Raw genomic sequence first — 60,948 nt, 5'->3', positions numbered from 1 at the left:
GATAATAATATGTAACCAATGAATTAATGATTGAGCTAAGATAAAAGTTTTGAATAAGAAAAATACGACAAACCACTTTGTTTTAAAGGGGAGACACATACAGTTAACTGAAGGACAAGCCTGTAAAAAACCCATTGCTGACTCCTTCTGAAAAATAGTTTTCCTACCGTGTGATTACTGGAAGTGTGAGCTTTTTTAAGAAACGACAAACTTTGCTACTTTTGTAGGGAAGAGCAAAAAACAACTTCTCACATTGTATATGAATGTAAAACACTGCAGCCAGTATATGACACATTGGCAGAAGAACTAGAAGAGATTTTTGGAAGGCCGATAAAGCGACAGGATTTTTTTGTACTAATATCAAAAAGTTACATAAGCCAGAATGGAGTAATCGTAAAATTACAGTACTGAGTGTATACAATCAAAGCAAGGAAAATGGAAATTTGGGGTATGTATTTTAAACATTGCAAGAAATTATTTAAAAATTTTAATGGACTAGGGTTTTTACTTATTTTGTTTCTTTTTTTTTGTATCGTTTTATTATTCTTGGAAAATTTATATGGTCTTTATATTTTTCTTTGTAGTTTGATACTTTTACTGTTTTTGAATTGTTATTTATTGACACTAGAATAAATTGATACAGGTTAAAAAAAAAAAATAATGATTCAGAATCAATAGAAAATGCAAATGAATCAATCATTTAGATCGAATTGTGTAGGGATTCCTATGTATCTGATCTAGTCCTGATCGACACACCTCTATGCGGAGGTCGTCTAAAGCTCTATAATTATTATCAAAATGTGTTTGTCATTGAAGAAGCTTAGTAGATAATTGCATAATATTACAGCATTAACCACAATCAAATATATTTATTATTTTTTTGGCAGTGTGGGTTCGGCAAAGTGTCCTAGAACCATTTTTTTTGTTGTTGGCTTATTGTTTCCATTGTAACATTTTTAAGTTTAATTGAATATATCTATATAAAAAAGTTTCACCTGCAATAGCTTACATTAAGATAACAGTGGCTTCAAGTAATATATTTATATTTAACTATGGGTAAAACCTTTTTACAACATAGCAAGACCTAATTTGTTTTTAACAAATCAACTTCTGGAACTTTATTTCTCGTGTATTTTGTAAACATTGGCAGCTGAAATAAAAACACAATGTCAATTATTATTTTAGTAGAATAACGCCCTGCTGATAGAAGATAAGAGTAGGAGGATCAACAGCTGGAAAATAAAAAAGTAAATGTTGTCTAAGTGTTGTGGGGATGCCATTGCGGTGGGAAGAATAGACAAAGAAGCACATCGTAAATTTCCATATTAGTGAGATAACAGCGAGTCATAAATATATTATAACTTTTCATAAAATATATAGGTAATTTTACCTTCTTCTATTCTTTTTTTTACATATATTTATATTTATTAAGTCTTCTACATTCATTTGAGCGTAGTGACAGCAGCAACTAAGGATTCATTGCTTTCCAAATTTACTACTAATTAATTTTGGAGGATATTATTTAGTCAAATTTATTCATAGAAGTTGCTTACAAATTAATCTTCTATATTAGTATATCATATTCCTTATGGTGAAAACCTTGATTAGAAATTGTATGGATGATAGCCACCACTCAATAATCAGGACACTGATTAGGCAAAAAAAAAATATATTTTTGTTAAGCATTGTCAGCTGACAACATAATTGGTTGGGGAAAAATTATTTTGGTTTTTAGCTTCATTTCAATGCTTAAGAAATAGTGTTACAATCATCCAATTTAACCCAAGTGTGCCCTGTTCTGTTGGATAACCTGTTTTCAACGAGAATCCAAATTCATGATGTCCTTTTCGTAGAAGTCCTTTTCCCTATTGGAGAAAAAAATGGACAACCAATTTTCAAAGGCCTCTATTAAGGCCAAATTTGTACCCCCAAAGCATGTTGGGCATAGACAGGAAAAGGTCTTTGTCACTTAGGGTGAGTTTTTGACTGTAAAAAAAGATGCTACAACTCATGTAGTCCTAGGATTGATGGATAATAGCTTCTTATTCCCTCTCCCAGAGCTTCTGGCCTGTCATCAAAGATGTGTGCGGCCTGGCATTGTCTTGATAATATTGTCTTCTTGTCTCCTATTCACCAATTCTGGCTTCTTTTTCGATTGTCAGCTTCAAACGGTTCATAGTAAAGGGCGAAAGTGAGCGAGAAAAAAACTCACTCGAACCACTGTTGCGCAACACGAACTGAAAGACTATCGGTCCCGTATACATTGCAAATTTTCTTGATCACTTTTCCTTTCAGATAGTAAAAAAGTAAAATATGGCGGATTTCTTCTTTTGATACCTCCATACTCGACGCACGATTATTACCAACTGAACAGACCAAACGCAATACTGTCCAAAAAGCGTTTGTAGTATATACTCACACCTTTACATCCCTAGATCGTATGATCCTATCTGACCAATAATGAACAAGATAAACTTAGATAATAAAAGTACGGGAAATACGAAATTACTTTTTCCCAAACGACAGACAAACATTGCTTTAAAAATATGGATGATAACTCCAAACAAATGCTACGCTATTTACAGGTAGCTACTCAATACCAAGTTTAATAGAAATACAAGGTTATACAATAACGCGTGTACGACTGATGTTTGACTTCTATCACGCTTTTTAATATTGACGTCATAGTGTATGAGTGGTTGTGTGTATTGTCAAAATCTGTTTTTCTTTCCCAGTAGTCGGTACAATATATTAAATTGAAAATTCTAGTAATAGTGACGTCATATCGGTATGATACATCAAATTGAAAATTCTAATAATTGATTACCTGATGCTCAATACTACACTTGCATGTTTTGTCAAAAATTTGTGTGTCTTGCCCAGCAGTCGGTATGATATAACAATATTACCTGATGCTCAATACTAAAATATTCTCTCCCAAAGAATGATAATATAATAAAGTCTGATAATTTTTTTAAAAATGATTTGATAAGCAAAGGAATACTTTGCTCTCTATAACCTGGTTGAGTTCTAGAATGCTCATTGTTAAATTTGGATACAGTCAAAAAATTGTAAAAAAATCCAAACATACAGAAAAATTAATATAGAGAAATTTAAAGCCAACTATGAATTTCCTTAAGACTAATTTCCGTCTCCCCCAAAAAAGAGGAAAAAACATTATGAATTATAAATTCATTGATCAATTTGAGAGCCTTTGCTATTTCCTATGTCAATTCATAATTCATTTTTTATAGCTCTTTATATACATATAAACCTCATGTCGTATGAAATTTCTTAGAACTATTTATCAAACACTTAGTAAATCATATATTATTAGATTTTTATTAGATTCATCTATTTATAAAGTTCTAGTTTTCGGAAGGGCAAAAATGTATTTTAATATTCTAGTATGAAAAAATAAGTTTTATATGTTTAATTCATAAAGAGAATCGTTAACCAGAATTATTCTATTAATATAAACTTAGCACTACAATGATCTTTGTAAATTTAAAAAGTGGATCAAATCGTGAAAAGATCAGAATTACAATTTGAAACAATATTAACATTTGATATTATAATGTACCAATACGCATAACATATGAAATTTATAAACTAACTAGCTGTAGCACCCGGCATTGCTCAGAGTAATTAAGGGTCGGCTCAAAGGCAAATTTAGCATAATAAATTCCCACAAAATTATTAGTGTAAAGGTGGGTTCACTAAAGTAGTTACACACAATTTAGCGCGCATTTCTTTTTCCTTTTTATTATTATTGTTATGTAGAAAATTTCGGAAGATATTGTGCATAATGTCTGCCAGTCGGTAAAGAGGCGTCTCTGCCAATTTGTCCCGACTAAAGACAAGCACATTGAATGATATATCGTCAATTGTAGTCCAACAATATTACACATGCATAAAATGTAATAATATATATTTCGAAACATAGTCTAGGAGTAATTTATATTTTTTGACGGGGGCTCTAATTTAAGAAGGATAAAATAAAGGAATATAATTGTTTATTGTTTGGGCATCATAATTGCTGAAAGTTAAAAATAAATACTTTCCGAATATTTATTCACCAAATTATATAATATAATATAATTTACGTAGTAATAATTATTTTTAGAGGTATGATGAATTGCAATCTAACAGTTACACAAATAATTATTATTCTGCTAATACAGTTCACTTTTTATAAATAAAAAGTGTTCAAATATCAGAATGCATTTTTAAATATGCCTTGTGCTAATGTCAAAGTGTGCAATATTTGCAAGGAATTGAAAGTACCCCAGTGAACTGTGCATCGAATGAAACGACATCATATGAGGGGAGAGGACCTTGCCCTACTCATGACTTAAAATGTTCTTTACATTGACCAAAGCAATTTCAGCCTTCATCTTCATCGTTTACATTTTTGATTACAACATAAAGATGCTAGGGCCATACAGGACCGTGATTATGAAAGGAGGGTATGAAGAAGTGCTACATCCTATTCTTGTTATCAAATTTTGACAAAAAGACAACGTTTTTGTCCTGCAATTTTGTTTTGTTTTTTGTGGTCATTTATCAAAAACATTCTTTTAAAATAATTAAAGTTTCGTCAAAAAAAGTTATACCCTAACGCTTTTCCAATTGATGCTTGACTTCCACCACGCTTTTTAATAGTGACGTCATAAAGAATAAATGTTACTAAGAGTAGCTATATGTCACCTCCTTGACTGTTACTGTTAGAGTACCGCTTTTATTCTCGATGATGTCAGAACATGTGTGTATTGCCTAGTAGTCAGTACGATACATCAAATTGCAAATTCTAGTAAGCCTGATTACTTGATGGTCTAACCTTGTATTTCTATTAACCTTGAGTTAACTCACCTTTACTCCCCATTTTCTTTAGCAAACTCACATATTACTACGCAATACTTATATCCATTCGTATGACGTGTTCTATCTTCAAGAATGAATGAATAATTATAAGTGCAAAAGAGAAGAAAAAAAATGGGATAACTAATGAGTATTTTAAGTCTCTCGAGCGCTCACTAACAAAAATAAACAAACCAGTTTTCATTGTATTCTAAATATAAAACGCCTGCAAAAGTTAATTCATTTTTACATACCAGCGTATATGTATACTTTATTTAAATCGTGACATATACTGAAACTGCATTTGAATTATGATATACATAAGAGAGCAATGACAAAAACTAATAGAAACAGTTCCGCGCTTGGAATATTTCATAAATACGACTAGATTGTTATTCCTTAGATAAAAAATATGCACATCATATTCATCATTGATCACTATATACAGTAAACCACCTATACACGTTCGAAGCTATATGCACACGCCCACAATAGTTCATTAATACAACTATAGGGTTATTTGTTGGACCGACGAATAAACTTTGCATTATAAATATAGATGAATAGTTAATTATCGGTACCAAGAATTTTACATCCAATCTGGTCTTGTTGTAATCCGTAAATTAACTGGGATATTATGCAGCCCAAGATTAATATAAATAATTCTTGCTCCTGAAATATGAAATCAAATTATATTAAATGTAATTTCATTTTGATAATATCTTGTTTAGGATTTATTCGTATATTTAGTCATTTTTAATCGAAGTTTAGTGAATTTAATTAATTTTTCTCCTTAATGGCGTTCCTTTGTCTTCCTTTTGATTATTTAAACTCTTTTTTTTAAAATGTAAAGACTGAGGGGTGTTCTTGTAGTTACAAAATTATAATATTTGAGCTAATATTTTATATATATAATTCACGTATGATACTAATTTGATTTCCAAAATTTGTATAAATTAATGAATAATTTATAGAATTTTTTATTAAAAATAAAAATTAAATGTTTTAATTGTAAGAATAACAAAATATATCTTGTTGACACGCCAAACTCAAATTATTCAGATAATTTAACAACATGAATTTATTTTTTCTCGATATTTATATTTATACAAGTATTTGTAGCCTTGTAGTTGACATTTACGAGTGTTAAACGGATGAAATAGTTAATAAAATTACTCAAAATTTGTATGATGTAATCATTATAATCGTTCAACTGTTAAGGATGTTTTTAAACCTAATACAAAAGTCTTCCCATTGAGCAGGCTTTGTTTACGGACAACATCAAAAATAGGTGTAGTAAAAAGAATTTATTTAGTTTTCCAATAGATGACTTTAGTAATGAGTATCTGACGTTGTATAAGTGCAATCATCCTACGCTACACTTTCTTAGAAATATAAGAATGTGTACTAAAAAAAGAGAAAATACGCCATATTTAACATTTATTAAGATCTAAGATTTTTTTTTTTTTAAATAAGGAAAACAAAAATTAATAAACAGGGCAACGTCTGGAATAGAAAAATTGCTAATCACTTCTCCGTTAGTAATTATAATTAGACATGATAGATTATTCACACGAGAAAAGACTAATTGATTAACAAACAAGTATAATAAGAGGTAAGGGCTTAATTCTATCATTATTTGAACAGAAAAAAAATATTTAATGCCTTTTTATAGTAATAAATATCACAAATTTTGATTTAGAAAATTCAAAGGGAACATCAATTTATTAAGGATATATAAACAATAACGATTTATAAATCTCATATATACAGAAAGCGGGGATCAAATTGTCGGCAAAAAAATTTTCTACAAAAAACAACACAAAATATACATTTTTTAACCTGTTTATTGAAAATCAAAAGTATGACGAGCATATAGGTATAGAGTAGCCATTCATTTGATATAATCACCATTGGCATCAATAACGGCCTCAATACAGCCTCTGAACCGGCCTCAGGCTCTTCTGACCATCTCATTGTCCATGTTGCCGAATACCTCCTTGATAGACTCCATCAGGCTGGCCTTGGTGCTATGGGGATGTCTGTTGGTATGTTTCTCGACATAGCCCCAGACAAAATAGTCCAAAGGATTAAGGTCAGGAGAGTTAGGAGGCCACAAATCCTTGGTTACGACGTCATAACAGTTCTCGGTTAACCACTGCATGGAGATTTTGGACACATGGCAGGGTGCTGAGTCCTGTTGCCACACCCACAGTCCCTTATTGTTTTCTCATGGCAGCCCAGATCCCCTCGCTATGGCCTTCATGGACCTGGTAGGGTCATCCTCAACCATCTTCTTCACCTTGTCGACAAAGTCGGTGTCCCTGACCTTCCTGTCGGCGACCTCCTCCTTGGGTGCCCTCTTTATGGTGGCACCAACATCCCAGGTGTCCTCCCGCTTCTTACGGATACGCTGAACAGTCCGTAAATTCACTCCTAAGGTTGAAGCAATCGTTGAATTGGAGATTTCACCTCCATTATTAACCAATGCCTTGACTACGGCGGACCTCAAAAGCTCCTCGTTCCACTTTATCTCGTCATATGATGACGGCATGATGCTTACTGAACTACGTATCGTCAGCTGACGAGAATAGCTTTCCTATTTGGTAACCGGTTTTTTATTTGATAATGTCGTCTTCAAGTTATCAAGGTTTAAAGTAGGCGAAAATTTGATCCCCGCTCCCTGTATATTAAGGCGAAATATCCTTGAGGCAAAATAGTTTAGGGTAAAATTACCGGGCACCCATTGAGACATCGTTCTAACGATGGAATTATTATTGTATAATTGATAGAATTTGTACGTAGCTTAATAAGAGATAATTCGAATTCGACTAATCAACATTCATAACAGTGATCATGAGAAAAATTGCAAAAAAATAGACATTTGAGATCAAAATGCAGTGTACATTTTTATGTTAGTGAGATAAAGTCATGGATGATCAATTAAGACAGAAATTTTTTTATCGATTTAAAAAGGATTATATTTCAAAACAGTCAAGGACAAATCTTAAAAGAACGAACCGAAACAGGAATGCATCCCAAACCTAGATTTGACACTAATAAATACATTATACACAATGTAGATAATATTGGCGAAACTCTTTCGTCATAATTGTTACAAAAATAACACACACGCTCAAGTCTTACAACTTCACTTAAAGGAAGGGAATTCCTTTAAATAGCAGTATTACTTTAGTAAGAACTATTAACACATACCGAGGTGTGCATTAAAATCTAAACACTTTGCTTTTAAAACTTAAACAAGATATAATTTATGTATTAACAGCAGAATTTCAACAAAATTGATAGTGTAAATAGATGTGTGCCTGGGCTCTCTTAATCATTAATGTAATCCCCCCAGGCGGTGGTAGAAGCCTTGGGACCCGTTGCGGAGTCGTAAGGCCATGGCGTCCCAGTGCTGGCTGATAGTGGCTTTGAAGGTCTCGGTGTTTGGATGACAGACACTGCAGGCCTTCTCCTCAACAAGTACCCAAAAAGTGTAGCCGAGGGGGTTGGTATCCGGACTGTAGGGGGCCAAAATTGTGGAAAAATAATTTAAAAATGCCTTGCAACGGAGGAGATAGATTTTTTTCATTAATGGTGTCAAAAGTGGCCTTTCCACCCAGCTCTCGGGAGAGTCTGGTGTAAACCCTCGAGATCGCTTGCATGGCATGGAATAGAGGTGATTGTCCTGGGCTTTTTTAACTCATCTGGGTCCAATTTTGACTTACTGACGGTGTGGACGGTGGTCTTGGAGACGCCCAACTCCTTGGAGTGAGCGAATGGAAAAGTGTCCATCACATTAATTTGTCAATTTTGGTTGAAAGCTTGTACGTAAGCTAGTGAGGTCAAGTTTACATTTTTTTTTTGTAACTAATTGCTTATGCTTTAATATATATAAATGTGAATTAAACTCAATCACTCGACCTTACTTAATTATTGAATTAGTAAGTGTTTAGATTTCAATGGACCACCCGGTAATTAAATCAAGACATATTTCCAATGTTTTTTTTGAAACATTTTTAAATGAAACAAAATTTTGCAAACAAAGATTATGGTAATCCATAATATAGTATGTACTAATAGCAGACTCCTATAAAGTAGTGAACAGTAGCATTAATCCTCATGATTCATTATTATTTAAGATCTTATGATACTGATGTCTCTGTTGCTTACTTTTCATTTCCTAGCCTCTAGTGCAAATAAAAAATAGGGGAGACCGATAAGACTTTTTAGCTCAACTACTCCGAGCTTGTTTGAATTAGTCTCGTCAAAACTTTAACAATATCTAAATGAATTTTCTATTACTGCACATGGTATAAATTTGCCTGTGCGTTATACTTTCTCCTTCCATCTCGAAATTGGAGACAGCGCATAGTTGAAATTCAATCCTCACAACCTTTTAATAATAAGGTAATAACTTTGCAAAGCGAAGAATATATTATTGGATTAGAAGTAGAGGGATTTTGACTCAATGGATCAGAATTGAACGAATAAGGTTTCACTCTAGAACTAGCCTTGGAGTTTGTACAGTATATTTTTATTTATATAAGTTTATAGTAATTTTCTGTTTTTAGATTTGATAATAGGTATAGATGTTCCTCTATGTAATACCTGTAATTACAGGGGCGTCCATAGGGGGTGGTATTGAGGGACTATAGCTCCCCCAAATAAAAAGGAAGGAATTTTTAATTATTACTAGTACTTTTTTCTTGGTCAAGATGAAAAAATTTGACACAAAAAATTTAATATTTTTTGTGAATAGATATAGATTTTTGATATTTTTTTCACAAAAAAAAAAGTCCAAAGAGCCCATTCCCCTTCAAATATACATCTGTGGACGCCCCTGAATTATACTGTTATGGTTCATGGTAGATTAAAGAAAAAGTCGTAGTGCTTTGCTTAATGAGATTTTATATCCCCAGTCAAGAGATCCTCTCATAGTCTCCTCCCACAATCTGGAATACTTCTAAGAAACAAACTCAGAACGTCCTCCACATAATGAGACCTTCCATTTACATTCATGATTCTCCAAAGTGCTAATTAACCGAATACATCGAAAAAGTCGAGAACCCCCTTCCTCCTAATCTAATGATATATTTTTCGCTTTGCAAAATTATTTTCTTATCATTAAAAGGTTGTGAGGATTTAATTTCAACTATCTGCTATCGCTGTGACGTGCAAACAAAGTTATACCATGTACATACTAGTCTATTTTTTTAATCTATTTAAAGTTTTGAAAGTCAATAGTTTTTCCGCAATGCGACTCGTCAAATGTTCAACTGTCCCCGTAGCCAGAGACGGTTCGAACAGTTAGAAAAATATCGAATTTTATTAAAAGTTAATAATATTAAAATGAATAATTTTTTATGAATAAATAACTAAGTCTCTTCATGATGTTAAATTATTAAATTTGAATGTATCTGTTATTGTAAATTACAAGGGTGTAACAAGATAATTTCCTTTTATGTATGATGGGTAGCAATCATGCTGCAGAAGGAGTTACAAGGTGGGCATGGGTTCATTCTAGAGGCCAGATTCTAAAGTTTTCTTGAAGTTAGAGTTTGTTACAATAATGTATTTTAAAATAGGGAGTAACGTCCGTTCTTCATCGAAAATAAATATAGCTTAAAAATAATTTGACAGAATATCTTATAAAATTAAATTAATTCCAATTTACCTCCTGATTTTTATTGATGTGATTCATGAAAATCAGTTTATTGCTTCAATATATAATATATGATTTTTTCAATTTATTTTCATAATAAGAAGTTTGCAAAATATTTAAACGCAAATAAATCTATCGAGAAGGATGTTAAAGAGTTAAAAGTGAAACCATCAGATCTGGTGTCATGCAATAATTTTAAATTGGTGCAGTTTATCCAAATTCAGTAATAAAAACTGGATTTATTCTGGAAAAACAAACATTTTTAAGAGTTTTGCAAAATCGCGAATTACTACTTATCTAATCTACAACTCTACAACTATAAAAATAAGAAATGTTGTCAATTAAATGTTGCATCTATTTTTTAAATATTTATCCCTCTGAAAACTCACAATGAAAAGTAATTTAAAGAGAAATGAAAAAAATTACTAGGTATTTAAATACCAAAGTTGGATTTTTTCACTGTATAGACTATCTGATATGATTTTCAAAACTGTGTAAAACAAAACTTCAAATATGCAACAAAAATAAAACTTTTCTAATTTATAAAACTTGTTTTTATTGCCTTTTAAGAAAAGGAAGTTATGTTGCCGAGCTCTGTATATGCAATAATAATTGATTTAATTTATATTATATTCGTATATCACAAAAAATTTCAAATTCAATATTGTCCTTTTAAACCTGTTTTATTTAATAGACAATAAAACATCATCAAAATCATACTTTAATGGAAGTTATGAACAATTTATCGTCGGAATTTCATCCCTTTTTTTCGTACTGTTCATGTTATAACCTACACCAAAATCTGTGATCTAATATGATATTTCAATAAAACCACACAACTTTTTTACACATCAAGAGAATTGAATGAAATTTATAGGAATTACAAAGTATAGTATTGTGCTAAATATCTTATTTTTAAATAGCGGAAATTGAAAAAAAAAAAAAATAGTGATTAAACAAAGTACTTTCATAATGCGAAGAAGTAAAGCTAACGTCGGATTCCCATTTGTACATTTCGCATTATTAAATTAAATAGAAAATTTGCGAGATACTAAATAAGTAAAAGTTTTCACAACCATTATACCAGATATTTAATCCATTGAACCAAATTTATAGTTTCCAAGGCAATCTTTAGATAATTTATTTTTCAGGGAATGATGCAATTATACAAAGCAAGGTATTAAAAAAAGAAACTAGGTAAAAGATTGAAAATGTATCTACATTAAATATAAATAACGTCAAATTGATTTCTCCCATTTAAGTATTTGAAAATCCAGTGTTTCTAAGGGGATCCCCAAACCACTTACAAACACGTCTCCTACAAGTTTTTTTTTTTTTTTCCGCCGTAAATAGGGATTTCGTAACTTCTTTTGAGGCCATATTCCGCCTAAAATCCATACTTCACGTGAAGTGTAATTTTACAAATTAATTAAGAAGAATAAATATAAAGATCGTGACACTTATTACGTGTTTTCTTTTCTAATGTAAAGACAAATAAATGCCAAGGAGTCCAGTTAAACAGTAGCACACCACCATTAATCTCTCACTAGTCTCAAATGTTTCCAAATTTTTTCTTTATTATTACATGATTACATGTTGTGTGTTCCTTTCTTTTTCTTTTTAATAGTTGATCTGTTTGTTTGGGGTGGGGGCAGAGATGAGAGAAAAGGGGAATCAAGAGAAGGAAAAAAATGAATGAAACTACCATTTTAGTAACTTAAATTTTCTTAACTTTTATACACGTTTAGAAGCTTTTCAGTGAAAATATGAATGAATTTATAAAAATCCCTTTATTATAATTTAATTTCTACGTGTATTTAATTATTATTTGATAATAATTATGTTCGTCTCTAGTAATAAAAAATAAAAAAACAATGCAAGGAAAAATGCAGAGCTTGTTTCAACTCTCCCCACTGCACTGAGCTATACAATGTGTTCCCGCTATCCTCACGGAGTGTGTATGGAATTTTTTATAACATTATATGAACGATAGTTAAATAATCTATAATTCAAATGATTATAGGAAAAACACAGAAAAATGATTATATTACAAAAATAATGGTCCTAAAAAAACTACATTTCCCCCCAAAAAAACAGTTTTTATCGAATATATCAAAGAAAAGTTTGTCAAAAATGATTTATTTTTAACCATAACAATCTACATCAGGATATACAATGTAAATTTGATGGCTGTAGTTTTTGTGATGTTTGAGTAGAATGGGAGAGTTGCAACTCCTCCCAAACTCCCCTACAAAATATTTCATCAGTACTGTACATTACACATACTACTATTAGTATCTAAGACAAATGCATCATCCTACTGCGCCCTCTATAGAAAAATTATTGGCATCGTGACAAATTACGATTACATACTTGGGTTTGACTATACACATACTTAATATTGTACGTACACAATAAATGTACATTTTGAAATCTTTATTGAATGATGAGGGCCTTGACTCATCAATTAAGAAATAATAATATATATATTTAACATTATGCACTGATGATTATATTTTTATATAATTTACGTATTAATATTATATATTTTAGAAATATTCATTCCAAATTTGTTATTGTAAACAATTTCATTTAATACTAGAACTAGGCTGATATGGGCTATACCAGGGATTTAAATTACTCCAAAATTTAGTAAAACTTGTCAATAGACTATATTTGAAGTTCTTCCTTCCCATTGACCATTATAATTTGCAATATGATCCACCTTCCACCATAGTGAAGATACGTAATAAAACTAACTCTCTCCTCCTCCTCGTATTCCCTTTTTTTTATAGGTATGTTTTAAAAACGTAGAGGGCGACACTATAAACAATTCACAGTTGGATTAAGTAGTTCTACCATATAATTATTTTTCAAAATAGATATTCAGTGAATGTCATATTATTAAGTCACTCCTTTCCTTATATTTTTCGACTTCCGAGCCTCTCTGGTTGATTTGAAGAATATTTAAAATATCTGAAGTAAACTATAGCCTTTTATCTATTAAGTGGCCAAATTTTATCATACTATACTGGATTACAATAGTCAAAATGCCAGCTACGAGACCAGTTTTCAAATTCATCTACCTGATATGTTTTATATGTTTCGACTTCCGAGTCTCTTTGGCTGATCTGAGGAATATTTCAATATATCTGGGGGAAATTATAAGTATCTTAGTTATTAAGTGGTCAAATTTTATCATGCTATACCGAATTGCAATAATCTTAATGTCAACTGCATGATAAATTATTTAGTATTAATAAGTATGCGTTGTTATATTTGTTAAGACATCTAGTGTTCAAATAGACTAAACAATCAAATACTCTTGAGAAGTATGAAGATGGCGGATGATAAAAGTTTCTAACTTTTTGCCATGAAAAAATTGCAATTAGACCGCCTATATCCAACCAGGTAAGGTAATTATTCCATCCTTAAAGTTTTCACCTAAAATTTCTTTATAGTTATTATATAAAAAATATGAAACTATTTTTTTCCTATTATACTTACAAAATACGTTCTCCCTTATTCCGTTTGTACAATAATTCGTTTTCTGGATTTTAATTTCTTTGGTGCATTTTTTAATCGACAACTTTTTAAATTTTTTAAAACTGTATTTGAGACACGGGGAATCGATCATGTTCTTTTAAAAATCAATTATCATCTGAGAATCATCAAAAAAACCAACTTACCCTCCAGAACCTAGAAATCTAGTCTGATCAGAATAAAACATAGCCCATGGTGTGTAACTCAGAATTCTGAACAACATTTATATTAACTTATAAAGTCTGTATCAGTCTCCGATATGAAATAAATACACTATGTTTTTTTATCAGGGAAAATACAACTATAATATTATATTATAGTAGATTTATTAAGGATGTGAGTCTGTTTTCTCGGAGATGAATGTGGTAAGAAACAAATATCGTACTAAACTTACTCATGAGCACTTAGAACAGATCATGAGGATTGTCACAACCAGCTAACTTTAAAAGGATAGCTGAGGATTTTAATGTACCACTCGGTATTAAGGTTCTTCTCTCTATAGTAGTAATACATTTTCGCCCTCCAAAATATTTTATCAGTCGGCTGATGGTGACAAGGTTTTTAATTCAGTAGTTTGAATCTGTTTTGAGGAATACAGTTACAATACATCTATTAACTTGATACGTTACATTAAAATAATGAATTGCAATAAATCTGAGTACATATTCGAACAATTAAAAAATATGTGATTGGAAAAATGATTCCATCGCCCGTTGAAGTAGGATAAACTGTTTAAGGAAAATTAAAAAGTTTATAGCTCCAAAACTTCTTCTAGTTGTAGTGTTTATTAGCTTAATAAAGTAATTTTTTTCTAGAATTATAGGGCTTGAATGGTTCTCGGATGTTATTTCTCTGGAAAGTTTCGCCTTGCGGAAGTTATATATTATAGCACAAATGTATCTTCCACATATAATTTAAGGTTTAATATGAGTCTCCCCCCCCCACTTCAAGTCATTTATAATACATTTTTGCATTCATTACTGTAAAATGAGTGCTTTTAATTCAATTTTAAAATATCAAATATCAAACATAAATATTGTACCTTCTTATAATGAGTTCGAACCGAAAAGAGGAATAAACTATATATATAAACACAATAAAACATCATGAGATGAAGCCTTATCATATAGCCAAGAAGCTCACTGATTGGGAGGCCTTTCGGGAAGGACACTTACCAATAAGGAGCACAACAGATCTGCTACCAGGAATTGCATCATGAACTTCTATCACCATCAGTGAACAGCACAATAACTCAGGCTGCTCCACAGGGCCTCTACAACAGATGTTAGATCCGGTTGTACAATTTCTACGTGCTATAGCTGAAGCAAGGTTTCTTCATGGTTTTAAAAAGTAATAGTCCAGTAAGTCCTTGGGCCTCCTCTTGTCGCTCAAGCAGGCTGCGCCTCTTTTAGGACGAGAAGATCACTGTAGAAGACAAGGTGTCTCATGAACGACAGGTGGCTTGCGGAGGATCCTGAGGGAGTGCTTCACATAGACAAAACTAAGTAACTGGCATCTGTGCACGTCCTGTTTGTTTTCATCCAGGTGGGGGTGAGGTGCGTGTCAAGCCACACATCAAGCTAGGAATGTAGAGCCTCTGGACTCCTACATCTGCAGCTTGACTAAGAGATCCCAACAAGAGTCCTTACCTTAACGTGGGCTCCCTGAGACAACACAACCAATCTTCCTCTCTTCACCTATTTTGGACAATCAATATATTTTTAAAATGCGTCATGTAGGATTTAAATTCAAACACATCTTTTCATTCCATCGTTAGGTCTTGAAATGAATGTAATTGCATCGTTTACATTGGACTCCTATTAGGAAAATGTATTGACTTTGGCATTTTTTGTCGTATATTATGGATTTTTATTTACTCAATTGCCGTTATGTTTATAAATAAAATAATTTATTTTTATGCTTGTTTTGATTAGTTTGTAGAATCCAGTTATAAAATCGTCTAAATGGAACTCGTATTATGATCTTTAAAAAAAAATATGTTTAACTATAGCTAGTTCGAGTCACTGTAAGTGTCTTAATGAATAAGATGGATCCTTCTGTTAAAACCGTAACAAACTTTGTTTTCATTTTCATTGCTCTACAACTGCAAGTGTAGGTATTATCTTTTCATTCGTCAACTATTATTAAAGTTTGTACATTTTCCTCATCCCTCTTCTGATGAATTTTTGTAGCATTTTGACTTACATATTCTTTATAATATATTTTTCTATTTATATGTCCTCTCTACTTGTTTTTTCTTGTGTAAAGATTAATTTTTCAATTTATTATGGTAAATATTTTGTAGAATATAAATATTTATCGAGAAATTTAAAAAAATCACTAATATGGAAAAAATAATTAGCCCCCCTAATCAATTTAAGTATTGTTTTTTTGATTTTTTAAATTTTATAATTTCTTCTATAAAAACGGTGTCATTTAGGGAAAAAAAACATTTCAAGTATTTTTTTGGTTTTTTTAAGGTTATCGGGAAGGATTTCGGTTGCCCAATCTAAGCAATAGCAATAACTATCTTAGGGGAGATCGGTATCCGAAAAGAGGACTTCCATGATTCCTCCTCCTTCGATCCGGCACTGATGGTTCATTTACAAAGGTTATGCAAAATAAAAAACATAAGAAATGTAATTTATATTAAATTCTAACGAGGTATTATTCGTCTGAGTCCAAAATCTTGGTCTTAGTTGTAAAAGAAAGAATAATTCTGGTTAATATAGTAAAAATCCTTGACAGGTTTATGGAGCTTTTACCAAGTACAACCATGTATACATATATAAAATTCCTTGCAGCATACTCAAAAATGTCCCAGTTACGTTATCCAATGGCCACTGGAGGCTTAGAGCTAAGGTTGACCCTGATTTTAATCTGTCCTGAGATATGATGACCCAGAAAGCTGAAAGAAGGTAACCTTGATTTATTCGCAAAATATTATAAATAGAATATCTTATATTTCTTACCAGGTAAGGGTCAAAGGGATTTTGATGATGATCGTTGCAAGTCTAACCTATTTAGTTTAAACATTTTGAGCCAAAAAGTTAATGACAAGCAATAAATTATTACAAATACTCCCAGTATATGTAACAACTTCTTGTTGTAAAACTAAGTATGTTCATTCAAATTTATTTGTTTGTGTTCCTTCTTCCTCTTTTCCCTCAGCTAAAGTACACCGGTAAAAAAATGGTTCGAACTCATTATTTTAAGAATTAACATTTACCAGGTATGTGCCTATGAAATGAGACTTTTTTTTTAAATTTTGAAGGTTTATAGTGAAAAAATGGTTACAAATTTAATTTTCAAAGTATGCGCTTTCGCTAGTCGCACATTTTCCCCATTTTTCAGGTCATTTATGGATACTTATCCAAAAAAAACTTGTTCCTCTTTGGCTGCAAACCAGCCATGGGTCCATTTATGGCTTCAGCGTGAGAATCACAGCGTAAATCAATGAATGCGTGGCCCATCGATGCAAACAAATTATAATCGGAAGGCACCAGGTCTGGTAACTAAGCCGCATGAGCAAGACGTTCCCAATTGTACGATTCAACAAGCTAGTGGGTGGATATAGAGCGTTGCAGTGGTGCGTTGTTATCTAGGAAAATTACTTCGTGTTGCCAGGCTTCATGTTTTGGGTGTTTTTGGAATATAACATGGTTCCAATCGGCCAATTGTTTTTGGTAACAATCACCATTAACTGTTCTTGCGTTTGGCCATCATCATTATCGAGCAATACCTGCAATTCAGCGTCTTCAAACTTTTTCGGTGGCCGGCCTTGCTCCTTATTTCTCACATCTAAATCACCACTTTGGAATTTTTCGAACCACCTGAAGCACTGTACTCTGCTTAGAGCATGTCCACTTTATCCTTTCTCAAGCATTTGATGGTCTTGAGAAGAGTTTTTCTTCAATTGGTAACAGAAAATCAATTATGTACGCACATCCTAGTTTGTAGGTACAAAATTAGACATTTTTACGAGCAAAAAAGTGTGTTGTTGAATGAAACTATACAAGCAATGAATTAAATATTGATGACACATGTCAAAATAAGCATTTCGATTTTTGGACCGGTTTATAATGTCTAACTAGCGACACCTAGGGACCAATAGCCAATAATCTCATTTCATAGGCTTAATTTCATAATTAATTACAAAGGACTTCAAGTAAAGGAACATCTTAAATTATGGAAGATACATACATATATTGCTATAATATATGTATGAGAGTGAAAAATCCCAGTACTAAACTGCATAGAGCGTAACTTCCGGTCACCGGCAGGAACATTGCATAATCGATTGTGAGTAACTATTAAGTAAATAGCACATAGTTGTATTAAGCCTTACCAGACTGGTCGGGGAAGTAGCTGAGTGAGCATTGTTATGACTTCATTGGGACGTAAATATGTCCTCCAGGAGTCCATATCTTAAACCAATCGATTATTTTGTCTAACGCAAAACTAAATATAACATTGTTTCTATCAAGGAGACAATGCCCAACATGCCAAAAAAGAACCTTGTCAGCGCTTGCTCCTCGTTTCCACGTCGGGATCCCGGCCTAGACTCATGACGTAGGTGTATCCCCTTTTTCAACATCCACATGTACAATTCAAGGAAATTTTAGAATAAATCTGCTAAAAAATGTGGGATCAGTGAAAATTTAATGATTTTTGAAAAATGTGCCGATTAGACCTTAACACTTACATAAAAAAATCCAAATACCAATTCCAGTGCAAATTCTAGTAAGAATACCCGATTCCAATTCTACATCCGACTCCGACATTTTTTTTAACACTGCTAACAATACTGGAGTATTTTACATAGTTTATCTAAAACAATCACAGATTAGAGCGTTATAAGTACTCTTGCGCACTTGTAGGTCGGCCAATGTTAAAGCACTACTAGCAAGCCGAACGGGTATGCTATTTAGGAGCTCATCACATATAAAGATTAAATATGTATGTATATAATATTAGCACTATACCTTTATATAGTATATATTTGTATTATTATCAATAGAATCGTCTATGAATAGAAACGTCGTAAGTTGATAGCTCTATCATTATCTTCGAAATAAGGCGAATGTAGCTTGTCAAGTTGCAGCACTTAAGAACTTTATGGGAGGAGTGGAGTCCCTAACATCGGAGGAAAGAACCGAGGATATGATGAAAAAAGTAAAATTCATCATCTCCAAAGTTAAGGATGCCTTACAATAAATGGTGACGATACTCAACTATGAGTTGGAATGGGAAGCAGATGGAGCTAAGACTGAGGAGATTATTCTTAAAGATGTCACTGAAACAGTCGAGAAATTAAGGCTTTCAGCCCTAAAACTCTCCAAAAATTCCATAAAACCAAAAGAAAGCAACCCTCCTCCCGTCCAAGAAGTCAAAACTGCAAAAATAAATAACAATTTGATGCCAGAAAGACTCACGAGTGAAATGACAGTGGTGGAATTCAGATCATGGCGGGTAAGTTTCGAGCTCTACTATTTCACAAATAAGATGGGACAAATGAGCAAAGTGGTGCAACATGAATTTATACAAAGTTGTCTATATTTAAAATTACAGAGTATATTATCATTCACAACAACTCCAAACACTCCAAAGCATCGAAGGATATTTAGATAAAATATACAACAATTTTCTTCAGGCAATTCCCATCCTAACGCGACAGTATGTCTTCTTCCAATGTTATCAAACGCAGGGAGAAAAGGTATCAAACTGGCATAACCATCTTAGACTACAGGGACAAGAAGCAGAGCTCATCACTATAGATGAAGACTATTTGTATACCCTATGCTTGATCACGGGTACAAATAATAGACGTCTACACAAAGAGTTTCTCCATAAAAGTGAGCCAAAACATGAGAAGCTTATCTAGATAGCCCTGATTCGGGAGTGGCCTTCATCTATGGAGGAAAAGATGAAAGATGTTGCAACTCTCTGTCTACTTCCAAAGATCGACAACGGCAACAACAAAATTAGACCACAAACAAGGAGCATCATCATCCACCGGAACCTAAACGTAAATGTTATAGATGTGGGGAGTCAAATACATCACATCGACCTTTTAAATGTTCTGCAAAAAATGAGACGCGTAAAAAATGCAAAAAGAAGGGGTATTTAGAGACAATATGCTTACATAATGAAGAATCGTCATAGAGGAACAAGGCTAAGCCAATCAAAACGTTGATAATCCGATTGAAAACTTTATCAATCGATCACGTCCCTCCATATCTTGAGGTTGAAGTATATCCAAGGTTAGACCAACCTTTTACCATGAAAACTCTGCCTGATATAGGAGCTACTGAGTGTTTCATTTCTCACAACTTGGTATTGGAGTACAACATCGAAATAAACTCAACTAAAAGACTCTAAATCAAAGCAGGAAAACATTCAAGCTTGAAATGCATAGGCACCATCTATCTTCGTATCAAAAGTTTCCGAAACAGACATCATAGTATACGTTACTCCAAATCTGCAAGATGAATTAATTGTTTCATAGCATGTTCTACAAAAATTGAGGATTATACCTTAATCTTTTCCTCAAATCATTCAAATCTCTGCAAATGGATCTATCATCTGTAAGGCAGTATTGAGGAAGGGGGATACATCTTTCCAAAATATAAAAAGGAAAGTATCGGGAATATCAAAGAATATCAAACAGTTGATATTAAGCTGTAATTCATACTAAGAGCTATCCCCTTCATTAAATCTACACTCATTCAAACATTCTTCAGCGTCAAGGCCATTCGGATCCATGTCTTCGAACCTAATCGAGGTCAACGAGAAAACGTATATCGTCGTCGTGGCCCCTCATAAGTCAATTTCGAAAGACTTTAACCAAGTCAGTCACTGATATCATGTTCACGTGGTTTGAAGATGGGGACTTCCAATGCATATTCGAACTGACGGTGAACCATAATTCCGGAAGGAATTCGGGGACCCCTGAAAAGATGTAGGCATTAAACACGAGCTTGCATCCTGAGTAATAACCCAATCCAATGACATGTAGAGGTTACCGTCAAATCCATGAAAATGATCCTCAAAAAATCTAATGACTGGGCTTCATTTCGTTCATGACTCCTGGATAGAGAAATACACCCAGATCTGATGGAATGAGTCCAGCTTAACGGATATTTGGCTACCGCCAAAGAACTTGGGTCCCAGCATTGCCCATTGTCTAAACTCGCTTATCCCCATCCGACTTTGAGAGGACGGGGGGGGGAAGAAGAGAGAGAAATACCTCTCATCCAAAAAATACTACGATCGAACCTCTAAAAAGCGTAACCCTTTTATTCATAGAGATCACGTCAGGATCCAAAATACAAAGACAAAGATGTGGGACACACGTGGAGTAATTACAAACACTCAGGAAGATGGAAGATCCTACTTTGTTGATGTAGAAGGAAATAAAATTACGTACGTATCTACCAGAATGTCCTTAAAAACGACTTACATAATATTAGTATTACATAATTATCCGTCAGTGTTGTCTATTAATGTTTTGGGAAGTGTAAAGTGTATTAATATTATGAATTAGTAATGTTAATATATTAGGGTATTTGTTGTCTTGGGGAAGGGAGATGTGAGGTTATCACATGGAAAGATTAAACCTGTATGTATATAATATTAGAATGTACATTTATATTGAGTATATTTGTATTGGTATTAATAGAATCGTCTATCAATAGGAGCATCGTAAACTCAACACCATTATTGTACAGTTTTGGCAGTAAATTCCAAAAATAAATTTTACAGTGCTTAGAACATGATTTGATGTTTGCTCACGCTCAGCCTGTATACAATTTATTTCTTCCTCAGTTTTTGAGCATTTTCTTATCATAAATAATTGTATTAGGATAATTTACCTAATTATAAGACTATATAATCACAGTATCATTTGATGTTACTATTATATAAGCATAAATAAGAAGCATTTGGAAATCAAAATGAATGGATCTAATTAAATCAAAGAATGTGTCGTTAGCAACGTAAGAATTGCACTTCGTCTTCTTGCATTGAAATAAGCTCGAAGGAGATAAGACAATGCACTTATTCACAAATATATTACTTAGAATGCACATTTTTAATCATAAACCACCAAACTATTCATTTATCACATAATATTAACTTCTAGAGGAATCTAAACCATTTGTACATTAAAAGGTTTCATGAACATAGAACACAAAAATTTGATCAATCACAGATCTAGTGTTAACAAAAGGTGCATTTTTAAAAATAAGACTCTAATTAAAATACCAGGTGTTGTACCAGGCATTGCCGGGAGTCATTATCCGTCGAGAAACAGATACATTTTGCTTCATTTATATAGAAGACAACTGCCCAAGAAATCCTCAGAGTTACTCTCCGTTTTTCACGAGCACACTCACACGTAGTTACTCAATACTTAGATGTTCTTTCCTCTAGAATGACAGAATAATAAGCATAAATAATAGCTTAATATTTTTTTTCTAATATGATGGGATGAGCCAGGGAATCATTTAGTCGCTAGAGCGCTCACTAGCTATGCTTTACCTACACACGCTCTTTGCTATACCTTATCTAAAGTAACATGCATTATTTTATATATAAGGTGTAGTAAAATGACCTCTATTGTTTTAATTGATTTTTATTTTGTAATATTTTTTCCATGAATGTCTTTAGCAATCAATGCTTAAATAAAGGTCAGATTTGACTATTTCCATATTTTATCCACATTGTCGACAATTGCCCTTCTATTTATAAAATAAAAGCTCATTGAACAGAATCGATGAATCCAAAGTTACGTGTAATTAGCTTTTACAGTATAAGAACAATAAATACTAATCACATTTACAGTCGCCTGGCCTGCGTTTTCCCCTTTATTGAAGAAAAATATCCCGTATTTTCTCTTTCCCAGTGTCTCTAACAATAGTATGTCAAACAATCACAAAACTGTCAAAAAGTTTTTTTAGTACGAAATCTTATCTTTATAACCCCTCAAACCAATTATTATAAATTTTACACTTTTTTTAATATGAGCCCTTTGTTAAAAATGACTCCTCCTCCGTATCAAATAAAACATTTTTTTATTATGTAATGAAGGAATTTATTTTACTAATAATAGGCTTAGATTCGTGAAAATGTAAAAGTTTAGATTTTTTCAAAAATTAGGGCCCATTTGTTATCAAAATTGAAATCTCAATGTTAATATTGAGACAAATAGATAAATATTAAAATACACGATATATTTAACATGATAAAGAGTTTTATTTTAATGTTCCTTTAATTCATTAGATGGAGTTGCATTGATTAAGTATAAGTAAATATTAAAGTATTACAACTTCTCCATCTGTCCCAGGAATCTTTTTTGAAATAAATGAATACATAATGTATATTTCCTTCCCAATGAACGACCAAGACACGAACGTACGGATAACTGCGTTGTCCATAGACTTTGATAACTAATGCACATTCATTTTTATATATTAACGGAGTATATTCTAAGCCAAATGATTATGAAAAATGAGCGCGACAAGAGGATCAACTTACTTGTTTAATTTAAAACTTGTCTATTTAATAGAAAAAATAAACTAATATGCTTTTCTTGGAGTAGAAATTTATGAAAAAAAAAGTTTATGCTGACTATAATAATATCTCCATAAATGATTATTTAGACATTGAATTAGAAAAAATACATTAAAGTGAGCTTAAGACTTTTTGAGCGCTTTCAAAAAAATATGGCCTGGAAATTAATATAGAAAAGACAAATTTGTTCAGTATTAGGTACAAGGATGTTATAGCTCAAAATGTTGCTAGTTGTACCAATGTTGATTCTATCAAACAATTGGGAATTTTGTTAACGAAAAATGGACATGACTCAACATGCCTCGAGAAAAAAGATAAAAATGAGCGGAAGAAGAATAAAATACATTTTGACTGCAGGTAAACGTGGTTATTTAGCCTGGAATTTTTATGACATATACATTTGATTTAATTTGTAAATATAAAATGAAAAACTCGCAACTGTACAAGCGAATTAGTTCGGTCCAATGACAATATTATTTTCAGACCTGCAAAAAATTAGTTGTAGGCTTTAATGACCTCAAAGATCTAATTTTCCTCATAATACAACTTATTTAAGACATAAGTTTTTACTACAGTTTATGCTAAAGATTAATGTCTACATGTTAATCAATATAGTATGTACCGAGTTGTTTAAAATCTGAACACTTTGAATTTTAAACATCAACAAGATATCATTTTTTAATTAACAATATAATTTCAACAAAATTAATACTGATAAATAGATATGTGTCTAAGCTCATTAAAACTCTTATGCGGCAATGATTTTAAACCGAGTCACTACTGCAGATGTATGCCTCTGACATGGTGTACCAGTCTTAGTGGCTTTTTTCAATGTTTGGACACGGACTCGCACACAAAATTAAGTATCATAGGCCAAAAAGTCTTGGTACGAAGGAGAGGGTTTTTTATTTATTACTGTCAAAAGCGGCCTCTCCATCACGGCCTTTTATCCCAATATCTGTTTGTGCATTCTGGGAAAAGATATTTCTTGCATGGAATGGACTTGAGTGGATTGGCCTGTGCTGTTTTCTTTAACTTCCAGTTAATGGTGTTTCTTATTTTTCATTTTGTTGAAATGTCGCGGTCACCGGATCAAAATCCGTTCCTATTGATACAAAAAATAATCAGGAAAGTTTCATCGAAATTAAAAAATATTTAGAGGTAGGTCAACGGCTTCAAAGTTTTAAAAATTACCATTTTTTCAAAAAAATTTACTTCTTCCTCGATTATCGTGAAAACAATACAGTGCAGTTTTTTAAAGTTTTAAAAAACTGGCGTAGTTTACTCTAAGATATATTACTTCATTCTGAGAGGAAAATATTTATAATATGAAACAATACAAGATTGAAGACGTGCGATTGATAAAATTAATAATTTTACAGGAACGAATCCCAAAAATGTGGCAAATGATAGACAAAACTTCGATGGATTCCCAAAAACAAATGATAGAGGCGTGGAACTGTAAAAATACACACTGAAGATATACGGAAAAATTATCAATTTTGTCAACGATCATCTTCACACTAGTATAATTCCAATAATATTTGATTAGGTAATTAAATGAACAAGGATTTGGGATATTTGTATCTTTATTGGACGAATATATTTGGCACCTACAGTCTCAGATGCTCTATTTAATTATTTGAATTTGCTAAATGGTTATTTTGAATCAATATTCTAATTTCAAAAAGGAAATTTTTCCCATTGACATATTTTTCTTATTTTAATTAGTCAATACGAAAAAATAAAAACGGAGCCGAAAAACCAGACCGAACTTCTGTACATAATTATCTATAAGAATAAAAGACTTTCGGTCCATTGACAATTCCCAACGGATTTTCAGATCAATTATGCGCAACACTGATTATAAGTCAGATAATTGATGCCTAAAGTAGACCGCTTGCTTGATCTAATTTTCCTCATAATACTTAAACTTATTTATTTAAGACATAAGTTTATACCAAAAAAACAGTTTAATGCTAATACATTTTCTGATTCATGTCTACATGTTAGTATCAATATAGTATGCACTTTTATGAGTTGTCTTATTTGAAATCTGAATCAAATATTACCCATATAAAACATTTAAATATCTTATAGTAAAAAAAAATTATAGAATATAAAAATCTGTATCTTAAATTGTTTGCATGATAGTTGAAGAAGAAGAAAAAATATAAAAGTAATATTTTTTTTTTTTTTTGCAATTTTTAAACTTTGAGGCCATTGAGCTGCCATTAAACATTTTTCAATTTCACTGAAACTTTCCCGATTGTATTTTTTATCAATAAGAACGGATTTTGATCCTAAGGCCTGAGCATTTCAACAAAAGGAAAAATATGAAACACATTACTCCAGGTAGAGCTTGGCCTTTTTAACAAAGCCCTTCTTTCTCTCCAACGTTTTGGACTTGCTGACGACGTAGACGATGGTTTTGAAGACGCTCAGTCCCAGTTCCTTCATTTCAACGGTTTCGGTCTCGTTTCAGCTATATTTGTCTCAGTTCAGGTCTCCGGTTTTTAATACATGCTCAGTTTGGTAACAGGTACTTAAAACAAGGGGTATCACTATAAAACTCGGGTCAAGGAAATGATATTCCATACACAAAGGACGGCAGCTACCTTATACGCAGAGTGCGTAATACCCGAAGTTCCAACAGGGGACAGAAAACTAGTATTAAGGGGGCCTCAGTTTAATATATATTAGTGTGGAGGGAGCTTTGCATAGTGAAGTTTGGGAAACCCTGCCTTAAGAAATATTATAGCTATCATATTATATAGTCCTGACAGGCATAGTAGCGGACCTGGATCTACCCCACCCCTTCCCTCTTGTATTTACACTGTCTTGTGTCTAAAACCCCTTTTCCAGATCCATAAGAAGCCCTTATTTTTTTGGAACTCACATACAACTGTATAACCCTGGCAATGTAAAAAAAAATCATAAGAAAATGGTTCTGTGAAAAAAAACAACGGTTGACTTGAAGTTTTTACATTTACACAATGTTAAATATAATTTAATTAACTCATAACAGTTTATATTTGACTCCCTCAACCTTCCCCTCTTTAATAAAAGAAAGAAGAACGCCCTAAAACTAAATGTGAGTTAGTAAAAGTATCTCCAATTGTAACACTATTCATCATTTAGTAGTAGGGAATTACTCAGAGCTTAACAATGACCAGGTCAAATTCAACCATTTAATGTTCACAACATTTACACTTATAAGGGGTAAGATAAATTGAAAATCAGCATTTGACAAAAAAAAATGATGATTTGGGGATCCATTGAGAAAAATTAATTGCTTTCTTCTTATAAATATACTATTTTGGCATTTTTACAAATCAAAATAGTTTAACAAGTGTACCTTTCTAAATGTAGCTATTTAGAAATAACAGTTACCTGAATGTGCCCTTTTAATAAAAGTTTGACCACTCTTGTGTTAATCCCTTCTTGTTTTCAAAAGATAAACAGGTCATAATTTAATTTTATTTCAAGGGGAGGGATAATGGTTTAAGTAAAAAGTTCTGAGCTTTTTCTCCGTTTTATTTTGACAATAAAAATAACACATTTAGAATTATCCGATTTAGATGATTTCAAACGGGTTAAACGGCTCACATGACGGTCCAACACGACTATTCCCATTACTTTATCGACATTTTCAAGGTCCATATTACCAGAACAGAATCATTGGAACCATCGCTTTGCTGTTGCATTCGATACTGTATTGGGTCCATAAACAACACAATTTTTGCCACCTGCTCCACCTTTTCATATCTTGGTCGTATTGATACAAAAGAATGTATAAAATTATCTTTTTTTTTATACTTCCTTTTTGGAACACTGTAACAAACAACAGGCTTCACCAAACAAAAAACTGTAAATGAACTTCTTTAAGTCTACGCTTAACCTTAAGCTTATTTTGATGCAATATACTAATTGTGAGATATAGCCCTCCTCGAGCCATTGAGAAGAAGTACAGCTAGTAAACGATAGAGGGTCAAAGTCATAAATGAATATTATATATACTTGTTAAGAGGGTTGTTGAGTTCGAATCAGTAAATAATTTCTAATTAGGAGATGCAAAAATGATTCATAAATATTTTCATATAAAGGTGAAATCATTTGACTCCTGCCTGAGGGACACCTTTTGCTAGAGAGGCTCAGGCAAAATATATATAAGGACTTGAATCTCTTTTCTATTAAGGTATATGCAAGATATGTAGTGAAAATTTCTACTTAATTCAGTCATCAACAGCCGACGTTTAGGGGAACAATCAAATCTACACTAACACTCTTTACCACTTATTTATAAAAAATGACATAATATGTTTACTTAAATGTTTGTGTGGCTGTTATAATTCCCTCTACAGAGACGAACTTTTCCACGCTCAAATATGTAGACTATAAAAAACTAATTTCATAACTATTTTTGTTTTCTTTGCTTTGAAAATAATTTTACGAGTTAAGTATCGTATAAGAAAGAAGAAATGATTTTTGAAAAAAAAAATATTACGCGTAGTATTAATTTGATTGGAGGTTTTCAGATCCCTCATGAAGTAATAATACTATTCATTTAAATAAATTGTGTGGACAAGTGATGACGTCAAGAAAAGTAAAATACATTACTAATCACTACGTCATATTGTTAGATTAAAAATTAAGATTGAAAGTTTGGTTGTGTGGTGCTATTTATTTTAATAGGCTTGGGAGGGTGGTGGGGTAGATGGTCCAGCAGATAAATGGCTTGGGTAGTGAACTCTTAGGGGTTAAAAATACGGGGAGTGCTCTCTCGGGGGTAAAAAGACAGGAGTAGTCGTCCAGAGGGGTATGAGCCCTAAAACCACATAACCAATTTGAAATGTTTTATTTTTCTACTAAATTTGCTAAATATCTGGTTAAAAACGTGAGAGGTGGGCCTTTCTTCATTCTATCAGCTATACCACCAAACATCCTTTACAATATTCTCATTTGAAAGCTTACGAACCATAATCAACTAGTTGATCTCTTACATAGCAAAACGAGAAATTTAAAATTAATAAAGATACTTGTAACATAGGGAAGCAAAGTCCTTGGATATTCCGCTATTTCATCTAAATCATAAGGAAAATAATATTGATATTGCAAAGGAATTAAAAAACTGTACTTCCCTATTACAAATAGTATCCTGTGTGCCATGCTCTCAATGAGTACACCTCTTGTGCTTTTTAATTTCATTTTAATCCAAAGAAATGTACATTATAGTAATTACATTTGTAATCTCTAACAAATACAATATACATATATTTTTATTTGTAGGCAACCTGAACAGTGTTTTATTAGATTTTATAAAGCAGTTATCATTATTCCTTCATTTTTGAGGAGAGAACATATAAGTATAAAGTGTAACCACACGTGCATGTATTCTTGAATGAATGACAGTAACACTCAGGAGTTGTTGATGCTCGAATTGTATTGAATTGATGGGAGTATGCCATCCCTCTTAAAATGAAAATGCCAGCCAGCGAAATAATTTCTGACCAGTAGTCTCTTGGTTAAGATACATGATCAGAGAGTATCTGAACTCAAAACATCCACACCATGCATACTTAACGTATGCTTTTCTTTACACCCAATAAACCACACTTTATCACCCCCTTCATTATTTAAAACTATTCCATATCAGGGTGGGATTTCTTCTGAAGGCTTTCTTTTTCAAAGAATTTCCATTATTTATCTTATATATTCATTTAATGGCTATTATAAATATTTTACATATTTTTTTGGCAAACTTTTGAAGCAAAAGTTAGTAATTCAACAATTTTTCGAGACTTTTTATTCAATATGTCCCCTTCCATTCTGATTAATGGCTCTAATACGGGGACTAACAGAAGCACAGCTGGTGTTGATGATGTCTGTTTATAATTTGTTCCACTCCTCTGTGATCCCGCCCTTCTAGGCATCCCCATTCAGCCTTTTTTGCCTTGCCCTCTAAGATGCACCAAACAGCAAAGTTCAGGGGGTTCACATCGGGTGTGGACGAAGTCCACAATTCTACTGGCCAGAAGGCAGACATGTTTTCCCTGTAAAAAAGCTGCACCTTCTTGGACGTATGTGCCGGGGCCCAGTCTTGGATAAACACATATCTGTCCCTAAGGAACGTGCTCTTTGAACTATTGCAAGACACGGTACCTGAGGACCTTGTAGTAGGCGTCCGTGTTGACTTTCTAATTTTTCGTAGGAAGGTATCTTGCTGTCGTTGGACGCCACGACGCCAAGGAGCATGACCCTACGCTGGTCTAGAAGGTTCCCTGAACTTGAGCTCTTGATTTAGCAAGGAATTAATCATTTCTTCCACTGGGTCCACTGTGAAGATATTCTTGTCAGAGATCTACTACTCTGAGGAGATCCCACACCTTCTGACGTTTTTTCTTGTTGCTCAGACATTTTTGATCGCACAAAAACTAAACAAACATTAAATTGAAGCTTTTGTCAGCTCTTTTGAATGGCGGCAAATACAAAATTGTCAGACTTTTATAACTGAGGCTAGACGGCCTATAAGAAGAATCTCATTTTTGAGTCTTCGCCCTGTGCAATATTCACATATTCTGTTAAAATTGCACTTCATTCAACTGTCTTTTCAAAAAGTTTCCCGAGGAAGATACCTTGAACCCCGATATTCAGAATCCATCGCAGATTATGCCCCTGATTTGAATTTACAACTCGACCACTAGTTATATGTAAAATATAAAATTGTCGATATCCTCGAAAGCAGATATTAGAAAAAAGTACAAGTTGGTAAACTGAAAGATAAGTGCTTGTCATAATTAATAAATATGTCTCCTTATTTTGACATTTCAAAACATATTAACAAATAAGAAAGCCTTTCGTTTTTATAGTGATCTCTATCAGCAGATATGTCGTTCATCAAACTTAAGGAATTTTTATTTTTACTAGAAAATTAAATATTTAATTTATTTTTTTTAAATTGGATGTTAGATATTTTTTTGCAAATATCTATGAATTTTACTAATTTTTGTTAATAGTTGTGGATTTTTAAAATATTTTTTTCAAAAAGTTTAATACTTAAAAAAAAATTGAAATTTTTTCCAATTTCCAAATAATCAAACTTTCTGTGAAAAGTTATGGATAGGGATTTTCAGAGGAGCAGCCTGCGTTTATGACCATTTTCAGCTTCAAGAACAAGAAGCTTAAAACTGATCAAATTCAGGAGAGATATATTACTTTTGGGATGTTGATTAAGAAAATTGAACAAAAAAAATATGAAATTTCAAATTCTTAGCTTGTTTCAGGAGATGCTATTGGATTTATTTGAACATTTGAGCATGAGTACAATGTGTCTTTCCTGCAATTTTTTGTCTCATATCAAAATTTGAACTCTTAACTTTCTCTGCGCAAAAAATTGAAAGTCTAAACATGTGTGCGTATTTAAACTATACAAAGATTTCTGGATTTATCACCATGCTCGGGGCAAAGTACGATAAATAATCTGAGTGCACGCCTTATTTACCAGGATTGCGCTGTGAGACAACCCGTTGGTGTCAGAAAATCATTACTGACAAAAAAACTTTCCCATGTTTACTAAACCTCAAAAGTTTAGCTTTTCCTGAAAAGCGAATGTTGCAAAACAGCCACGACCACTGAATTTCAATTGTTTAAATACAAATTCAGAATCAGACCCCAAAAAACATAGAATCAAAAGTTTTCATAAATATGCACAATGTTTGAAATTCCTGTGATAAGCCCAAGTTATGGATTTCTCAATTTTTTTTTCAAACAATCTAATATTTGAAATATAATTTTTTGTGAACAGCTGTGGATTTATGAAATTTTTTCCAAAAATTTATTTTTTTGTGAATAGCTATGGATTTTTGAAATTTTATGAGATGGGCTGTGGATTTTTCCAAAACTTGGAAATTTTTGGGGTATTTTCGAATAACAAATTCCAAAACCAAGCAGACCCCAAAAAAGATAAATATAATCCTGCAGATATCGAGTAGAACTTGTATTTATTTCCAACATCTTAAAGCTGCTTACCTAATTTAATAAAACGTCTTGACAACTAAACTGCTCTTTTCTCAAACATTCTTCAAATCTTAAGGGGTTTCCATGTACATTTTAGGGTTCTTTTTTTTTACTTACCAAAAACACTTACGATTCACAACCCTACTCATGGACCATAAAATATAATCGAATCATCTCAACCCAGGCTTCAGAGTAAGAAAAAGTGTAATTATTAGAACATAAGTTGATCTATATTTATTAATTACTAATTAATATACGTTCATTAATCCTAAATGTATGTCATATAGGACTATTAATTAAATATTTATATACAAATTCAAATTTCGTAACATTAAGTCATGCATTTTCCTTTGTTGATTAATTATGAATCATTTTTCCGTCATAGCCAGTTTTATCTATTGCCCTTAAAGCTAAAGAAGGATTGAGTTGTTCTACAAAAAGAGTGACGAAATGCCTAAATGTGTATATGTACAAGTTAATACTTGAATAAGTCAATTGTACAAGTACAATTAATTCGCAATAAATTACAAAAATTACAGCTTTGGTCAACTTTGCGGTTTTGAAATTTTCTAAAGTGCCATAATATACTTATTTTTTTGTAATTGGAGTTAAAATAATCAAAAATTAGACTACTGAAATGTTGACCATACATGAAATATACAAATTATTGCATTATCCTGCTCCCAAGTAATGTAAATCCTTCATTTAAAATTATTCATCCCATTTTTTGCTTGCAACATATACAAGTAACAATTTGTACAAAATGGCAACTTGTACACTTGTGTCAGTCTTTATTTAGGGCCAAGGCCCGGAGTCTAGTCCAATCCCACTTTTTGTCCTTGAAGAAGTTAAAATCGATCACTCGTGACGTTAATGAGCGTGTTTTTCCTTTTTTTAAATTATTCCGTTATGCAATAGAATAAATTAAATTATCCAGCAACAATACAATATGTTCGTATTATTTTGTATTATAATGAAGAACAAAAATCATATTTTTTGCAAGATATGTGCAATAATCGTAGTACATATTTCAATTATCTTATTTAGCTTAATAATCCATCGATATTTTGATCAAAATTCCAAGGACCAACATTTAAGCACAGGTCCCATGGACCCAGAGTGCCAAGGACTGGTCCCTAGTATCAACGGTCATAGGAACTGTTTCCAATAATAGAGAGTCCTAAGGACCAATATGACCGTTACGAAGACTGACCTGACCGAATAAATAAGAAACCGCGCAAGACTAATGCTCGAAGTTATTAGGCGTCGATGAACTTACAAATTTTGCTTTGATACAATAGAAAATAAATCTCCCACAAACCCTTGGTGTTGCTCGTCGTTTATCATTAGCACACTCACACATAGATACTCACATGAGTAGACATTCTCTTCACAATAATAATAATAATAGCTTTAAAAAAACAAACATAAGTTGGTAGTACTTATAGGTATGTTACAAAAAATTCTAATTCTATCTTTTTTTTTTTTCCTTTAAAACCTGTTTGTTTTTTTGTAATAGATAATGGTAAAAACACATTTTGATACCAAAACCATATCTCTAGCTTCAATATATAGGAAGTTAGATCCATTTATCTTCAAAATTTCTTGTTTTTTTTTCGTAGTGTTTATGTTATAAGCTACACAAAAAATCTGTGATCCAATATATATGATATTTCAATAAAATAACACAACTTTCTTGAACATCAGAAAATGAAATGAAATTTTCATGAATTACATAAAAACAGTATTTTGACAAAGATTATGTTTCTAAATACTTGCAATTGATTTGCTTATAGGAAATCTGAGTATTTGAATATCTTCCCACGCTCTCCAGACAATTAATGATAATTACTGAAAAAGATTTAGAAAAAAGAGAAGTAAAAAATTAAGTCATATTGCGGAGTATTTAAAATTGAAGATGCTACTCTCGTGTTAAAATTGATGTACGTCGCATTAACAAATTTCTACAAATTTTTACAAAATACTAGACAGATAAATTTTTTAAATCCATGTTAGCTTATATTTGATCCACTATATTTTATTTGTAATTTTGAAGACTCTCTTGAGATGGCTTATTTTCCAGCGAATGATGGGATTACACAAAGCAACCGATAGAAAAAATAATAGACTGGGTGAAAGACAAAGAATGTATCTACATTAAATCTAAATTATCTCAAATTGATTTCCCCTATTTAAGTAATAGACATCCAACATTTCTACGGGGATCCCAAAACACTTTTATAATTCCGTGCAAGCCTCCTGGAAGATTTTCCATCTCTGTATATCAGCATTTCGTACCATAACTATAATTTTGTTCAGTGGCAATGAGTCATTGCTCAACTTTAACTTTATAGAAAGTACTCCCCTTTATTTCTTTTTTAATATCAGTTGAACTAAATGCCTGCGAGATTTAATTCATTTTATACGGTGCTCCCTGTATATAATGCTCCCTTTAATATAATGTTTAGTATGGATATGATATACAACAATGAGTACTATATAGTGTTCACCCTATGACTCTTTTTATACATCCCGATGTCAATAATATTATTCACACTTGAAGGTACTCCTTGGGGATTGAACAAACAAATAGGTTTAGATATTTGTCATAAATAATATATAGCGGATTTATAATGTTTTATTATACATAATGAAGTTTAAACAAAATAATGGCAATTTTCTACCGGGCAATTTACCTAACAGGCAAATTTCCTCAGGGGAGTTTTCCTAGTACCCTCTTGAGATTTAAGATTATGGCAGTATTCGGCGCACGCTCAAGGGATGTGCCAAATGAATTGTAGCTAGGTGATTGAAAATAAAATTTGGGCATATAAATTTATATTAAATAGCGGCCCTCATTCATTTAGAAATATATATTTATCCATTCATTTATATTAATTCAAACAAGTTTGTCGTATGTCTATGGGTCTGAGAAGGACTTTTGAGTTTGTGCAAATTAACTGTGTAATTCCAAGCGTTGACTTGCTAATATAACAAAATCCAACAAAGATTACTTTTCGAAAACACACTCGGATTAAGAGTACACATTGGACAAAAGTGCCATATTCTGCATACTACATACCCTGTGGGACAACATAAATTATAAATTTTACAGGGAAAGGAAGTCAGTCTTGGATGATTTACATTTTATAATAGCCTCGAAAAAGAAAAACAGAGAATCCTAAGTTTTTGACAAGTTCCAAGGTTTTGACAGATTCCGAGATTTTGTCAACTTTGAAAAAATGTTGGGCTTCCCTTGATCCCTATAAAAAATGTATTCCCCTAAAATAACAATATCTCCACCGACTACATGCGTTTAGAACAAGTTTGTTCTGTTTAGTTTGTGTTCAATTTGTTTTTGAGCATTTATTATCATAGATTATTTTATTATAATATTTATAAAATTATAAGACACAAGTAACAAATTCCCATGGTCGTTTTTTTATATCCTTACCGAATTATTTATTACTTTTTTAATAACTTAAAAATGTAATAAATAGTTACAGAAATAAATAATAATCGGAATGACATTGGTGTAATGTGACGGAGGAGGATAACAAGAGATCTTATCCCTGAACAGAGCAAGTTGAAACGGTTGGAAAGAGCCAAGAAGATTCTAAATTTTCTCAAGGTCAACGAAAATTCAGCCACAGTTTTGCTCTTTCCGGATGATTTTTTTATTCAATTTGACGCTTCTGTGAATACACAGAACACACGCTACATCATCACCAATCACCCAGACAATGTCTCAGTCTTGGGAGCTGTGGAGTCTACCCTCCCATTTTTATAGAGAGGAAGGAGCAGCTCATGCAGATGCTTACATCCAACTCTGGATAACAAAGCTACGTTGGGACAGAGAAAAGTTTTGTGACAACTTTTGTTTGAATAAAAGTGTCCAACTATCACATAAAATATCCTACTTTTTTCTTTATTTTAAGGGAAAAACAAAATTAGATTATTATTAACTCAGTCACAAGAGATATGACGGATCGTAGACTCGAATCCAAAGTACTCGGGTCCGGTATGAGTATACTTGTATTACCCGAAAATATCTAAGACCTAAACTGGCTTCAAGTAATCGAACTTTTATCGGGTCTTAAAAAATATCCAAGAGATTTTTCGGATCTTAAGCAGAAAATATCTATATTGAACCTAGCATCTTTATTTATCTTGATTTGTGCTTGGAGCGACATCTACATAAGCAATTGCATCACAGAAATCATTATGTATTTATTGTATGACTCAAAAGAAACCGAAAAAAGGCCCAAATCAGTTTGTAGTTATCCAATTCTTGGAATGGAAGAAAAAGAGCTTAAAAGGAATTACTTCTAATTCAATCAAGTAACGCTCTGAACATTGATAAGGAATAGAAGCAGAAAACACAACACCTGACAACAAAATACAATATGTTTTTTTGTGTTGACGAGGTAACTCGTGTTAACACATGTTGAAACCGAACGGTGTTGCTTTACTAACACAATAATTTACAGCAGTGTATTTGGTTGTCAGGGATCAATGTTTCTTCTTCTTCACCTATAATCAGTGTTCTTAACATTGATTGATAGGATACGAATTCGTTCTGATGAAGCTGTGAACAATTATCAACTATTATTGAATAAGAATTCTATAATTGGAAGAATTGACCTTTTTTCTATTTGCTTTCGGAGGAGTGGTTGCTACATATTAGTAATGGGAAGATATATGTATATGGATTTCACCAAAATATTCCTAGGCTAGATGGAATCAATGTAATACTATAATGTTTACTTATACTTAATCAGTGTAACATCATCTAACCAATCAAAGGAACATTTAAAAAAAATACCGATTCTTTAATATTTAAATAATAGTTAAAAAATACAATTTTGCTAGAAGAGGTGTTCACATGATTATATTTTAGAGGAGGGGGGGAGGCTTCGTTTTTAGAATTTTTTTTGAAAAAATTTAATTAAATTTCGCATATAAAATTTAAAAAAAAAAATTTCCATGGTTAAATTTTCTTGTAAAAAGTAAAAGTTGCTTGATTTTTTTTTTTTTTTTTGGGGGCGGGGGGGGGGAGGGCTCATAACCTGGAAAAGTAATCAATTACTTTAAAATACCAGTAATAAATAAGAATTGGAATCGCAAATGAAACATTATTTCCCTCATGCTGATCCTCAGACCAGAAAAAAGACTCGATTTTTCGATTCTGATTAATCGTCCCATCACTAGCTATTACTAGAAAAAATTGAAAAATCCACAGCTGTTCACGAAAAATTATATCTTTGGAAAAAAAATTTCAAATATTAAATTTTTGAGAAAAAAAAAAATTCAAAAAACCATAGTTATTGACAGAAAATAAAATTTTTTGAAAAAAAAATTATAAAAATTAAATGTCAATTATAAAATTTTTTGAAAGAAATATCAACAACCATCAAATTATCTTTTAAAAAGCAAACATTCCTTAATTGAGGGGGGCTGATGCCCCTCCAGCCCACCCCCTGCGGACAGCCCTGACTACATAGTGTAGTGTATTTAGAAACTACAAAGTTTCTCTTTCCTTCCTTCTTCCCCTCTCTTATTCTCATTATTATTTAATATCTGTATATGTAAAGTACTGTTTTAGCTTCTATCTCAATAGTTTAAATAGCTGTAACTCTCATGTATTTATCAGAGTAGTGTCGAGTAACAATAATGTCTTTAATATATTTGTATATATATAAAACTACTTCTAGTCTCATTCCCCCACGCATTTTTCTTGTTTCTCTCGGTCGTCCTGGATGCCTGGTATTGAAAAGTTTGTGTCTTTCAACCTCGTCAAGACACAACACATACAGTATAGGTAACGAGGTGTCCAATGAAATTAGAACAACAATTAGTATAATAACTTTTAATTATGATTTTAATAGTAATATCATTGGGTTATTCATTGTGTCGGACTCGTTGATCAGTAAAAATTTAGCTTTAGTCCGGATTTTGTTTTCTTAAGGACCGAACATTGGGTAAAATGTTCATAATATTCGAAAAAATATCCGTCTAATTTTGGTTCTGGATCTGAAAGTTTGGGTACCCGAATATTTACGTCTAAAGATATAAAAGGACCAAGATCAAAGAAATTGAGGATCTGTCATATCTTTATCCATCCCTATCTATAAAATAATCATGCAACCCATTCTCGAAATAGGAACAAATATAGACGAATGTATTGTTTTTAGAAGTGAATATTAAATATTGTTAATCACAAACGTCGACAACAGATGTTTAAAAATGGAGGAGCATTTTATAAAAATGACGTCGAAATTTATTGATGATAACATAATCACGCAACTTTTCCTTAAAACAGTCATTCATAAAGTGAAGGGCCATTAGTTTTCTTAAGATGTAACAAATAGTTAGGGGTGTGCACATTTTTGTGTTGGCTAATAAAAAAATTATCCTATTGTAAAGAAAGTTTTTGGGAAAACAGGAGAACTTTTTTTTTTTTTGAAATTCTTAGCAGAGAAAAATATTCACAAAATTCCAACCCCCCTGCGGCCGCCCCAGATAGTGCAGGAATCATCTCTTTTATACACCTAAATGTCAATGCCCAATCTACAGCTATTAAGATTGAAGAATAAAGTATTTTATCAACTCTTATAACAAAACTGAGGATAGGGATTTATTTAATGGACCAAATACAACTGAAAATTAATTATGATCAATGTAATTGAGTTACGTAAGTACAACAAATGTGCTTAAATATATTTTAATATTCCTTATTATTGTATATGCATTGATAACATACATATTTAAATCAAGTTATAGATCCATGAGTTTAGATATTAGATAAGAGAAACATTTGTCTGTTTAGACCCTGTTTTATCACTCAAGAGAAACGCTAAACCATCACTAAAATAATTATTATTTTATGCATAGAATAAATACATTTATTAGAGGTTTATCACGGCATTACCTCGCTAACACAAAAATACCCATTGTATTTTGTTGTCAGCTGTCGATTCCCTCTTCTCCCTTGATACGTTATGGCTATTTCATAACTTATTATTTTTCATAAATACACAATGTAATAAGTTATTTTATAATTATGCTGCGATTCCAAAAGAACAGGAATACAGTTTCTTGTTGATCCCGTGTCGTTTATATAATATATATTTTGGCCATTTTATTATTTCTATGAATAAATTTTAGCTATTTCTTCAAAGAAATAATATAATCACATATTACAGAGCAATAACATAATACAGTAGAATAAAATACTATGTACAGGGAGCGGGGATCAAATTATCGCCTACTTTAAACCTTGATAACTTGAAGACGACATTATCAAATAAAAAACCGGTTACCAAATAGGAAAGCTATTCTCGTCAGCTGACGATACGTAGTTCAGTTAGCATCATGTCGCCATCATATGAGGAGATAAAGAGCTATAAGTGGAACGAGGAGCTTTCGAGGTCCGCCGTAGTCATGGCATTGGTTAACTACGGAGGTAAAATCTCCAATTCAACGATTGTATCAACCTTAGGAGTGAATTTACGGACTGTTCAGCGTATCCGTAAGAAGCTAGAGGACAATGTTGATGCCACCATAAAGAGGGCACCCAAGGAGGAGGGCGCCAACAGGAAGGTCAGGGACAACCTCTTTGTCGACAGGGTGAAGAAGATGGTTGAGGATGACCCTACCAGGTCCACGAAGGCCATGGCGAGGGATCTGGGCTGCCATGAGAAAACAATAAGGGACTGTGTATCTGAGGATTTAAGGTGCAGGATACAAGATGCAGGTGGGCCAGATCTTGACCCAGAAGGCAAAGGACAACAGGCTGATGAAGTCAATAAAATTGTTTCAAGCACCCAAAGCAGCCCGGGATGCTGTGGTTTTTCTCTGATGAAAATAATTTCTGTCAAGATCAGAAGGTCAACAAGCAGAACAACAGATGGATAGCCACCTGTACTAGCCATGTGAGGAAGGTAATGAAGACCAAGTTCCCACCAATGGGCATGGTGTTCGGGGTGGTCAGCAGTGAAGGTCATGTTATGCCTCCCCACATGTTTGAAAAGGGTTTAAAGTTTACCAACTCTGTATACCAACAGACATCCCCATAGCACCAAGGCCAGCCTGATGGACTCCATCAAGGAGGTATTCGGCAACATGGACAATGAGATGGTCAGAAGAGCCTGCGGCCGGTTCAGAGGCCGTTATTGATGCCAACGGTGATTATATCAAATAAATGGCTACTCTATACCTATATGCTCGTCATATTTTTGATTTTCAACAAAAAAAGTTAAAAAATGTATATTTTGTGTTGTTTTTGGTAGAAAAATATTTTGGCGACAATTTGATCCCCGCTCCTTGTAGATTTCAATAATATGTAATTCAATTTAAAAATGGCGAAGAAATCATATGACAGGTATAGTCTACGAGTATATAAGATATAAATAGCGGTTGGTATGCTTGACTTATTTCTCTAACTACCAGATCATTCAAGACCTTTTTCTGTTTCTTCTCGGAAAGAAAGGTTAAGTGATACAATAAAGATAACGACGTTTTAAATATATATTTAGAATATCAATTAATTCAATTGTTGACATAATTTTTATTTTTAAAACAAATGACCCAAAATTGTAAACATTTGCTTTTCTGTTAACAAAGAAATATCTATTTGTATATATAAGCATGAATTTATTCATAACTAATGTTGATCTGTCCTTTATTACATCACGCAACCTTTCTTCTGACAAAAAACAAACTAAAAAAATTCTAAATTAGTTAGTAGTTAGCCAATTTCTTGGGCAATTTTTCCCAACTTTGGAGTTAAAGTTGAATGAATTGTTTTGGAATTGTTCACTCCTTACAAGGAGCTAATTCAAACCAATGAACACTGTTTTTAATAAAAGAAACAAAGATCTCGATTGCTTACAAAAAATACACAGTCCTACCGTGTCCTTATTTATTCTTGTTCCAGTCCAGTCTTATGACGTGTCGTTGAAATATTTCTTAAAATGTCGATGGTTTCTTAAGACAAATAAGATATGTATTATGAGCATTGCACAAATCTTGCAGAGGTATTCCTATTTCCATTAAAATGTAGTAAAATACGGACATATATTTTAACAAAAAATTATATAATTTATTCTATTACATAACAGAATAATAAAGTAAAGGAAAATCACTCTGAATGACATCCCAAGGAATTGATTTTTTTACTTTTAAGGACCTACAAGTGGGACTACAATGGACCAAAATAAGGAATCATAACTTTTTTATATTACACAAAATAAAACTTAATGCATTTGCCGACACTAAAGTTAACATTTTAATTTAGTGTTTAGCACAAAAAAATCCTCTGTTTAGAGCATAGTTAGTTCATTTTGCGCACTTGTAGTTTGACCGATTTTATAGGACTGCCAGAGAGTCTAATGTGTGAACCGGTACAGTACAATTATCATACACGTTTAAAAACCTTTGAGACGGTCACAGATATGAGAAAAATGCATTACATTAACTAAACTAAAATATTCACTAAAATAAAAATGTCTTCACAGACTGCATGTATTTCCAACACGTTTGTTCACGTTCAATTTATTTCAGCTTATTTTTGTGTATTTTTTGGTCATACATGATTTCAATATGATGATTGATATAATTATAAGACCAAAGTCATCAATTCACATGGTTGTGTATTGTATCTTGACGGAAATATCTCATAACTTTAGAAAGTAATCTATATTTTTAAAAATTTTAGTCTTCCAACCTGTTTTGATGGTGATCCCTGATGCTTATGACATACGTATTTTTAGCACTGTTTTTTTTTTGTTTTGTTTTGTTATCGCACTTTTATGCATATCGTAATGTTCATATTCGTTTACAGTATATGTTAAGATTTATATATAATATAAACACTAGTATTTAAAAACTCTCGTAAACGTTTTTGTATTTAGGATACGGGGATCACTATTTTATTTTTTTGTTAGTGAGCGCTCTAAAGACTAAAGTCCTCATACTATTTTTATTCTCTTTAATTATTATTATTTTATTCTTGAGGGGAGTACAAGTCAATTGAATTGATATCAGTATGGAGTAGTTACGTGAGTTCATGAAAAGGTAAAGTGCGACAGAGGATTTTTTAGGGAGTAATTATCTACATTATTACCAGACCCTTATTTTGATGATGCCGATTCCAGAAAACATTCGATTCTCCGATTTCAATTAATCGTCCCATTACTTATTTTAAGCTTAAAAAAAGTTTTGATGATATATACTCGCGTTGGGATCCCCTAAGACAAGTCTGGAAATCCTAAACCGGTCTGAGACCATTATATTTTTTGTTGGACCGAATTAATTCAGTCTCTTCTCTGGACCGATCTGATATAAAAATTTGGTCTAGATTGGTCCAGAGGAAAAGTTTGGTCTAGATCAGTCCAAAGGAAAAGTTTGGTCTAGATTGGTCCAAAGAAAAGTTTGGTCTAGTTCGGTCCCAAAAAAATAGGTCTAGACCGTTTTACAGATAAATTGTTTGTAACATGACATCATGTTTTTCAAGTACAATGACGTCATACGAAGTTTAAACAGAGATAAATCGGATTAATTTTGATCCCATTGTCTCTGATATGTATACAGCAATTTTTCTAGAACATATGGTGTACTTTTGAGATTTTCTTAAAAAAAAGACTGACGGTTGATCAAGAAAACCAAAAATTGTCTCTCATAAATATATGAGACTGAAAAAAAATCGGTCCATAAACTGAGACCGAAAAAAATGAAGCATTAAGTTTGATCAAAAAAAATTTGTACACGGTCTGGACCAACAAATTGGTTCAAATTTTTCTAGAAAAAAACTCTTAAGACCGAACCGAAAAAAAAAATTGGTGCTGGACCGAGTCTCAACACTAATATAAACCTAATTTTTGAAATTGGCAAATAAAAGCACACCAAAAAATAGGACATAACTTATCATCAGAAAGATACATGCATTTATGCAATGCATAGGTATATGCATATAAATGTAAAAACAGCCTTCAAATTATAAGCCTATTTATCATTTGAATTTCACTTTCAATGATAATTTCTTCTTTTTTTCCCTTTTCTCTTCTTTCATGAAGAAATAATAACAATTAATCTGTAACCTTAGGAATATTATATTATTAAATATCAATGAATAAACTAACTAAAATCGGGTGTACCCCAGTGGAAGAGTTAATGCAAAGACGAAATATAGAACCTTTGAAGCCCTGTACTTGGGAGGTTGACTGGCTCAAAATTACTTTGTATTTATATATTTTAAATAAAAAAATTGGGCACTTTTGACAAGATGTTTGACATTTGACAACTTCTTTAAGAATGTTTAATAATAATTTGGATTTTTCTTATTAAGATCATGCAAATGAATTTTGAATTTCTTACAAAAAAAATGTGGATCTTCAGTTTCTTATATATTTTGAGGAGATAAACTTTTTTCACAAATATATTTGTAAAGGTTGACAACAATTATTTAATTCCTCTATAGTAATCATTCCTTTGATTTTGGGTTTTTTTTGAGAAAAAATCCAACACAAAAATTAAAAAATTTTAGGAAAAAAATTCATAAAATTAAATTTTTTGAAAAAAGTTTCAAAAAATTGCAAAAAATTTTTTCCAAAAAAATTTCAACGATCCTTAGCTATTCTCAAAAAATTTAATTGCTTGGAAAAAAGTTGAATAATTCATTTTTTTTTAAATATTTGGGGAGGGGAGGCTACAGCCCCTCCAGCCCACCTCCTGCGGACGCTCTCTCTTTGGAAAAAAAGCTCATTTATTGACAGGGTCCGCGGAAAGTTCTAATAAATGTTTATTAAAGTAATAATGATTTAACTAATTACATAATTTGCATATAATTATATACATAGGTCGTCCCAAGTTTAAAAAAACAAGGGACGTACATTCATTCACAATGGCCACCGTTAGACTTGACCACATCCCGATGTCTCTCTGGAAAGGACTTGCATTCTACACACACCATATCTATAGGGATGGAGTCCCAGGCAGCCACCAGTTTGGCCTTCAGGTTGTCCAAATTCAAAAATGGACCACATGGAGTATTCCATGATGTTTACGCCGGGGCTGGAGAGAAGCCAGACTGTCATGTCTTTGAAGACATTCAAATTGTCCTCACACCCCCGCTACGTCTTTCTGGATGAGTGGGAAGGGGTACTATCCAGTTGGAATGTGTATAGCTCATTCTGGGAGTGTTGTTGGGCCCATAGAACAGGGTGGTACATATGTACTACTTGGTGTTGATCTTCACTCTGCCCGACACAAACAACCAGGGGGGAGGTCCCTGTCTTAGTCTCGGCCTCCCAATCCATCACCGATTGTGGCATCTGCACTTTTTTACTCCATGGTGACTGTACTTACCTTTTTTCTCCAGAATCTGATCCTTTTAAGGTTTAATAACCTGTTCCATAGTGAAAATCGTCTCATCACTGAACACTCTGTTGGAAGCCGTGCCAGTTCTCAGCTTCTGAAGAATGACATTATTTCTCTCAAGTCTTTTAGCCTTGACCTTGCTCGACAAGTGCTGTTACCTCGTCAATTTGTAGTAATACATCCCAAAGTCATCTCAGTTCAGGTCTCTAATTGTTGCTGCACACATGTTGAAATCCTTGGCCATCTTGGTAAGGTTCCTCCAGGGATTTCTTTCAATCCATGCCCTAACTACCTTGACGACTCTGGGCGTACTTTTTGGCCTTGGTCAGCCTGATCTGTGTCCCCCTTGATAGATGGAGTCTCCTCGTACCTCTCAATGGTTTTCTTGATGAGCATGGGGTTGACCACCAGGCTCTTCAGGTTCCTCAAGATGCCTGGTCGAGTTTTTACCCTTCAGGTACCTATTGATTATATCCTCTCTCTTGTCTTCCATTGTGGTTAACAAAACCGTTAGTTAATTCAAAATTGTTTGTTTTGATCTAGAGTTTAAACATAATATCATGCAACCTTTCATATAATCATATTATATAAAGTTAACTTAACAGGATTTTACGTGGACCCTGTGCATTTTTACAGGTGCATGGCCCAGATTTGAATATGTAAATATGACATATTGTAATATTCATGAGTATGTCTTTGATTTTATTTATTTATTTACTTGGGGAAAAAATGAAGGAGGTACATCTGTTACTCAACTTGTATCAAAATTTACCTTTTATTTTAAGGACAGATGTCAATGTGTATGGATTTATTTTTTTAAAAGTTGTTTGCTTGAACTTGAACTAGCTCTTGTTCAGTTGTGAACAATTATCTACATATAAATTTAAGTCTAATTCCAAACCTGGTATATTTTTAGGTAATACAACTATCAATTATGCATTTTGTGCAGTTTGTACACGTAATCACATATAAAATATTTTGATATTATATTGTATATTTTTTAATAGATTTATATAATGAAGAAAGATTTATTAAAATCCTCTTATATAAAAAATAATTTATATATTGGTTTATACAAAAAAGAGATAATTATTTTCAAAATAATAAAATACATCCCAGTTTACGAAAACCAAATTGGTATGGTGAAGGAATAATTAAATAAATTTGCCAATGTTTGCAAAAGAGCTTTACGATATCTCGCAACTACTAGTAGGTCTATATCAAGCAAAACAATTTCTTTCGACAGTTGGCCTTGTTTATTTACAGAAAAAGTAGACAAGCTCATTTTTTTTTGTAAAAAAAAAAAAAATACTTCATGAATTTATTCATGTATATTTCATATCAATCTTTGTTTTTTAGAGAAGTTAAGTATATTTAGGAATAATTTATTTGTACCAAATAGAAATTATTAAAAATAAAATAATGGAAAAACTTGAAAAAATAAATCTATAAAAAAAGTATTTTGGTATTATACTGTACTGAACCACGTACCGTGAAGGGTATGCCGTGGTACTTTGTACCAATCCGTGTGTTTAGTATATCGTCTTAGCCTTAATATATATATATTCTTCAATGTATCTGTTCAGTTAAGTGACTGTGTATGCTCAAGGAAGATCGATTTAGCTACCACATCAAGGATTTTATCTTAAGTAAATCGAGAGGGCCTTTGTAATGATTTTTTTTTTATTTGAAGAGGAGTGTAGGACTTTTTGAAATCATTATTTCAATTTTGAAAGTGTATTTTTAAAGGCATATATTTTTGATGACCTTGTTTGGAAAAGACAAGTAAAAAAAATGGGAACAGTATTTTTTTGACAACTAGATTTTAGTGAATGTGATTTTACAGTCAAGAACCCCCCCTCCGCCCATAGCCCTCCCTGTGGTCATGGCCCTGTAAATCAGATAAAACATATGCAACAGATATAAAGCGAGAGAAACATGCCTATAAAATGTAAATTGTACTTAAACATCAAGTACTTATCATAGGTGATATTTAATTAATTAGTCTTTTGATTTTAACATTGAAAACAGATTTTCAAATAAATTCAACAAAGGTTTACCTACTTTAATTAAATATAAAAACAAGTAACAGAAAAATAACAATTGTGAACTTTTTGGGGAGGCAATATTAGAAAAAATCCTCAAAAGTAATGTTCAAGTATTACATCTTTAAACATTGGTGAGCTAAGTGTAAATATTTGCATTTCTTTTGCAAATTTTTCCGTGCTACGCTGTAATTGTTACATTAATTCAACCAATTTTTTAAATGGTGGTACCATGACATTAATTTGGATCTTCCATTCTAAAATTGTATTTCAAACTGCTGACAACCTTTCCTTTTTTGTGGAATTGTCCAACCTCGAAACAATAATTAAATGTTGTTTTTGTGCGTGTTAATTACATACAATTGTTAAAAAATCAATTAAATCAAGTTAAGATTTTAAAAATAAAGCTATGGATGATTGTTTTATTATTTTTTCTTTAAAGAAAATATATCAAAATTTGTCTTTCGTTAAAATAAAATTTATTTTCTATCCAAGTCCATTTTTAAAATGTGCCATTCTCCTTAATAAAACTGGATATTTCATGAATTTATACAAAGTCCCCGGACAGGATGTAGAAAGAGAACATGTCCACTAAAAATTGAACTCAGAACAGAGTACATATCACATTGGATGAAAAGTCCTGGTCTCCACATATACCTAGATGGCCCTATTATTTTTTTAATTCACCACATTTTCAGTAGTTTCCAACCTTTAAAAGACAGCTGTCAAATTTCATGACCATCTGTATTTTAGTCTGTGAGTTATTGTGCTAAGTGATACGCTATTTTGGTTATTTCCAAAACAATTTTGTGCTTTAATTTTACAGTGCGTCTTGATGAGAAAAAAAATACTGTTCAAGTAAAACAATGGCTTGAAAAGTGTTATGGAGACTCCGCTCCAATATAAACAACAATTAAACGTTGGTTCCCTGACCATACATAGTTGTGGAGGCACCAATGATGCAGAACGCAGAGGACGTCTAAATGAGTTGGAAACACTAAAAAAATGAACAAAATCGTTTTGAATGATCGGAAAGTAAAGTTGCGTGAGTTAGCCGACATTGTAAAGATATCAACAGAACGTGTTACCTCTATGTTGTATAAACAATTGTCCATGAGAGAACTCTGTTCAAAGTGGGTGCTGCGTCTGCTCACTTTTGACTAAAAACAAAAACATGCTGATGATTCTAAGTAGTATTTTGACATGTTTAAACGTAACAAACCTGAATTCTTTTGTCAGTATGTGACCATGGATGACATACGGATTAATCACTTCACTTCAGAATCAAAACAATTATCTAATGAGTGGACAGCAACAGGTGAGCCACGTTCAATGTGCTCGAATGCTAAAAAAAAAGCTGGAAAAGTTATAGACTTTGTATTTGGGATGTGTATGGTATGATATTATTAGACTACATTGAAAAGGGAAATACCATCAGCCTAGAACATTATTTGGGTTTATTTGAAGAACGAAATCACAGAAAAACAGCCCCATTTGAACAAAAAGAAAGTGTTGTTTCACCCGAATAACTCAGCGTGTCACAAGTATTTCAAAACAAAAGCAAAACCACATAAATTTAACTTCCACTTGCTTCCGCCTAGACTTTACTCTCCAAATTTGGCTCCCAGTGACTACTGCCTGTTTACAGACTTAAATAAAATTAGGCGTATGAAATTTCTCTACAGTGAGTGAAGAGGTTACCCCTGAAACTGAGGACAATTTTGAGGCAAAAGATATAGTCTTTTATAAGCTTTACATTGAAATATTAGAGCGGCACTGGAAACTGTGTTACTATTGATAAAGATTATATTTTTGAATAAAGTCAATTTTGAAGGAAAAAAAGTATTTTCTTTGTCTATCTTGGGACTTTTCAGCCCCTCTCTTATGTTAATATTTTCAAATATTCATTGGCTGTTGTATGCAATAACAACTGTTTTTTAGGATAAACAAAAAAATATATGTATTCTCTATTCAGCTGTTTTTGTCAGTTGACTCCTTCTGATTTAAAGCAACTGACTACATCTATTACGGAATTCGCTTGCAGGATATATCATAGCATGAAAAAACGTCACATAGATATCTTCAGTTTTGTCCTTCTTCTTTTTTGAAAGTCGAGGTTGCGAGTGTACAAAAAAGGTCGCCGTGAATAAATATTATAAATATATTTTTTGAATAAACTATCCCTGTTTGTAGGAGGAAAAATGCCATGACAGGCTTCTAAAATATATTCTTATTAAAAAATTATAAGGCGGGAATTACAAATTTTCTGTAGCAGTTTTCCTTCTAGAAAGGAGAAACATTTGTGCTCCCTGAACCTCTTCCTCAATGTATGATTTCACATTCAAATGGAACGCAATTTTCAAATCGGAGATAATGATTGATGAAAACAATTATGAAGGGAGTAGAAAAAATTAATTAAAACAAGTCCCCGTATTTAACCATCAGTTATGTCCCAAACAATGCATTTTGATATGGATTTACATAGACCTCATTACCTCTTAGAGAAGGGTTTCCTTGTAAAAACCATTTATTCTGAAATCCCTGTTGGTACATTGAAATATGAAAAATGACTAATTCAATAATTAATGAAGTTTGAGGGATTTGAATATACTAAAGCATAAGCAATTAGTAACAAAACAAACCAAACCTGAACTCTCTAGCTTATGTGCAAGTCGAGAAAATGACACTTGAACATGATCGACGAATTTCCATTCACGCACTCCAAGCAGTTTTGGGCTCTAGAGGCTTTCGTCTACACCGTCAGCAAGTCCAAAACTTGGGGAGAATAAGATGGGTTCTTTCAAAAAGGCCAAACTAGGGCCAAAGGAGTTTTAAAAAAATAAAAGAGGCCAATCCCTTTCAAGTACATGATACCTTATGCAAGAGATCTAGGGATTTCACACCATACTGTCCTGAGAAATATCAAAAAAAGGGGGTGGAAATAGTCTTGTGAGAGTGAATAAATCCCTATTGACACTAGCAATGAAAAAAAAACCATCTCCTCCATTGTGAGACTCTTTTGAACCCTCTTTTTAGATACTTTCGGGTTCACTATAGCCCTGATGCCAATTATTTTCAGGGACTCATTTTGGGTGCATATCGAGGGGAGGCCTGCATTGTCCTTCATCCAAACACCGACTCTCTGAAAGACGTTTGTTAGCCAGCTCTGGGATGCCATGACAGAGAACTACATCCACAGTGGGTCCCAGGCCTTCGTCCATCACCTGGAAGCTATCATTGCCGCTAAGAGCGTCTACATTAATGATTAAGAGGGCTGAGACACACATCTATTAATAGTATCAATTTTGTTGAAATTCTATTGTTAATTAATAAATTATATCTTGTTGAAGTTTAAAATTGAAAGTGTTAATATTTTAATGGCCACTTGGTTAGTACAATTGAAGAACTACACTTTTCCTTATTTTTTATAATTAACAATTTCTTTGTTCCAAATAATTAGGATTTATTGACCATATATTTGTAAAGCTTGGTGTTAAATTGTAAAAAAAAAAATACAATTTAACTATTCATATTTTAGATAATAACAAAAATAATTAGAGACATCATTAACAAAGTCAAAATTTAATATAAAACATAGACACGTTAAATTGTATAAGAAATACCACACCTTGGAAGTAATTTTTCAAGAAAAAATAGAGTTATTTTATGAGTTTCTCTCAATTTCATAAACAAAACTTTGAGTAGATTTAAATTACAAAGATAATTTTTATTTTTTTGAACCTATCAATTTACCGGCTTTGTTTGGAGTTATTTGTTAAACTACAGAATGAACAGAAAATAAGGCAATAATTCTTTAAATTTTTGTGAAATTGCAAGTGTTTTGAAGGTGTTTTTCTTTCCCATTTGGGATAAACAAAGTTCCAAGCACTTTGGAACTACTTAAGATCTTCCAAACACAATTCAACCCTATTCATTGTCAAGAAAAAAAAGATAACTCAAATTTTCTCACCAACTTTGATATTTTATCGTGTGTTTAATTTGAAAAATTTCATTTTCATAAAAATAAGGGTGTATTTAAAAAATTAGAATTATTTATCAGAAAAACTCCAAAAAAGTTCATATAAAATTCTACAAAATAATTTAATATTTCAAACAAAGTTACTCACTAAATTCTATTTTTTTTTCCATGTAGGAGGTGAAATTCTAAAGTTTTTCTTAAAAAAATAATCAGTCGCAGTCATGCATTGATTATTTTCCGTTTGACGTCGAAAATAAATATTATTTATAAAATTAAAATAATTGTAGTTCAGCCCTTGAGTTCTTATTGGCTATATTTATTAAATTTACTTATTTGCTGTAATTTCTAATGTACAAAAAAAGAAAAATCAATTCATTTTCAATTTTTGCAAATTTTTTAATGGCAAATAACTATACAAACAATCATGATAAAGAGCTGAAATTACTGCAATCAGATTTGGCGTTGTATATGTCTTCTAAATTAGTATGATTAATTGAAATCAAGTAATTGAAACTAGCTTTATTTTGAAAACCAAAAAAAATACTCCAAAAATAGCCAATTATCAAATAATCATCCACAAATTTGAATAAGATAGGCTGCCAATAAGAATAGCTATCCCTCTAAAACCTCGTAATGAAAAGTTATTTAAAGAACAACAATAACCAAAAATCATTGGATATCAAAATAACGCAGTTTTATTCATGGACAATACTGAACGTCACCTATCCGAATTGATTGTCAAAACTGTATGAAACAAAACTTGAAGTGTGTATTATCATTGTGACACAAAAATAGAACATTTATGATCTATAAAACTCACTTTATTGTCTTTTGGAAAATGATGTAAGTTTTGATGACGCACTCTCTTCTACTTTCCCTTCAGTCTCAATTATAATACCGAGTGGTCATTTAAAATCTAAGCACTTTGAATTTTAAAAACCTACAAGATATAATTTATTAATTAAAAATAGAATTTAAACAAAATTAATACGTTATATAGATGTATGTCCGAGCTCTCTTAATCATTAATGTACCCATGCGTATTGGCAATGATGGCTTCCAGATGCGGGTGGTAGTCAAGGTACCCGCTGCAGATGTAGCACTCCATCACGGTGCCCCAGTGCTGGCTGACAGTGGCTTTGAGGGATTCGGTGTTTGTATGACAGACACTGCAGGCCTTCCATCCGCATGCACCCAAAAGCTGTAGTTGAGGGGATTGGTATCAGGGCTGTAGGGGGCCAAAAGTGTAAAAAAAGAGTTCAAAAGAGTCTTGCAAGAGAAGAGTAATGGGTTTCTTTCATTGCTGGTGTCAAAACTGGCCTTTCCAACCTAACAAGGCTCTTTCCACACACTTTTGTGATAGCTCTCTGGGCATTCTGATGTGAAAGTCCGTCATCTATTGCATGGCCCCTCATGGACATGAGGGGATTGACCTGGGATGTTTTCTTTAACTCATCGAGGTACAGTTTGGCCTTTTTGACAGAGCCCTTCATCTTCTCAAACCTTTGGACTTGCAGACAGTTGCTCTGGAGACGCCCAATTGTTTGTAGTGTGCAGATGAAAATTCACCAATTACGTTCAAGTGTCATTTCCTCGAATTGTACATATGCTAGAGAGCTTAGAGCTTGTTTTGTTTCGAAACTAATGATTGAAATTAATTCATATTTTTAAATATGAATTAATTTCAATCGTGCAACCTTCATTAATATTTGCATTATTAAGTATTCAGATTTACAGGGACCATCTGGTATTAGCATTTTTTGTGTCAACTTGCCCCATTGTTGAAGCAAATGAAAAATTCATAAAACAAGGAGAGTAAAACTTAATTTTTGGGAGTTATCTTCTATGGAATTAAACCAAAATTTGTCTTTTAGTGTTTTACTACGGTCAATGCCAAGTACTCCCCTAGTAAATAATAAAGTAAACATATTGAAACTTAAAGTAAGTAAATTAATATTACAAAGTGGTATTTATGATGACGGGGATTTTTAAATTTTTTCCCTGCAGACTTTTTGGGTTTGTGTTTTTCCCTGCCTTACCCAGAACGAGCCAATTTTTATCCTAACTACTCTTTGCATTCTAAGGCTATTATCTCACTGAATACTCAACCGATTAACTCCATATAACTCTTAAATTAATTACTAATAAATATACCTTCATAAATTTAAAAAACTATGAAAATAAAAATGTACTTGCCACCTTCAAAAAGTCATTGCTGATCTAGAAATAACTGTAGTGGTGTGGCATTCCTTACTTACTTGCTACAGTCTAGTCAAAGGACCGGTCATTGGGACCGGATTTGACCTGCCGGTCCTTGGAGGAATTATATAAACATCGATCGTTTAGTAAGCCAAAATGATATATGTATTAAGAGCATTGCACATATATTGCAAAATGATAGGAGCATATTATATTTTTATAAAAAATTATATAACGGGATAATTTAAAAGAGGAAAAATACCCTGATTGGCGTCACGAGGGTTCCATTTTACCTTCTCTAAGGATTGACAAACGAGACTGGACGGGACAAAGTTGTCTGTTATAAATATGGTCCACCACAACACCAACTATTAGATGGTTATTCTACGAACGTTATTCAACTAGCCAAACTATTTTACGTTTTTTTCTTACTCTTTTTTTTAAAATTGGTTAGCAAAGTGAAAATATATTATTTTCAAGATGGTGTTACATTACGTAGTTTAACTGCGCAATATAGATATATTAAAAAAAAGGTATTCCTATTTAATTTTAATTTTTTGCTACTCAAATAAAGTTTTGAATTTACAAATAATTTTAAATATATTAAATAATACTATTCCATTATATTAATGGAAATCCCTAGCAATATCATACAAATCTTATTCATGAAATAAAATATTAATACTGCATTTAGCACGACGTTACTTCGCTTTCACAAAAATAAGCATTCTTTTTTGTTGTCAACTGTCGATTTTTCTGCTACTTTTCTCAAAAGCAATGTTGATTGGTTTATTTTGAATGATCTTTTTTCTAGCAAAGAACAATTCTCAACAGCTATTAAATAATAAAAAACAGGCATCCGCAGGATTAAATTTTGGGAAATGAGCTTGGCTTTTGAATTTCTTTAACAAAATTTCAAAAATCTATAGCTATTCCCAAAATAATTGATAAATGTCAATTTCACATTTTTTGAGAAATACTTTCGAATATTAAATTTTGGGAAAAAATTTCCAAAGTTGCATTTCAAATATTAAATTTTTTGGAAAAAATTTCAAGAAACTATAGCTTTTACGAAATAATTAATTTTTTTGGAAAAAAAATCAAAAATCCACAAGCATATACAACAAATTTCCCAATTTAAATAGATTTAAAAAAAAAATTGGAAACAAATTTTAAATGTTTAATTTTTTGCTCTGCTTCATAATTTGCCCGAATGACGAGAACATTTTATTGGGGGCTTCAGCTTTTACATCCAATCCCCTGCAGACACCCTTGATAATAGTATAGTTTGGAAGAATAGACTAAATACCAAATGAGTTTGAGTCTTATTTCTGTTACATTCTAGATGAAAGGTTACGTGACACATTAAAGACAATGACGTCATAGGTTGGTAAATGAGTGTTGTAAATCCTCCAAAAAATACATAATAAAATTTGCATAGTATTTCAGTGCAATTAAACGACGCGAAGATAATTCTTTCAATTATAACTTATATTGCTGAAGTAAAATACAAACTATTACGCCGTAAAATACTCGTATGTGTCCGCCCGTGTATTTTCGTCTCTATAAATTAATATACATATCTTCATTCTAAAAAAAGATTGTTGTGAATAAACTTATAGCAAGTAAATTAAAGCATTGATTAATTTGATAATTTGAATATACAACTAAGGGGTGTCCATAGAACTATATATATAATTTATTTTTTTAGGAAAAAAATTGCAAAAATTAAATTTCAAATATGAAATTCTTTGGAAAAAAAAATTCACAAATCCATAATTATTCACAAAAATGTAAAGTTTGTTAAAAAAAAATTTCGAATATTAAAAAATACAAAAGTGATAAGAAAAATTTATTTTCAAAAGTATTCAAAAATTAAATTTTTTTGGAAAAAAATTTCAAATATTATATTCTTTGGAAAAAAAAATTCAAAATCAAACACTATTCACAAAAACTAATTTTTCTTTAAAAAAAATTCAAAAATCCACAGCTGTTTACATATAGTTCTATTTTTAGAATAAAAGTTTAGAAAATTTCATTTGAAATATTATAATTATTAAATATTCATAGCTATTCACAGAAAATTAAACTTTTTGGAAAAAAAAAAATCAAAAATCAACAGCCATTGACAAAAATTAAATTTTTTGGAAATAAATTTCAATCATTATTAAACTATTCAAATATTAATTATTAGGGGAAAAATTTTAAAAATCTAAAACGGTTCATAGAAATATATATTTTTGGAAAAAAAATTGAAAAATTAAATTAAATTTCCAATATTTATATTTTTTGACAAAAAAAAATTAAAAATTAATTTCTTTGAAAAAAAAATCAAATATTTAATTACTTATTGAAAGTAAAAACTCCTTCATTTGGGGAGGGCTACGGATGCTCCAGCGCACACCCTGCGGACGCCCCTGCAACAAGTATGGAATCCTTCTAATATTCAATTGGCTTTTTAGATAAAAAGATGATATTTTTTATATTAATTCTTATTTTAAAAAAAGGTGTAATTTTCAGATTATATTATGTTTAAATATTTGTTTACTAGCGGTTGCCAGGATTTATTAGGTGTTGACGAACAGACAAAGTTTATTTTACTATCATGTAAGATAGATTTACAAGAAATCATCAAATGTAGTCATTTAATGCTAGGATTTTCTTTCCTCATGAATAAAAGAATAGAAATGACAGCTTGAGAAAAAATTGATGATATGGCGTGATGAGTTTTAGTCAGTAGAGCGATCTTTGGCTCAGATTTAGCTACACACACTCGTTGCTAAACCTTATTTAGAGTCATATTTATTATTTTTTACGATTGATAATGTACATTTCTTTTTATTTTAGGATGAACTTTAGCTACACATGCTCGTTGTTAGAAATTAGTTCTCAACCCATATTTTCCCCTTTTATAAAGTATCTACGCAGTCCTAAAATACACTTAAAAATGGCTTTACGTATACAATATACATACATACAGACAAACTTTGTTTTATCAATATAGATTTAATAGTCGTGTTTGTACCGAGTGGTCCAATAAAATTTGAGCACATTGAATCTATGAAACTTCAACAATATATAATTTGTCAATTAACAATAGAATTTCAACAAAATGAATACTAAAAATAGATGTGTGTCTGAGCTCTCTTAATAATTAATGTAGCCACCCTTAGTAGCAATGATGGCTTCCAGTTGGCAATGAAAGCCATATCTCCCGCTGCAGATGGATTCCTCTGTCATGACGTATCAAAACTGACTGACAGTGGCTTTGAAGGCCTCGGTGTTTGGATGACGGACACAGTATAGCTTCCTTTCGACATACAACAAAGGAAGTAGTAAAGGGAGTTGGCCTCAGGGCTAAAGGGCGACCAAATATATCAAAAAAGAGTCTAAAAGAATCATTCAAAAGAGTCTTCAACGTAGGAGATGGGCTTCGTTCATTGCTGGTGTCAAAAGTGGTCTCTCCAACCTTACAAGACTCTTTCCACAAACTTTTCATGGACTTCAGGTGATTGGCCATTGCTGTTTTCTTGAACTCCCCCGGGTCCAGTTTGGCCTTTTTGACAGAGCCAGTCTTCCTTTTAAACGTTTCAGACTTGCTGACGGTGTAGACAGTACTCCTGCCGACGCTCAGTTTCAAAGAGTGTGTGAATCGAAAATCGTCGATCACATTCATATCCTATATCTGAATATCACCTGCTTGTTATATAACTTAAAGGAAAGAAAATGAATTATGCTATAAAGAAGAAAACCTTCTGTATCTAAAATAGCTTTAGTATTAATAAAATATTTTAATATATATATTCAAAAATATAAAAATATTAATTGTATTATGCATTTTTGAAAGAATTTACAGCAAAAAAACATACTTCTTAGATTGACCAAATACTTCTTCTCAAAAGTATAGTTTTTATATTACTTAACAAAGGCTTTGTTTATATAGTTAAATGACGACTTTCTGTTTGCCTTAAAACTTTTTTGTGTGTATGTCAAGGTCACTCTTAGGACATTGTGAAAGTTACATGCTTTATTTGATCAAATTTTGTTGTAAATGTTCCTAATAAGAGTCATTATTCCCTCTTTAAAAAAAGACAAACTCGCGATTGTGCCAAATTTAATTATACATAAAATTTACATTGAGTGTGATAAGATCTCTAACGGCATTAATTACTAAATAATAATCCTTTGAGAGATTCTTATTAAGCTACTTTATTTGAATTGATATATAGCATTGCTCTTGTTTGTTTGTTTGATGAATAGGGAGAATAATAAAAACTGTTCCTTGTATTATTTAGAGCACAATATTAAATATGTATATATCAATCTAAGAGAAATAAAACTTCTACTCGTATGTGTACAGTATACATTTGTTTCATAGTATATTCAAATAATACTAGAAATTTCTAGTATTTACAGTATTACATGGTTCATTTCTGAGAGAAAAATATACGCAGTTATAGTCCTCTCCATTATATTACTTCGATAGCTATATCTGGTTACTTTTTAAATTTTAGCTAACATACACTCTAAAAGCTTTTAAAAATAGTCTCGAAATGCACCTGTTTGCTTATGTAGGCAACAAGAAAATCGTAGAGAAAACGGATATGATTTATTTACTAACTCTCTCTCTCTTTATAGTGACGTCATTGGGCGCATTTGTTTTGGTAAATATAAAGGAATCTAGGCAAAGAGTGGACAGGATTTAGTAGTAATCAATTCTAATTGGCTTAAAATTAGAAACTGGTACATGTTCCTCCCCACACACACAGCCAGTTTGAACAAGCCGTCTCCCCCTAGTGAAAATAGAAGAATTGGGGGCACTACGTCACAAAAATAACACGATATTATAGGTCGGTGTTAGGTACATAGTCTTCCTTGTTTTTAGATTGAAATTTTTCCATAACCACGCTTTCCCTTAAAAAAACATAAGACTACAGTCCCTCTAGTCCGGTCCTACAAAAATGTGTCAGGCCTATGGACCGGTCCTGGTTGGTCTTTTATTATAACTACAACAGCTGAAATTACGTAGTTACTAACTATGCTCATTAAGCTGCTAAACATAACCTCTTTCAAGAGATAAGATAGCTTAAGTTTAAAGGAGGAGGAGTGTGGCTAGAACCTATTATTATACGTTCTAGCTATCATTTACTATTTTATCATTGTTATTATTTATATTATAGTATTAGAGAAGAATAGGTAGGACTCCAATGGGGTATCCAATGACGTCATCTGTTATGCTAGTAAATTTACCATTGTTAACTAACCTTGTTATAATAGCATTGGTTGTAGGGATATCTTTTGGCTGCAGATGACGCTACTTAATCATTTTTTTGTTATTTTCCTTCATGAATTATGCAACTTTTTCGTCCATTGCGTATTTACCTTGTAAATTACGTAAAAAAGGGCAAATTCATGGCGGATTCGTGCTTAGTAATGGTCATTGGAGTAATATTTATAGAAAGAAGACACATTGAGTGATGATGTGAAAATGAAGTTAACATTATCGGAGTTGACCAAAACCATCGAGAATATCATGTCGTTACTTTTATTGAATCACGCATTTTTTTTACAAAAGGAAACAGTGGAAAAGCCGAAAATCATTTCGTATTTAGCCAAATAAGCCAATCATACCAACTGCTATTTATATCTTAAGTACTTAAATACCATTGTCATATTATTTCTCCACAATTTTTAGAAATGAATACTATATATATATCCTACATAGTATTTTATCCCATACTGTATTTTAATACAACAACGTAATATTTTATTAAACCCGTAACTATACGTTTGTATTTCTAAATGATACACAATGTTTTCATATAAATAATAAAATGCCCAAATATATACACGGACACCTAGATAAATCCGTACAAAATTCAATAGATTATAACACTGGTATCCTTACACTCAGTTCACATCAGAATGTCTCAATTAAGGGGTTCAGTCTTGTGTATAATATTCTTCCGATTTTGTATCAAAATAAATACTAAGAGTCATGGAGCATACCAAGTGATCCACTGTCAGCGAACTCGCTCGTGCAGACCATGGAGCAGTAGCTACCATCAAGCTCACGGGATACGCCAGGAGCACTGTGTCTAAGACATCTACACCAGGTTAAAAAAGGAGGAAAGATCCCCACATAGTGCCAGAAGTTATCCTAAAATCACTCCTAGGTCCAAAAGGAAGGGGATGGCTCATAACACTATCCAAAAGGCATTGGGAGAGCTTGGTATGACTTCCTAAAAATAGTTTATACATCATTTGTTGACTGAGAATGTAATGTATTTAGGTCAGGTTGGTCACTGCAAGACTCTGCTCTCTAGGCTCAAGATGTCCAATGCAGGTCACACCATCATTTTCTCAGATGAGAAAATATTCACTATTGAACGGAAAAGGAACTCTCAAAATGACAAATGGCTATCCACGTTCAAGAGTAATGTCCTCTTTCTGTAAAACTCTAAGAACTCCAGTTCCATCTTGGTCTTGGGCGTAATCACCTGGGCTGGGAAGGTCATTCCACCTTTATTCTTCAAGAAGAGAGAAGGTAAATTCGACTGTATATGTAGAGTGGTTGAGGTCAACTGTGCTTCCGTGGGTACAGGCAAACGTCCTTGAGCCCTTACGCGTGGCAATATGACTCTGTCTTCTGCCACACGTCCAAGATCCGCCATGAGTTCATCAGGGCCTTTGGAGAATCATGAAAGTAGATGAAAGGTCTCATCATGTGGATAAGGTTATGAGTTTCTCTCCTATACAAGGAGAGGGGAGGGAAAAAAGGGACTTGGAGTCGATCCATAGACTGAGGGAACAGGCTGGAGGAGATCACATCATAGAAATAGTTGTAGTACTTTACATAATGAGATGTGATCTCCTCTGGACTCATCATCAGATCGACTCCTAGTCCCTATTCCTTCTCTGAAGACTCCCAAACATTAATCTTATCACTGGACATAATTTCTCAATAAATGACTAAATTATATGTATTTATTAATAGTTAGAATAAATTCTACACTTGTTATTCTCTTAAAAGTAGAAAATGAGATATCACCAAATAATAACAAAATAGCGCCTCTAACAGCCAAAAACAGTAAATGTATAGCAAAATTTTATCAGCTATTGATCACATGGGACCTCGTTGCACTACTTGATTTAATGTGGTACTGTTTTATTTACAGGAATAACCACTAGGGCGACCTCTATCCAATCATAGCCTGATATAATCTTAAATATTAAACACTGAGGGGTCATATATTTATGACGTCTGGAAAAAAGTAGATTTTTTGACTGTTTTTGTATCTTCAAAACTTGATACCCCCTTTGGATGGAATGTTTTGAATTTTTAGACCTCCCCTCCCCCCAAATTAATATTTGATATTGCCTTTGTCAAACATTGATTGTAGTCTTTTATGATTAAGATAAGTTCGACAATAAACTTCGATCCATTTGCTTCCTTATTCATTTTGATACTTTTTCGAAATGGAATCTGGTTGGGGGGAGTCAGATTACAATTTCTTATAACGTAAAAAAATACTTCATTCTTCGATTTTTACTGATTTCATGCACCAGGGGTTCCCAATTACAAAGGTACGTTATATTGAGGTATGTAGTATCCATTTGTAAATAAAATATGTTGGTTATCTTGAAGACTATTGATATACTTCATATTGAAAAAGTTTTGTTGATCAGTTCTTGATGCAGTGAACCTCTGAAATATCCAATAACCCCTCCCTTCCCCACCCGTCAACTGGACGTTATAAATGTATAACATCCTCATGAGGAAGTCGAATTTCTGTCGAGAAATTCAAATTACTCTATAGTAACAACTTAATTTGATATAAATTCTACATGAAAAATTAGATTTTTCTCATTGTCATAATAATTGAAGTCATAATTATCCTTACAAACCTTAATTAGTTTTCCTGCAAAACTACGACCATGCATCTGTAGACGTTAAACAGTCCATATGTTAACAACATAGCGGACGTTTCAAATATTTTTGTGTTCAATCCTCACAGTATTATATATTTTTCTTTATAGAACTCTTTATTACAGATGGAAGTATAGAATCATTCCATACCAGATCTAGAGAGATTTATGTATAAATAACAGGGGCGTCTGCAGGGGGTAGCCCCCCAAATTAAGGAGTTTTTGCTTAATTAGAAGTTCTATTTTTTGTGAATAGCTGTAGATTTTTGAATTTTTGGTAAATTGCTATGGATTTGTGAAACTTCCTTCCAAAAAATTTAATATTTACACTTTTTTTTAAATTTAATTCTTTGTGAATAGCTATGGATTTTAGATTTTTTTTCAAAAATTTTTTATTTGTCGACTTGTTTTTATTTATCAAAAAAACCAAGGGGGGGCTCAAAACAAATCTCTGTTTTTCTTTTCTTTTGACCGGAAGTCAAAAATAATTTGAATTTGTACATGGAGTGCTTACTCTACGGAAAAAGGGGACATTGTTTTGGTAAAATAACTTTCGACTCCAAAAATGTCCCCCCTTTCCGTAGAGTAAGCACTCCATGTATTTTATCTCTATGGCAATATTCATCGCTTCTAAGCGGTCAAAAAAAAGAAGTATTTCTAGGACTATCTTGTACAAATATGGATCACACGGTTTTTTCTTTTTGCAACTTTCTTTTTAAGCACATACAAAGTACAGCCACTCAAAGTCTGAGTCATAC

The 60,948-nt window shown here is 32.2% G+C and overlaps 2 long non-coding RNA genes across 4 annotated transcripts; one reads left to right on the top strand and one right to left on the bottom strand.

Moving 5' to 3' along the window:
* Window positions 1–6,287: 6,287 nt before the first annotated feature.
* On the bottom strand, window positions 6,288–18,914 carry LOC121123458 (uncharacterized). Of its 3 annotated transcripts, none has more exons than XR_011781453.1 (4): window positions 18,777–18,914; window positions 17,044–18,706; window positions 11,996–16,979; window positions 6,288–11,927 (listed from the first exon to the last, which is right to left on the bottom strand). It is a non-coding gene; the product is annotated as an uncharacterized lncRNA (long non-coding RNA). The 3 variants fall into 3 exon arrangements; XR_011781454.1 differs by lacking the exon at window positions 6,288–11,927 and having other exon boundaries at window positions 15,037–16,765; window positions 16,837–16,979; XR_011781455.1 differs by lacking the exon at window positions 6,288–11,927 and having other exon boundaries at window positions 15,037–16,994.
* A 151-nt stretch (window positions 18,915–19,065) lies between these two features.
* LOC139906139 (uncharacterized) lies at window positions 19,066–23,320 on the top strand. The gene is made up of 2 exons (XR_011781456.1): window positions 19,066–19,543; window positions 19,643–23,320. It is a non-coding gene; the product is annotated as an uncharacterized lncRNA (long non-coding RNA).
* Window positions 23,321–60,948: the final 37,628 nt, after the last annotated feature.

The sequence above is a fragment of the Lepeophtheirus salmonis genome, chromosome 8 (genome assembly GCF_016086655.4).
Source record: "Lepeophtheirus salmonis chromosome 8, UVic_Lsal_1.4, whole genome shotgun sequence".
NCBI classification, from domain to species: domain Eukaryota; kingdom Metazoa; phylum Arthropoda; class Copepoda; order Siphonostomatoida; family Caligidae; genus Lepeophtheirus; species Lepeophtheirus salmonis.
The sequence above is the reverse complement of the archived record's forward strand: the minus strand, read 5'-3'. Positions and strand labels throughout refer to the sequence as shown.